The 63,674-nt window shown below is 40.9% G+C and overlaps 2 protein-coding genes across 2 annotated transcripts; both read right to left on the bottom strand.

The window, feature by feature from the left end:
* Positions 1-27,887: 27,887 nt before the first annotated feature.
* On the bottom strand, positions 27,888-33,949 carry cntn1b (contactin 1b). The gene is made up of 23 exons (XM_070853955.1): positions 33,895-33,949; positions 33,745-33,780; positions 33,506-33,632; positions 33,237-33,418; positions 33,046-33,141; positions 32,747-32,959; positions 32,511-32,610; positions 32,222-32,406; positions 31,927-32,051; positions 31,706-31,823; positions 31,401-31,551; positions 30,777-30,904; positions 30,521-30,693; positions 30,299-30,422; positions 29,897-30,064; positions 29,612-29,761; positions 29,453-29,523; positions 29,068-29,320; positions 28,835-28,956; positions 28,553-28,742; positions 28,315-28,436; positions 28,059-28,215; positions 27,888-27,971 (listed from the first exon to the last, which is right to left on the bottom strand). The coding sequence occupies exons 1-23, from the start codon at positions 33,947-33,949 to the stop codon at positions 27,901-27,903; spliced, it is 3,117 nt and encodes a 1,038-aa protein (XP_070710056.1). The 3' UTR covers positions 27,888-27,900.
* A 7,308-nt stretch (positions 33,950-41,257) lies between these two features.
* On the bottom strand, positions 41,258-57,654 carry LOC139221541 (neuronal cell adhesion molecule-like). Its single transcript, XM_070853443.1, has 31 exons — positions 57,561-57,654; positions 56,972-56,989; positions 56,487-56,592; positions 55,818-56,011; positions 55,537-55,659; positions 55,102-55,276; positions 53,560-53,667; positions 53,230-53,414; positions 52,746-52,877; positions 52,366-52,509; positions 52,138-52,249; positions 51,662-51,828; positions 51,339-51,486; positions 51,105-51,229; positions 50,753-50,782; positions 49,948-50,049; positions 49,379-49,576; positions 49,208-49,278; positions 48,850-49,075; positions 48,344-48,459; positions 46,724-46,931; positions 46,311-46,433; positions 46,046-46,222; positions 45,785-45,817; positions 45,064-45,129; positions 44,305-44,427; positions 43,995-44,150; positions 43,399-43,530; positions 43,225-43,303; positions 42,610-42,621; positions 41,258-41,492 (listed from the first exon to the last, which is right to left on the bottom strand). The coding sequence occupies exons 1-31, from the start codon at positions 57,652-57,654 to the stop codon at positions 41,258-41,260; spliced, it is 3,918 nt and encodes a 1,305-aa protein (XP_070709544.1).
* Positions 57,655-63,674: the final 6,020 nt, after the last annotated feature.

Here is a 63,674-nt window from a genome sequence, read left to right as displayed (position 1 = left end):
GCTGAGGAGGGTTCAAACAGCTGTACTGGTCATTTCATATTTTATGGTAATGTCCGTCAGTGTGATATGCCAGTCAGTCAAAGGTTAACCAAAAATAGCTTGCTGCAGGGGGAAAGTGTTGCACTTCAAAGGAAGCCTGAAACGCCATATTAGCATAATGTCCTATATGGTCATGATTGAAAGAAAATTGGTCACTTCACACATTCCTCTCTGAAAATAGAAACTTTTTAGGCAAGCTCTGAACCATTTCATCATTGACTCTACAGTAAATCAGAGTATAAACTTTCATAAAGAAAATTCTCAGAGTTCTAGGTATAGCAGGTAATTACAGCTGCGTGAATCCCTTACCGAGATGTTCAAAGGCCACAGTATCCTTGACGACAGACAGAGGTGCGTCATGGGTAGGGAGCTGATCTAATCAGGAACAGTGATCACGCATTCGGTCTGTGCTCAAAGGGCTCCCGCACAGAATACCAACAAATTGCGGTTCAATAAGTTACCATTCCAAAGTTTTCTCTCTATTCCTCTCACAAAGTTGCTGTAAAGCACATCAGTGTAGACACAACCCAAACATGACAGAAAGCCACGTCTGTAATGTTTGTGTTGGCAGACTGAAAGCAATTCCATGAATCAAAAATCTTGATTTTATGATGATCTGAGTTTGTTTTTTTATGCAATATTATTTATAAATCTTGAGGTGATAGTTGAGAAACAGCAGTAGGTCCTGTTTCAGAGCAGTTGGAAACATGCTGCAGGCATCACAACTCTTTTTTTTAACCAAAGTAGGAAAACATGCTAATAGACTCTAATGTCAGTTTAGATTCAATCAGTTCTGAACCACCTGTGGTGATAAAGTTTGCTTTTAACATGACTTTTAGATGTCAGGCCTGCTGAAAGATCAATACAAAACAGCAGCATTTCTGCTAGTGTATATAGACAGCGGGGCGTCTCAAAGCCAATGGCGTGAGAAGAGCCTGAGGGCGACCCACACATGGCTCTCAATAGCCATAACACATACATTATTTAACACTGTGAACCATTCATCTAGGTAAAAACACGATTAGAGTGCTACTTACAGCACAGAGCTAAAGGCCGAGGGGAAATGATGGTGCGTGATGGTAATTGAAAAGCAGCGTCCTTTCCCGCTTTTTGTTCTAGTGATTACATTGTAACTATTCATTATGGTCTAATTGCTTTGCAGGAGGCCAGCGTTCAGATCCAATCCTCATAATGACTATCTCTACTCCACTCATTGTCTCCTGATCCTGATTGTTGAAGCAAAATGACTGACTCGGTAAAAAAACTGAGCCAGGGTGATTCCAGTCATTTAATTATCAAATTATGAGCAGAGTTATAAGAGAAACAAAAGGCGGTCAGCCCACAAAAGTAAGGAAAAGACATAACAACTAAACTGGGAACTATTCTCTAAAACAAAGAGGGACCTTTTGTTCATAATTTGCAGGCTGCCAGTTGGGCAAAAATCATCCATTAGTGAATTGTTGCAGAAACAGGGTGCTTTAACGTCCAAGTCTAGTTATTTCCCCTTTGAACAGCAAGGCAGTCGAGATAGACACATGCACACAAATTCCTGATAATGAAACCATTCAGAGCTTGGCGTCAAATGAACCAAGCCAGACAATAAAACAAGTCAAATCACTGTTGAATCAGTAGCTAACACTTTCTTTTTCATTGCTTCATTGAACAAGACTCATTAGAAAAGCAAATGGCTACATTTCGGGATCCCTCTTGAATCATTGTGACCAGATACCCAGAGGCTGTATTTCCCCCTTCCTCGCTATTCAGTATATACAGCAACTTAACCACCACAGTGCAGCATTACCGGGGGGGAATATGAGACCCTGACAGCGTCTTTACTCAATAAGCTAGCAGCCAAACTGGCGTCTGACCAGCTGACCTCACACCACGTTGGCCATGCAGGGTCAAGTAGCCCATAAGGGTGGCGTTGTCCTCAGGCACTGAGACACAGGTTCAGATTTCCCTCAGTCGCTCTTCTTTGACTACTGAGCAGTTAGAATGCACTTAAAATCAGCCTATGGAGCATGAAAGAGCTTTGTTCCACTGAAAGACAGTTACTTTTTGAAAGAGGTGGCAGTTACTGGGACCTGACTGCTAGCGCAAAACCAGTTTAACCAATCTAAGCTGGTTTGCACGTTTTGGCGTGACTCTAAAGAGCAATGTCGGTCTACCATCCACCACTTTCGTCTGACCTGAAATAGCTCAACTATCTGATGGACTGCCACGAAATTTAGTACAGACAATGATGCTCCCCAGCGGATGATCCCCTGACTTTTCCTCTAGTACCACCAGCAGGTCAAAGCTTTTATTTATCCAGTGAAATATCTCAATATCTACTTGAAAGGTTGCAACAACATTTTGCACAGATTAATGTTCCGTAAAGGACTAATGACTTCGGTGATCCTCTGACTTTTCCTATTGCTCCCCAATAAGGCTTTTTAGAGGGTGACATTTCTCCACAACTATCGGATGGATTGCTTTGAAATTTCATACAGACATTCACATCCTCAGGATGACTTCCAGCAGGTCAAAATATTTTCTCAAATACTTTGGTTTATCACCAAGTACTGCAAAACCAATGATGTAACCATCCGCTTCAGCTGTACTTTTCGTTTAGTGCCAACCAGTTACATCAGAAAATATATCAGTGAGTCGTGATCCCATGTGGTTATTGATTGAAGCATCTCAACCAACTGGAGCTCATCTGCCACACAGCTGAGTTTCAGGTTCAACCCGCATGTGTGTATGTGTGCATGAAAGAGACTGAGAGGTGGAGAGACATTACGATCTGTGCTATAGCCTTAGGGTGTAAACATACACAGATACCCTCCATCTGCGCACACGCACATTAACACTGGAGTGTTGCTGGGCTCTGGGCCTGTCCCTGTTGTGTTAACCCAATAGCATAGCTCCAATAAAACTGATTAGAGAAGTCTTCCCCTGCTGCTCCCGGGCCCTACTGCTGGACTAATGGCACAAGTGGGCCTCTCAATCTTTTCACAACATCTGTGCCAGTATTTAACCATGAGGATGGATGGACGACCAAGGCCAAGAGAGCACCACCGACGACCTGAGGGAGAGAGGAAGATGGGTAAAACAGATAGAGAGACTGATAGACACAAAAGATAGATGGAAAAACAGATCTTTTTTCAGATTCCCCATCTGAATGCTGTGTGCATCACCCTCTCCTCCACTCGATGCTGCAGAGCGCAGTAAGGCCAAACCAGCTGTTCCTCCATTGTCCAGGTGCTTAACAGGATTACGGGGGGGCACAAGGCCAGCCTCTTCAGCACACACACACACACACATGCACACACTTTCATACACAGCCTTAGCCTAAAACTTCAAAAGCAGGCCAAGAAGCACAAGGACACATCATCCCTCGGCTTTACAGATAAAGGCTGGGGCCATGCTTGGCCAAGCATGCAGATACTATGTTATTGGGATGCTCAGTGTCACAAAAATAGTGTAAATAAACAGAAAAAAATAATATACAAATATAGATCATACTGCATCATTCAGGGTCGTTCAACCCTGTGTTCAGTATTACATGTGTGCATTAGTTTTACAAGAAGTGAAAGGAAAGCGTGCGGTTACTATGTAGCAGCAGCACAATAAGTGCATAATACTACATTTCTGTTTGGAAGAAGTGGTATTAAACCGGCAGCAGATACTACTGTGGATAATGAAGTGCTTCAAAGGAAATGATAGAGCAAACATGCTAATGTTCAGCAGGTATAATGGTACCCATGTTTAGGGCATTTACATGCTAGCATTTCAACAGCATTTCTAATTAGCACTAAACACAATGTACATCTGAGGCTGATCAGACTGTCCTTCATTTTGACTTTGGTCATAAATCTAGAATATTAGACAAATTAAAATTTTTTCATTTCATTCTGGGGGGGAACATGAACGCCTGAACCAAACTCATTACAGTCAATTCAATAATAATCAACCTCATGAAGCGGTAGAGGAGAAATTAACGGATCAACGAGGTCCGTATGATTCATCCACTGGGGACTATGAATATCTGTACAAATGTTTTTGCCAATCCATCCCGTAGATGTTGGGATATTTCACCAGATAAGTGAAAATTGTGAAAATAAATAGTGATTCATTGTTTGTGCGCCATGGATATCTGACATCCGTCATCTTGTGAGTATGGCTAAATATAAGATGTTAGGATAGGTAGTAGGTCTAGCATTTTGTAGCAGCAATAAGGACACATCACTCATTTACAATAGTAATCTGAGCGAGATTCATCTACATTGTGTCCTCTAATGGTTCCCTCTGACATGAATACTTGAACCTCTTTTCTCTCTCTCTTCTTTTTGTTATTCTGGAAGTCTTGCCCGTCTGTAGACCTTTTGAGCTGTATCACTTGCTCAGGTTGGGCTTCAAAAGATCCTTTACAGACCCTTTTTATATTGAACAAATACACTAGTTTCTGGCTGAGGAAATAAACATCAAACCTCTTTGTCCCCTAAGGTTTAATAGTAAGAGAAATTAATTGTTGATTTCCAAGTAAAAGCTATCCAAGTTTAGCTCAAACATTTCTTTTATTTTGTAATAATATATGACATTAAATATGTAAAAGTGCTGTCATTTTGTCAACCAAGGCAATGGCTTGTCTGTGACTTCCAAAAAGCCATAATTATAATGTTTGTAATTATAATATTTGATAGCCTACGATGAATTTTTGATTTTTTTTTATCACTGGGAGGCACCAGATATTTTGAAAAAAAGTCTCTTGCAGCCTCCCACACCACTTTTTCTCTGCATGCACATCCTCCCTTGGTGGAGCATAGCCCTTTCGATTTTTATCGGTGCACCGGCTGGGTTTAAAGGGGCTTCCCTGTTGTGAATTAATGTGGCCTTAATCTGGCCCCCCACACACTGTAATAAAGCAGTGTAAGAGACAGAGCGTGTTCGGTCAGAGGACACAAGATTAGTCATACACCACTGAGCTCGAAGTGGCGCCCACGATGTCGCGTGCCGTTTCACTTCCTGGTTCCAGCTGCTGGTGCCCCCTTTCCTGGCTAATCCTGACTGAGGACAAGGTACTGCCTGTCAGGAAGATAAGGAGGTGTCCATTGTTTCGCTGATCCTCCGTATGTCTGTGTATTATGGTGCTTCTTATGTCAATGTGCCAACCTGTGGTGTGGTCAGAGTAAAAAATCACAGGGAACAATGGCTCCATCTGGCTCAAAAAAGAGGCAGAAAATGCTGACATGTCACAAACATACACAGAAGAATTACCTTCAGACTTTTTTTTGCAATTGTCCTTTTCGTGGTGGCTAGAGAAATGCTCACCATGAACAGGCAAACAAAATCTCCTCTGTTGATGTCAATTCCTCTACATGACAGTAGGAGCTCACATTGGGTTCGCTTTTGAATGCCTTGCGTGTGCTACACTGCATCTATGACAACAGGGGCCTGAGCCCATGTAGTGATTAAGCAAAAAGTATTGATTGGGGGCCCTCTGTGGCCAAGGGTGTGGCTGGCTAACTGGCAGCGGTTGGCCTTACAGTCAATATGTTCAATAAAGTGCAGATTGTACAACATACAGTAATTTCGCAAATCCCAGGGAACACAGATCTATATTGGGCAAATCTATACAGCAAGTCACCAGGGGATTTCTATTGCACAGACATACAGTAAATATCTATCTTAACAAGTCATGTAATCATTTGTTAAGTGTTATAACAAGTGGAACTTATACCCAATGATACACATTGTTATAGGTGACATTACAGCACTTTTATTATATGCCTTTTAACCTGCAAGAGCATTATAATGATACAACTTAACATAACTGACACCTTAACTTTTACCATTCCTTCTATAATTGTGGAGCAAAGATTTACACTTCAGACTTCTTAATCAAAATGCTACATATACTATATGTTTTCAGGGTTAAAATATTATTGGGAAATGATTATGCGTAATGTTTTGTCTTTTATGTTACCACGCCATTATAATGTGGTCAAAATGTATTATTATTAGAAGCCCAATGGCTGGTAAGTAGGAAGCTGCTAATCCTGTGTGTATTGTTTGACTTGTAAATTCATCTCAAAGCCTTGTGAGATCAATTCATCATAGCCAAGAGGACCCAAAAGGCAAAACAGGCTTTTCTACAAATATTAAAGAAATATTTTATTTTTTATGGTGAATGATGAAATGAATAAAGAAACAAGAAAATTATCTTTCTTTAAATAAATGCACTGACACATAAATGATGTATCTAATGAAAATACTCCTCAAAGTAAAATTAATCATGTCTTCACTTCACAACTGTAATAAAATCCCTGGATAAACAAATCAAAGCATTCTGTCATCACACTGCTCCCATATCTATTCCTCGATGCATTTTATTTTATTTGGTTGCATCTTCTGAGGAGCCACAGGGCTTCTGTGTCCATAAATGTTCACTGTTGTTGTGCTTTCTTTTTAATGCTCACAACAGTGCCAGATATTTTGAGACCAAATGTTTTTTTTTGTGATCCACACACAAATGTGATTGATTGCTCGATCGACTGGGCATGCCCTTAGCACCCTGCTGGTCCTGATCTTCGCCCAAAGTGACTAATAAAAACATTTACTGTCCCCATGGTGGCCGTACAAGAGAGGAAAAAAATGGTTTTATGAGGAGAAGATGACCCATCACAGTTCAATTGAATGCTTTCGTTTCATTCTGCAATATATGGCATTTATATGTAGCAAAACATGTAGGTCTTACCCTAACCCTAGCCCAGCAGGAAGAGTTTTTCTTGCATGAATGAGCTGATGTGTTTTATTTGAGGATGAACCTCCCTGATAAGAACAATGAGGATGTAAAAATCTAATTTAAGCAAACTGACTCTAAATATAACACCAAATTAGCAAGGTATGTCAACCATCTTTTTAGCATTGACACATTAGTCATCATTATAGAATGATGTAACATTTCATAGCAGCCTGAATTCAGACAGTTTGTTATACACATCAAGCTCAGACACCAGCTCTGTTATGTCCCCAGAGGTTAAAGGGATGCAAGGATCAGATGGCCTTAGTCTTTACAATGCTAATGAGGACTTTAGAGGCCCCCCATTCTCACAAGCACTGGTTATGGTAATGTTCACACATACAATTTTGTAGTGCAGTGAGGATCTTATATTGACTACATTTGTTCCCTGACCCCTAACTGTTACCAACTTAGTTCAAATCTGATCTTATTTAAAACTCAAACGTGAACCCAAGCTCTAATTTAAACTAGCCTTTTAAAGGAGCGAGGATCATTCACTTCTGAAATGTAAAGCTTTAGTCACACCAGAAAGCATTAAATTGAAATTAATCTGTGCATTTAAATAAAGTATTTGGTCCAGAAGCTTGCTAACGGGAGAATAAGTTCACACAATTTATTCAAAAGGCATATTTGCCATCTGGATTGAATTGTCTGCAAACCATAGCTCGTTTGTGGAGGATTTTATTCTAACAAAGGAGGTTAAATAAAACTGGATGGTGCAACATATCTAATAAGCTACGATAGCTTCAGCAATTTTGGACTCTGGCGTCCTCAAACAGCCCGTCTTCACACCGAAAGCAGCAACAGCTATAATTTTTTCAAAGCGTGAAAATCACCACTGTGTACGCAGACAAACTCAGGTCAGGTGTCATAATTTAAAGAGTGAGAGAGTCTGTGCAGAGAAGAGTTTGGTGGATGTTTTGGTCAAACACAGAACTTCAACCCGTGTTAAACCCGAAGCCAACATTGAGTTATTTTAACTCGCATAATTTATGTTCCGTATGTATCATAACGTTTAACGTAACTTACATCATAGTGAACGTATTTCAACCTTAACTATTATCTGTTCTTAAACGTAATAAAGTTGTTTTGGTGCCTAAACCTGACCAAACTGTGACTGTTGAAAATGGTCATATATTTCATTGGATGTCGACCCATTCTGTCTTTTCGGTTGGGAACGTGTTGCCTCAAAGGTCAGCAGCAATGTCAAGATGTCTTGCTCCCCGTTCACGCAAATTTGTTGGCCAAAGCTCACCAAAACCGATTTACTTTGTTTCTGCGAGCAAATCCAAAAATCACTGCCATTCAATTGGAATTGTTTTAATTATAGTTAGTATTATATTTAGTATGACAATGCCTTAGCACTCTAGTTCTTACAAGGGTACTGCAACAAGAACAGTGACAGGCTGATGTTTACAGCTCTCTTTTCACCTTGTAAAATTTCTTGTTTTTCTAATCCTGTTGCAGCCTTGTTGTTTATGATCCAATATCAACCCATTTTTTTTACAGCCGCCTTGGAAGGGAGGGGGGCACAGAAGGTCAGAGTGCAGGTTTTTATTGGTACATACCAACGGTGAAAGTCATAATACTGTCAACAGCATTTTCCAGCATTTTAACTTCCTGTTTAAGATATATTAGCCTGACAGACATGATTGGACTTGTCACATATTCATGAATTAACGCAGTTCACCTGCATATGCAGTATGTGCAGCATGCTTGAATTAAATCTACCTTATTTTAAAAATAGTAGGGTGCCAGGCACTAAGACCTTATTTTTTTATCCCCCTCTCTTGACTTGACATCATGGTTGTCATAGCAACCATGCAATATTACAGAGCTGATGACAGAGGAGTGCTAAGCGGAGATCTGTCACTGAAATAGCCTCATAAGGTGGAGCCATGCTATAATGATGTGTGTACCTGTGTGTGTGGGTGTGTGTTTGTGTGTACCTGTGTGTGTGTTTGTGTCTGTGTAAACTAGAAAGTGTGTGTGTGTGTGTGTGTGTGTGTGTGCACAGATGAATCAACACACACGGATGAATGTACCATCACTTTTTCTTCCACTGCTGTGTCCTGTGTCCACAGAAAAGCCAAATCATTTTGGTCTGATTTGATCTGGGAGTTCTCCTCTCACTACAAATATGACAAAGAGGAGCTGTCAAGTGTGTTTGGACAGTGTGTCAAGTGCTGATGGCAGACAAAATCGAATAAGGTTTATCTGGTTGTACTTGACTGAAAGTCACGGTCGAGTAAAAGTAACCTGCAGAAAGACTTCTAGCAACAATAAAACAAACAATGGGCACCATAACTTCATCTTAGCAGGAGGGTGTGTTTGCTGGTAGAGGGCCACATACATAATCACAGTGAATAAGGCATATTCTGTTCTGATGAGTTTCAAGGGATCCCATAAAACTCTGCATGTTGTTGATGTCTTTGCGCCCATGTGATCCAACTAAAATCCGTCTGGTAAGGAGCTGTCACTTATTCTGCAAAATTTGAACTAATGTTAGAATCTGACAAAAAACATGTTAAACACCACAAGCAGTCTAAGAGAAATTGTGAGGAAGTATTTTGAATTTACCACCACAGATGGAGATCACTTGACTAAAGGTCTGCTCGCTATGTTAGCAACACAACTGCCTTACAGTAACGTTAGCTTGTCACTCAAAGAAAAAAAGGTTTGAAGAAATTCACAAAGCCTCTAATTCATATCAGCAGATATCAGGTCATGTGTTTGATAAATGTTGCCAGATTTGTCCTTTAAATCTGCTTGTCTCTTGTCACGATGAAGCACTTTCCCCTTTCTTGACCTTTAGTAGTCAATTCATAACAATGGAGTATAAGGGCATGTTCGGGTCACTCTGTGTCCCAGTGAGGGTCCTCTTCGGTCAAAGAGATCAAAATGGTTGCAAGGCTTAATCTCATGAGAGGGAAGCTTGTTTAGTGGAGCCACGATGTCACAAGGTCAGTAAAGTGTTAAGAGTTCAGAAGGCACCACCCAACCTTTCATTCTTTCTTTTCAGCTTTCTTTCTTCATCAATTAAATTCCGCAAAAACAATCGTACCAGGTGAACTGTTTCAGAAGACAGAAAGGAGTTATTTTACTTGAAAAAGTCACAAAAAGTTCACACAGAATGGGGGACTTGGGTAAAGCTGGTAAATAGCTCCTGGTCACAGGTCTGATTCCACAGCTCTCTGCAGACTCAAACCTCTCATCAGCTATCACTCTTGGATTTATTGCTCTGTTTCTGTTTTCATTTCATTCAGCCCTACTGTGTTGGAGCAACAGTGGTGCAATGCAGTATGTTTTTCCCTCATTATGTTTTCTGTACATTTCAGTGGAGTACAGGAACTCCAGCAGTGTGCAGCCAACACATTGACATTGAAATGCATTTTCGCAGTGCAACTGTCACACTGTGTGTGTGTGTGTAAAGGAATATTTGAAGAAACTCTGACTCATTTCATCCCTCTTACTCCAGAAATTACAAAATATTACTGCAAGGAGAAATTGATAGACTGTGATTCTCATGCTTTTTACATATGATTTAATACAGGTAAGAGCAAATACAGCAATAACTGTGTGAGCAATATGATGCAGGCAATTGAGGAGTTTGAAGCACCCACATTAGATGTAAGAAACTTATTCCAACCATATTTCTGAGTATCTATGTTATTTGTGTGATTACTTGACCTGAGAGGCCATGTTTGAGTCTTTTTTTTTTAGAATTTCAGCTTGGTCTGGGCTTGCAGAATCCATGAGTGTCTTCAAGTGCTATAGTAGCAACCAAGACCACTCCAGGCTTTTAGAGCATGTGGGATAAAAACACTAAGAGCTCCATTTAAAAGGTCCCAGCATGCAATCATGCCAAACATAGTCAAAGCTTGCTAATAGTTCTTAATGGCAGAATGTTAGGTGCATTTTACAGGCCACTTCACTGGTCAGGTCTCTTTGCCTCCGCAGCTATTATTTTTTCATCACTATCTCTAATTTTCCCAACATTCTCAGTATTTGTCAGCACATCCATCCATCCATCATTATCTGGAACATCATCATAATACAAACAAAGACAAAACTGCAAGTATGTGGGGTGAACCATGAGATTTCTGTTATATTCTAATCATAGTGAAAGTTGCATCAGAAATCTCCTAGCTGCCCAATCCTAATAAATAGGAACGTAGGAATAAGAAGATAATGTGAGAAAAACTTGACCCACCCACAAATAATTATCAATTCTGCAGGGTTTTGGTTTCACGGCTTGCAACTTTATTATTTCGCTTCACTCTTTCAGCGATTTGATTGGCTGCATTGAAATAATGTCTCAATCTATATAGATGATAGAATGCTATTCTGTCAAATAAATGTGAAAGTAGCCTGTGCCATCCTGAAACCTAAAGATATAAGAAAGTCAGGAATGAAGTCTTCATGCCACAAAGTTATTAGACACACAGCTTCAAGTAGACACCTTCCATGGTGTGCACTTTATGCTTTTATAAACAAAGATGGTTAGCTGACCAGACACTAGCCAATTAAATATTGCATTCTGTGGCAGCTGTTCAAGATCCGTGTTGCCCATGAGCTTACGACCTCATTTGATTGTATTTTTCCAAATTGTATTTCTTAGCGCACATATAGAATTACCACAGTCAGCCTACTTCTGTATTGAAACACCTAATGCCATGTCCTCTTCGTAATAACCTACAGTATAGTTATCAGACCTTGTGTTCTGTATAGTGCTACTATATATATATATATATATATATATATATATATATATATATATATATATATATATATATATATATATATATATATATATATTGACATACAGCATTAGTATAATTGCAAATGGCTTGAACATTTTATATAGGTTATACAATGTACTTTACAACTGTACTGACCATTAATGGTTCACTTAATAGACAGCATAAATGGTACCGTGTCTCCGGTTGGTGTGTATAGAGACTATCAAAGGAAGTATATTGGTATGAATGGCAGAAAATATGGACGAGAACAGCATATGAAAAGAGGAGGCGCAAAAAATGTGTCCATGAAATGGAAAAAAGCGGGAGAGACAATAAGAAAGAAAGATGATCAGACAGGCATAGTGGGAGAGACAGTGATGAGAAAAAACATTGATCAGAAGAGAGGGTTGGCTTGTCCCGCTCTGGCTGAGACAAATGGCAACAGCTCTGTCACTATGTAGTACAGTATATACTATATGGTGTGTCTATCTATGCCCGTCATGCTCCCCCGCTTTCAATGCATGACAATTATCCTGCTCCAGAGTGTGTGGACAATAAAAAACAAGGCTCCATGAGATGACACCCTGCCAGTGTTATAGCACAAAACTTGAGCTGTCACCAATCGCTTTGTGGCAGCGACACTTCCTGATTTCCTGATAATTTGGTGTCAGAGGAGCTGTAATGTATGGGCTTCCTGCTGGCTTGTGCATATTTTCCCTTAATGTCTAACATGAATCAAAACTATAAAAGTTATACTGTTGACCACACTAGTGCACGTTGTTAAAAATTCCTGAAATCTTGGTTTCCAATCTCAAGACGTCCTCTATAAAGTAACCATTCATGACTAAATGCTCCAAAATGAGAGTAAATCTGCTTTATCAGGACTGCGTGGGTGCAGTTCAGTCACATTTGATAGCCACCACTAGAAATATAAGGAAGCAACCCGAGAACTGTTATCACACTCTGATTCAAAGTTGCTAATCTCTGATTGGTGCACAGAAATACATGACATCACTTATTTCCAATTTAGCGCCACCCACTTCAAACCTGTGCGAAAAAGAAAAACACAGAAATCTCTCATGTGAAATAACCAAAACAGCTCCAACTTTCGCAGAAGACTTTATGATCATGAAGGACCCCATTGCTCATAATAGGAGAGTGATTGAGAAAATAGGTTTTCAGGGTCTTTAAGCTCTGTGTCTAAAACATCTCAGTGTACGAGCAATTTGTCCTGCACATGCAGCAACTGCCAGATATAAAATGTAACCTCTCAAAAAACCTTCAATAATAAATAATGGGGTGGGTCCAATTATCCCCTTCACAGTGCCTAATATGGATTTATGTCTATGGTCAGAGGCCTTTGTATCCTTTTACAGGTCATAAACTGGGAGTCACAAGGGGTCACATGAACACAGAGGTCACATCAAAACACATCCCGTCTACCCTTTGCATTTGTCGTTATCCATCTGTTCTTATTAGTGTCCACAGCTGTAACCAACTAGACAAAAAGTAAAAGCAAATAACACTTGGGAATATTATAGAAAAAATACTTAATTCCTGTTATCACTACCTTAAAAGAGAACTGAATTTTATTTAGTAATTAATTTGAATGAATAAACGCAATTGGGAGATTGTTTAAGGACAACCTGTTCTGTAGCTCTGTTGAAAACTCTTCAAAAACTGTGGAAGAATCAGTCTTGCAATTACAAAGAAAAATGCATTCAAACTTCAAAGGCCACGCAGCAGGATATGAGAAATGAGGTATTGAATTTTCCCCCCCACAAAAAAAAAAAAAAAGCGTAATGAATGGATTTGTTGTATTATTTAATATGTTTTTCTGCTTCACTTTATAGGATTTAACGTTTTTCCCTTTCAAACTCAGAGCACACATTTATTCCTCTAATTGGCCAAATAAAAGTTGTAGAAGGGAATTTAAGTGGTGACATAAATTTCAATTACTGATTCCAATTATCTGTAATTGGTTTCACCTCCATCTTGCAAACAATGACAAAATAAAGCAACCATTAACTTCCACGCACCTGCACACACCCACAAAGACATGCACACACATATGCACGTACACACTCTTCTACACGCGGAGACACACCACGGGAATTATATAACCTTACAAATTAAAGTAATAATTACAGATATTAAACAATACAAAGTAATTTTTATGCAATCATGAGATGCTTACATCAATTAAACAACACAGTAGGATTCAGAAAGATGGGCACAATTTTCAGCATCTGAGGGGAATGTAAACGACATAAGCACCACTGAAGAAATACAATAGTCATTCCAGCAGAGAACTTAATGAGAGAATTGATACCATTTTCATTTGTGAGAGTGATATATAATCATGTCACATAAGTCTCAGCAAAATAGCAAAGAATGTTTCCTAAAATATCACAATATTACTTTAAATGAAAGTATCTTTGTGCAAATTATTAGATTAGAAACCCTATTCTGAAGAATAATACTGTTCCTCACAGAGATATAAGCATATCTCATTGTACTAGATGTACATTACCTTCCTTATAATGACCCAAAGTATTAAATTATGTAGCCAAGTATACTGCACACATATACTTCAAAAGGCACTGAAATGAATAATAAGTGAACCAAAACACTGATTTTTAACAACATGTGGCTCTAATGTATTCTCTTGAATAATTTTCCCATATTTTTTTTCCCCAGGTTAATCTTAAAAGCACCAAAATGTTGGGATTTTGTTTGAATTTTAGTCCATTTATTAATCCAGTAATTGTATGAAAATGTATTACTGCCTTCCACACATTTTGACAGCACTTAGTAACCTTCATTCTTTTCCTCAATCACATTAGGATAGATTGTAGAGGCAACAACAGGCACAAAGCGGATGTTCCTCTTGCCTTGAAAAGTATTAGTGAACTATGTTGCGTACAACCTCATATTAACATATTCAAATCAATGCATTCTTTACATAGGACACATAGCAGACCAACACACTGCTATACACACACACACACACATATCCACACAGATCGATAGCAAAGCCAGAAGCTGTGTTAAGGGTCCATAAGTTTCAGGCAAACCTTGTTTGAGGATTAGGCTAAAAAGCCGTGGGGGCTGATAGAGATTTGTGTTATTTGTTTCGTTACATCCTTGTAGAGAGGACCTGTTGACCCATCCGTTCAGATGCTGATTATCTTTTCACTGGCAGAGAAAAATATGTTTCTCATTATGAGCATTGGAGATTGATTGCGGTCTTCGTGCTTCAGCGCAGTGTGTCTGATTGGCCAGCAGTGGAGATAATTGCAAGTTTGAGGCACCGGTTCTCATACGCGGGCCTGTCAGTCTGGCTGCCCACACCAGAGCCCCGCACTTTCATCAGTCTCAGAGGTCTTCGGGTCACAGTTTTATTCTTCACTGCACATGCAAATATGCTCTTCAGAACAATACTGTATTTTAAGTTGAGGCAAGGGTTTCAAAAAATAACCGTCATTATGGTATGAAAGGTTGGACAGTGTATCTCATAAAAATTGACTGTCTGCTGACATGGTGTTGCTATTCTTTCTCCTCTTCGAATTTCTGTTATAATCTCCTCTCCTTTATCTTCACTGTTATGCTCTGTTACCATGCCTGTGCTGAATCCTACTAGCTTAGCCTCTAGTAACCGACAGCTAATGCAGCCTTAAGATGAAATAAAACTCTAAATGGGTGTCTGTCGGTGCCTCATTCCAGATGATTTGGATGTTGATCCTCATCCGCCGGGAGATTCAGCCTCTCCTCTTGTCTGTTTCTGCCTCTCTGAATGGTGTGCTTGAGCTTTGCCTCTTGTGTATTTGTGTTGACTGTCCTGTTTGTCTGTTTCCTGAATCCATTATCTTCATGTATCCTGTAATTTTACAATGTTGGTCTATTCTGTGTACAAATCTATTGTATGGCTGTTTGTCCTCGAAGATGGATAATTTCTTTGTCGCTCTTCTGGAAGTTTTTTACCATTTTTCCACATTAAAGGCTTATAATCGAGGGTCTTGATTGGTGGGTTATATTAATAAAACTAACTTGACAAAAAAAGTTTTTGTTTAACTCTAATGTGTTTAACTCTGTCTTGTAAGTAAGCTTTTTTTTTAAAAAAAAATGTCGCAGCCTCCTGACATTGTTTTATTTCCAGGCTGGTTAGTCCAGATGCTACTTCTAATTAAAAACCATTTCAAAAGCTCCAGACGCACCGCAACAGCTTTCTACCTATCAGCAGCCAACTGATCCATTGGCTATGTGTTATGTCCGATCTTCAGTGACAAGCTCTGCGTGCAGAATTTGGCAGATTCCTCCATTATCTGCAAACAAAAATCTCCAAATTATGTGCGACAATGTGTTGGGCATACACAGTCTGTGAAGTGTGTCAGTTTGTGTTTGCCAAGCAGAAATTTGGGGATAAATGATGACTTTGTGTATTCTACCATGCTTTCACTAAAGCTTTTAGCCTTTCAGATCTATTGATGAACTATAGATCAGCAGCCGGGCCTCTCTCTCCTCTACCTCTAACAACCGCTAACACCGATAATTACTCATTATTGTTAGTTGTACCTCAGATGTGATTGGAGTGATTCTTGAGGTTAAAGGTCACTAAATAATTTTCATGCTCTGTTGGTATTTCTGAGTCCTTTTCAGGAGAAGCTGTGACTGAAGCACGTTCTGTGGTCTAACTTTAAATTAGCAATATGAATTGCAATATGATCGCATGACAACACGACAAAAACCAAATTTCGGATTCGGAAGATTATTTTCTCATTAACTTCTATGTATCTTAAAAAGTATACAAATACAGGTTTAGTGGTTTAAAGTGCTCAATGATTATGGATCCTGTTCAGATTAATGACAATGCTAAATCTGAGACATGAAGACTAGCAACCACTTTATTGAGCCAATGTGAAGCTAATTGTGGAAGCTGATGGGAATCCAAATACAGATGAGAAAACACCATTGCAATGCAGTTCTTATTATGCCTCAGAACTAATGCCAAAGGAAAAAGGTGTATATTCAATGCATCAAGTGAATTATAAACAGATCATAGGTCAAAAATAAAAGACTAAAAGATCTCATGTTTTGATGACTGACCTGTATCTCGAATGAAAATAATAGTCCCCCCTTGGCTCTACATTCATCAGTTCTTGAAGAGTTGTTTTCATCAAGGCTACAGTAATGTATCGCTGTCTGACCTTATTACCCCAAAGCCCCTGCCCTTTGACCTCTAACCTCATCCTGACGTTCCCGCACACACTGGGGTCACGCCCTCTGTCCTCGATTGTCACTTCTCTAAACCTTTACACAGAAAGGAAATCATGAACTGGTCGCAGGAGGTTGACAAGCCCCACTTGTTAACCTTCATTTGTTTAGCTTGTCTTGTCATGGTGAAGTTATTGTGTGAGAGATTTGGTGTTTCCTTTTTTTTTTAATCTCATTTGAGACCGTTTATTTAATTTTTTTTTCTGTTCTTTCAGTCATTGTCAACCCATCAATTCAAACACACAGTATGGTGCCCTTGTCTGCTGATCCACAGATCACACTCTGTACATTTTAAGGAGTGTGAGAAATGGGTTCAGAAATCAGATCTGACAAAAGGTAGCCTGGAATCAACGGGTGACGCCTTACTGTGCAAGGGGTTAATGGTTTGTTCAGATGTGGGATTGTACATTTCTGATTTTTGGGATTTACTTTGCTCATGTTGGACAGCATACTGGGGAGAATGACAGGAGAGGTGACACAAAAACACAATGTCATGTGGACCCAATCGTGTGCACATAGCAATGTACGGTATGTGCCTTTGTGAGATGATCCATGAATGAACGAAGAGATTTATTCCAAAACAAGACATTTACCATTTTAGCAGAACAACATTCTCCCTATAAAAGTAAGTGATAGCATTAAATTGAGACAACATATGGTTAAATGATGAGGTCAGGTGAACTTAGGCTCCTGTTTGACAAAATTAGAGTGCTTAGCTTAAACTTAAAGGATAACCTATTTTTATCATGTTTCATTATTTGAACTCATATTTTGGATTCAAAATGACTGGTAGATACAAAAAGGTTTGGAATTCGTCCATCAGCCGCAAAAACAGGCTGCAATGGCTGTAACGGAATCCTGAGGGGCAACTGTGTATGTCAAGTATGTCCAATAAAAGCGCTCATTTTTGCCACTTACGGGCTCGGATTGTTATTCGAAATGTCAGACAACATTGCAGTAAGGATTCCCACAGAGAGAGAGACCTGTTCAGTTTTGTTTAACCAGACACAGCCGTTCTATCACTCTCCTCAAAGCCACCAGACTCCATTGACAAAAACAGTAATTTTACCTTGCAGAACACTGGAGCTGCTGGTCTATTACTGCCTTGATCAGTTAGCTTGTGTTGCACAAATATTGTGTTGGTCACACAACTTATTGGGTGCAGTTCTCCAAAGAGTCACATTGCAGCTCATTTTGTGGCTCCCAGCTGAGGTAATCTACTGGACCAATTCCAAAACTTTTACCTAGAGGTCATTTTTAACCAAAACTATGAAAAACCTGGGCCCAGGTTTTAAAATACCAGGGTTATCCTTGAAATCTGTATTAAATGATCCTGAGGGCCACTGCAGAGTTGAGTTATAATTCGTTTTTCACTATGAGCAACCTCATAATACACAAGGTCATTTGATCCATTGGTCTTATGAAAATATTAATTATAGCAGCTTTAAAGAATACTTTCATCCAAGATGTTGCAGGACTCAAACCCTTCATTCTCATTTTTTCCAGGGTTCATAGAAAATAATGTGACTTTGTGAAATGTCCTTGAGTAAGACATTAAACCCCCTCTTGCTCACGCACTTCTTCAGTCTGAATCAGGGTGACAGCTAAATTCCAGATTTAAAAAGCAATGACACTCCTCTCTTTGACACCATCGATCTTTTCTCCAAACAGAATGACCCAAAAGTAGAACTATACAGCATTCCTCAAAGAAAAGGCTCATTTAAAGGCTTACTCCTTCAAACAGAGGATATTAGCAGCTAATCTGCTCTTGCTGAGGAGCTCTGGTGACATCAGCAGGGAGTAAGCTTAGAGACTCAGCTAATTTGGATAATGTCCAGGAACAATGGAAAGAGGGGCTTCGCTGTGTCATCCGTCAGTGACTAATGAAAAGCAGTGGAATAATTTCTTCTGGGAATTGATGGGATATGGTTCCTATTGTCTGAGAGGTGCTTTACAATGTGGTGGTGATGTCATACTGGGTGCCCACATGTCAAACCTGTCAAACCTTTTCCCACCTGCATCATTCTTCTCCCCCCCCAACCCCCCAGAGTAATGGAGCGCTGGCGAAGTCACAGGTCTTACTGAACTCTAGGCGAAATATTAACAGCTCACCTTTTTGGAAAAATTGTAACATTGCAACGGAAAAAATAATAAATAAAAATGATTTTGAACAGTTAAAGTTGCTGCAGTTAATATTTGTATATTAACAGCGGATTTATAATGTGAATCTTTTAGCTCATCGTTTTGGTCTTACAGCCCATAACTTCATTTGCTTGTTCACTCCAACAGATCTCATTAACCTCATTTCAGCACACAGCTGCAAAAATGCCCAGATAAACCCACTGTACACTATTTGTCCAGCACCAGACTACAGATTAATAAAGTGAGAGCCTAAACTGACTAAAGAACTGGGTTTAAAGGTTGCTATCACACTTTCATAGTGCATGTATCTCATGTTTTTTTAAAATAATGTGATAAATAGCATTTTATTTAAGTATGACTTTATTGAACAACCAAAATTTAATGATAAGACTTGCTCCAGATATGGTGTAAATAAAAAAAATGGGTGTGTCTGAGTGTAGACATATCATTTTGTCATTGCAGACACCCCTGCTGGGTTCTCCTCTGTAGGTCTTGGCATAACTTTGTTAAGCTCATGCAGCCCATCCCTCACAAAGACAAGCATAAACACAACACAGATGTTCCTCCAACCATTTTGTGGAGGTTGTCATTAAATAAGTGACATCATTACATGACGAGGAGCGAAACTGGTAGTTTTCTCTCGGAGGTTAGTATGGGAACTTACTAAAAACCAAGCAAACATCTGCTATGCTGTTCATTTTAGCACCCAACTGTGGCACAGTCTGCAGCCCACTGTAACTCCCCTGAGACTTCTACAACTGACAGATGGCTGCACATGAAATCACTCTTTTTGTGTGTGTGTCTGTTTATGTGCCCATCTGTGTCTATGCGCACATGCACATTTTTCTGTATCCGTGCAAACAAATTTATGTACTTGTTTGTATACCTATGTTTTGCATTTGTGTGTGTGTTTGATGAGTGGCCCCTGCATCACTGAAAGGTCTCTGCTTTGATATCTGCCGGATTCTCTGCAGGTGTTAACAGAGTTAAGATGCCACCTCAGGAGAGCAGTCAGAGCTGAAGCTTGGGGATAAACACTGTTGAACTGTGGAGGAAAACAGATGTTTTGTTTGGTGATTGTGAGCATTATCATGGATCGTGAAGCAACAAACAGTCTGTATTTACCAATTGGTTTTGTGTCAAGAACAAGCGGAGTGCATACCAAACACATTTTTTTTTTAGAAGAATGAAATAATGAAAATGTCATATTTTTAAAGGTGCACAAACTAACTACACCACCATCCTCTAGACTGCAGAGGAATACTTTCAGCTTTTCAGGAATGGAATAAATCAAATGCAGGTTCAAAGATTTCACCGAAGGGAAAGGACATTAAAAAACTGCGAAGTTCGTCTTTCAGCGGCGACCCAGGGCCATTAGCATTTTTCACTTACTTAGCATAATTTGATGCCTCTCTTGCTTTGAGCAAGACTGGTCATTAAAAATGCATCTGTCTCAATTAAGGTGATAATACATTACCTCTTTACAACTCAAGGCACTTTCACCATTTTTATTTGCCTGTATGTGTTTATACCTCCTGCAGAAATGTTTCTAGTCTTGGGTACATTAAAAAGTGTACAGAGTGTAGCTTCGTAAACATTTTTGTTTGTACGTGTGATCATATTAGGGTAACTTAAAGAGGCACTCTGCTGACTATAATCTCAAAGTCAATTTACCAGTCACAGGGAATACTACTATGCAATGTCCAAATGTTCCAAAAAGTTTACAAAAGTACCTGGAAAGCTACATTCCCATCAGCCTCAGGTCTTTGTGCTTTGCTAATGTGCAGATGTTAGGATGCCAACATGCTAAACCAATAAACATTATAGACTACCTGCTGCACATCCAAGTGTTAGCATCATCAATATGAGCATGTTAGCATCGTCAATATGAGCATGTTAGCATGCTGATGTTAGCACTTAGCTCAAGTACAGAGCTGCTAGCTTGACTTTTAAGTTTTCCAATAGCATTTTAGATCACATAGGAAATTAAGTGCATGGATTTAATTATAATCAGTGATGAAATTTGGAGATAAATGACCCATGACTTGTTTATCTATCACACATCTCTGCTGGCACATTACATTCATCAGTCCAAGCCGGACATTACAACTGTTTGCAATCAGTGTCACACACACCCAGACAGAGAAGGGGAACCACTGTTGAAGCGTGTTTGTTATTTGGCCCACACAGGGAAGTCATCACAGGGGATGACATATTTACTGCTGTGTTGTTTTTTTCTGTGGACATAAAATTTTATGACTGACAGAGGATACAATTTCTTATTGTGATGGACAATGTCTGCTGTGTGCAGATGTGTGTAACACAAGGAGGCGCACAACAGACTGGATCTGTCACCTGACTAAACAACGCAACACCACTAATGACTCTTTATGTAACCGCTGTGTTGACAATGGAGCCTGTCTCTGCAGCTGAACCTGAGCTTGTTCGTTCCTCTGACACCTGACGCAATCTGCTTGCCCCGCTGACAACAGTCAACAGCAAATTCCCCAAAAGAATTGCTTTTAAAACTGAGACAAAGGACTATGCAACACACACTCACATACAGATGCATAAACAGAATAAGGAGACATAGACAGACAGCACAGAAGGCCCATCTTGCTGTGCGTCTGTTCCCACTTCAGACTCAGATGAAAACAATGTTTAAGTGTGAAAAAAGACTTTTGAAGTTGACATTTTCATTGTGGCTCCCAGACAGACAGTAGTTTGAAAGGGATATTTTTGTTGGGTGTAGCTCAGCAATACTACTTTCATGCTATAGAGCCGTTCCTAAACTTTATCTTCTTTGATGTCATGTCTTCCCCATTGGAAAAATCTTCACTGTGAGTAGGGAATGTGTGATAAATCCTGCCATTGTTATGAGAGTGTGAGGAGAGATAGAGGTGATTTTGCCTCATGGGCACTGAGTGATGCCACATCACTTTTGTGCTGTCTGTAAAAGTCGATCTCTGTCTTCCTCTTCTTTTTTTTTTTCCTGCCAGCTCGTTTCCTGCCTCTCCCTGCTTCCATCCCTCCAGCTTTTCCTTCCTGACAGGACAGGTATCACATTCCTCTTTCATAAGCCTGACATCCATCCTTCACTGCATGGCCTCCTGTGTGACAGCTGAGAGCGCGCCACACTAATGGCTATAGCCCCTCTCTACCGTCTACACCAGGAACAAGTGCAGATATTGAGCAGATATTTAACAATCTATGCAATCAATGAATGCATCCTAGCCATTTAATCTTAAATTCATCTTTGGAAATATAAATATTACTCAGCCTGAAAGAGATTCAAGAACAAGGCCACTGGACTATCAAATCATTGATTCTTCTTTCCTTGAAAATCTCCTTTCATGGATTTTTTTCATTTCAGTCTTTATTTACTTTATTTATTTTCACTTGTTCATATAACTCAGTAGTTGTTTGATAGCATTCTTTGCATTGGACATGAAGTACTTCCACAAATAAAATTTTCACCTGTGAATGAGCTAAATAATTAAATGAATATATATGTTATACCAGTGCTTTCTCTTGCTAAGAAAATGTTACTATTCTCTCCCTCCCTACCTGATTGACTAGATCATTGTAGGTACTGGAGGCCGATTCTCAGTAATTAGAAGCACGGACAACCTTGTACTGCTTCATCCTCTTCATTCATTAAGAATGTATTAAATCAGGTCAGGGATAGCAGAGTGATGATATGTCATACAAGCTCCATAGGTTTCCACTGATTGTAATAAGACTAAGTGTCTACAGCTATGCTACAAATTTGACCTCATGGGGGCGCAGCATGAAAAGTCAGGATCACTAGTCATTAGAATAGAATACATCATGAATGCCCGTATAAAATTTCATGCCAGTCATTTTAGTAGTTGTTTAGATATTCTACTGAAGACTTTGACCTGCTGTTGAATTGAAAGTCATCAGGATTCATCCTCTGGGGACTATTGATGTCTGTACCAAATTTCATGGCAGTTCTTCCAATAGTTGTGGAGAAATATCACCAAAAACTGAACTGTTGATTATGCCAGTGGAGAAGTCAGGGTATCATTTCCAAAAGTCATCACCAGGGGACCATGAATGTCTGTGTAAAATTTCATGGCAATCTATCCAATAGTTGTTGAGGTATCTGCATGGCCAACAGACCAACACTGTCATCCCAAGAGCCATGTTTGGTGGTAATGTCCTTACTTTTACAGGTAAAGAGAAACAATTATTATATTTTAATCAGCTGTCCTTGTTTTACTTTGTACATTAATTAAGTATTTGATCCAGATCTTGGGCTAAATATATTACAGCAGTCAAAAATGTCCTTGTGCTTTCTGTTTACCAGTGTTGCTACACATGTCAAACAATGACAGGTGTTAACGGTGTGTTTAATGTGGGCTGCCCAATTCCCAATTTCAGCAATCACATTGAATGAATATCTCCTAAACAAAAGCTGAAAAGGTATTTACAGCAATAAAGGCTCCCAGCTCTGTGGAGGTACTGCTGTTAATCTTTAATTGGACTCAAAGAGGATTGGAAACTCATTTTCTGGCATCAGCGATACCAGGCATCAGGTCTGCCAGCACAAGACAGAGAGTAAGAGAGAGGATTTGATTTGATTGCCAAAGCAGACTAGGGGGTCCTGGTGCAGAGTGAGCACAATTCTGGCAGGAGGCTGATGAGCCACACAAAACCGAGTCATACAATAGTACAACCTGTCTGTTGTTATTTCTGAATTTAGACAGCACCGTCAGGTACTGGGTATCATGGGAATATTGCCAAAATGGAGTTTCCCAATTTAGCCAATGGACAGGAAAAACCTTTTCTGTAAGAGTACACACTGCACAGTAAGCAATCAATCTCCCCTCAGTGCTACACAATACAGCTAAAATTGTTTCCCTCAGCCTCAAGGTGCACATTCTTTTTGTTCACCAATAGTGAGAGGGCACCTACATCAACCATCAGCCTGACAAAGTACCACCACCAGAAAGAGGGTTATGAGGGAAGGAGCTATTCTTCACGGGGGTAAACAGGGTCATAAACTACCCCATAGAAGAGGCAATTACTTCCTGATCTGACACCGCATCCCATTTCAGCCAATCGAACAGCGGGAGGGGCCTCCAACTGTGGTCTTACAGGCTGCTAACCAAGTTAGCCGAGCTGCTAACACAGGCCGGCTCTGCCACGCCAAATTGGTCTGGGAGATTTAGTGTGGTTCTTTCTGAACCCCAGGAGCCATCTGATGTTGCTCAATAGGCTACTCTGCTCTGTGGGACCAGCAGGAGTGGCCTCTCTACTCTGAGCTAACTAGCAAGCAAGCCAGGGAACCTGCCAAATGTATGTGATTTATGGGCCAGTGCGAAGGCTAATGCAGGCTGCTTTGCATATGCCCTGGTTTGGCTCTTTGCTGGCTACACAGACTGTATTTTGAGCTTTCCCATACCTTTGATACTGACAGTACTGATAGCATTCCCATTTGTGCTGCAACGCTGCTGCAAAATTATAGAAAATGTGTTCTCTATTTAAATTTATAGTGTGCAAAAACTCACTGCAACTGGTGTATGGTTAAGCATGGGGATAATTCAGAGAATGGAAATGGGGCTAAAAGGGTTGAGAGGATATGATAAAAATGCAGTGAGTGCATGTGAGAGGTAGGAAATCACACAGACTGAACCTGCTTTGAGGGCTCCAGCTCTGTTATTAAATCTATTTATGTGCTCCCACCATCACAGGTCCAACCTTACAACCAGAGAGGGTTTTCTGATCAAATGGAAAGCAGCAAAGGGAATATCTAATATGTACATAATCAGCTGCCTTGTGGAAGTTTATCTACTGTATCTGACACCTGAGATTAGTAAACCAGGTGTCTGTCAGAAACAGAGAATGTTTATTGGGCAATTGTTGTAGTGGTGGTGAACAGTTTAGTCAATAAAAATGCATCAGTTCATAACCACTTCACAACTTTTGTTGTTGTAGTTGTACTTGTAGTGTAGTAAAAAGAAAATTTTTCCATCTGCCATGTAGTGGATTAGAAGTGTAAAGAAGCATAAATGGAAATATGCTGAAAAGTACCACTACATTTTTACGTTTTATCAATTTTTTTTGAACATGTGGTAGGGCACCATACACTGTGTCAGAAAACATATGACATAAACTGACATCACAAATGACAAACAAAGTTGACACAATCGTCCTCAGACATATTTTGTACTTGAGGTAAGATCTATTCTGGCTCTGTGGGTGTTCCAAGTCCACGCAGTGTGCAGTAAACCCCTATGAGCAACAATCATAAAATCAGTCACTCAGATGAATTCCTGAAAGCAGAGTGTCACCATTCACTGTGCTGATGCATTTTATTTTGATAGAGTTTTGTTTGCATATGCATCCTTGATCAGGCGAGTTGACCAGACCACCTTTCTTATTTACAGTAATGGCTCAAGCGAACGTAGTGCTTCCTGCACATATCTTAGCACAATATCAGTCAGACACACCGCCAATAAATCCACACACTGATAAAGCAACATATTAGCAGCACTCCACGTTTCTCATGCACACCGTTGTATATGCTACTGGCTGTGTTTTCACCTTAGCCAACTGCTACTACAGTTAATCTGTGTAAGTTGCTCGCCTCACTCTGCTACTGTAATTGTGGAGATTCTGCTTGGCAAATACCTAATCAGAAGTTCTCTCACCATAAATCTGACACAGTCACGCTGGGAGAAAGAACCCTTTAATTCACAGACTTGATTTCTGGAAGAGTCTGGATTTCATGCTATACAAAAAATATTTATTCAAAGCATTGCTGTCCAAGCTGCAGAGACAGACTAATGGCACATAGTATGCTGCTCATTCTCCACAGAGGAGCCAGACCGAGCATGTAAATAAAAGCAGAAGGAACAATGTGTCACAACAGCAGGCTCTTCAACATCCTTCTCTGGAGGAACACTCACTCCCCTGCCATGGGAGGCTCACCTTTGTGTATCTGCTGCGATTGTTTGTAAATGATGGCAGCATTGATTTCAGCTTCTCATGGGATTTCCTGTGTCCATGTAATTTGTTTGAGGGGAAGGAGGTAAAATGGAAGAAATTGTGGTAATGGAGGTGGAAATAGGAAAGATAAAAGCCACCAACACAGAGACTACTGTACAGTATGCAAGCAGGTTTGCTTTAAAACACAAACAAAAACATCCTCTTTTTTTAAGATGAGATAAGATATTCCTTTATTAGTCCCACGATGAGGATTTACAATATATAGTGTTTTCTGAAACACTATCACAGGAAATTAAGGATATGCTGTCCACACTGTACAGGAAATGAGCAATAGCAAGAGTAACCTTGAAAGAAAAAACAGATAAATATGAATAATATTGCTATTAAACAAGAACACCCACACATACGGAAAAGACAAATTTTGATTTTGATTTTAATCTGCTTATTTTTGCAATACTGCAAACTTTTATTGTGGGTAAAGTATAAATAATATAACAGGTATGTCACAGTTCAGATTAGATTAAAAACGCTGTTGTACACTATATTGTGTATGAGATTGGACTGAATGATACCGGAGGTATATGGCATGTAGATATACTGCCATCTGCTGATTGTAATCACACATCACATTTCAGCTTGCAGCCATAACATCGAAAGAATAGAAACATTGAATTCCTTGTTGACCAACTTTAAAATAAAAAATTGTGTCAACACCAAAGTCTGGACAAAATCTAAAATTGAAATCTAAAGTAGTACTTTAGAAAAATAGCAGTAGTATCTAAAGGTGCATAAAATATTTTCCCACATACAGAAAAGTTTCAAAAGATTCAAGTTTAAAACTTGAACAAACATTAATGGCTAAAAATCAAAAATGGACTTAAACTCAACCAATGAGACAATATAGATTGTTGTACTCTGTTTAATGGTTTTGCAGCCTGACAAAGTAAAATAGCATACATATATGTGATATACAATAGTCCAACCCTGATCACGTGGTTCATTCAAATATAATATTTTCACTTGCAAAAATAATCATTGGTGTCAAAGGAAGCTGTCAAAGTTCGTACTAGAATTGTCTACACATATGAGATATGCATAGGATGAACATTAACATGAAGCAAGCATCACCTGCACCCGTCACAGCACCATTGAAATTTTAGAAAATAAATTTTAAAAATGTAACAAAGACCCTTTAGTGTCCTTATGATTGTGAATAAGCATGTTTAAAATATGTGATATGTCATACCAAAAGAAAAAATTTATAACTCATTGTCACTCATCCTACTCTGCTCATTCTAAACCAAAAGTGAAAAATAATTTCAAAAGTGATTATTAAACAGTTTGTTACATAATATTCATTGCTTGACCATCTGAGAAATATATAGTGCTTGTTGTAAATAACATTCCCCTATTCTATGGGTTATATTCTACCTTGGTATTGTTTGTCCATACAGGAAACAAAGGACAGAAGATGAACGGGACATATTGTAGTGGTGATGGAACTGTTTCCATTCAGCAAACAGAAAATGGCTTTAATGAATGCATTTATTTCTAACTGCACAGTGTGTGGAAAGAGTAATTATAGAATTAAGTGTCTCATCATGTCATCCAAAAGTTATCTTCTGTCTTCATTCGTTTTGGCGGTTCCACGTTTTACTGCATGTATCCTGCAGCATTGCTCTGGTGTTGATTTAGAAGATGAAGTCCATAAGAAGTTGCGAGGGCCAACACCTTATTCTTTTTTTGTGACAACAAACTTCCTGTGTGGTGTTACAACAGAACAGATGCAGGGCAGATGCTCAATGTAGGATCTTAACCAATGACTATCAGCATGAGGAGCATTTGGAGGAGATGACTGGATTTGTTATTACAGTAGGGCCACGTATTTACTTCCCAGAGTCTATTATGTACATGTCATTTGTGGCAGCCTTACATATCCAGTCACACAATGCACAGCGCCAGCAGCACCAAAGACGCCAGGCTTAGGGAGGGTGTGGTCATAGATGCTTTACCTGAGGAAGCAGAAACAACATCAGAGAAATTGACCAAGAGGACAAAAAAATCTTTTTTTATCACTCCTTAAATTGATTCAGTCTTACCCTGAATTCTAATCTTCCTGACTGGGCCATCTCCTCCTTCATAACGGCCTCGAACCATCAGCTCATAGTCTCCAAACTGAGGCATGGGGAAGTCCATGAAGTGCCAGCCAGTGATGTAGACCTTCCCGTAGATGTAGCCTGTCTTTCTGAACATGACCTGAAAAACAAAAAGCATGGATATTTTCAGCATTTCTGTTTTAATGAAAGAAAAGGCATTATGAGGGCAATAGACGGTAGCAAAGCTTTCGACACCCACCTTGTAGTACAGTGGGAAGGAAATATTGCCAAACCAGTCATACTGGATATGATCCCACCACACATACATCCACTGTCCAGTCCAGGTAACATAGCGCCACATCCTGGGAGGATCTGGTGGTGCTGTAAACCAAACAAAAGTATTTGGTAAGGCCGTATCTATATCTGCATATCATTAAAGCAAGATAACTCCAATTGTAGGTTCTTATTGACCATATATTGTGAGCAATTGGTCTTACGTGGTCTCTTTGTGAACATCTCACAGTGTTCACCGGGAGGTCCGAGGCCGGCTCCATTGAAGGCACGGACCTCAATGAGGTAGTGAGAGTCTGGCAGCATGTTCTCCAACCTGGTCTGATTGACCAAGGCTGAAACAAATATACGGTTTGCTCCCGGCTCCGGATCATCGTACTTTCTCCAGTATTTGACCTGGTTAGCAAGAAACATGATTTTTGTAATTGAATGTTTGATCAGGCATTATACTGTAGTATATAAATCAGTTGGTGTATGAAACTCAGTACCTGGTATCCCTCAATGTACTGCTGCAGGCCTGTGCCAGTGTCGACCACTGGCAACCACCAGACCAGAGCCTCCGTGGAAGACACCGGCCTGGCATAGACGTCTGTCGGAGACTCAGTAGGTACTGGAGAAGTCAGAGGAATAGATGGCAAAAGAAAAAAAGTTCATAAGCTGCTTTGAGTGTTTAGCATCTCACCCTTTATTGTGGAATCGAACTAAAAAACAAAATTCTCACCATCTCTTGGGTAGTAGATGACTTTGGTGAGGCTGTATGGTCCGTCTCCTTTCACATTAAAAGATTTAATCTTCACCTGAAATTCTCTGACCTGGAAGTCTTCATCAGTGGGAATGAAGTAGGAGTCCCTGTGAACATAACGCCTCGTCTCGGGGTCTGAAATGGTCTCGTACCACCAGTCATAAGCATCATGAGGCTTGAATGCCACAATGTAGCCAAACTTTTTGCCGTAGAAATACCACGGCTGCACAGGCTAAGTGGTCAGGAGTGGAAAGAGAAAAAGAAAGAAGAAAAAAAAAGACATTTTGTCAATACAAGTATGTGTGCAAGAAATTTCTGGCACACTATCAAGTCTGAATCATGATAGATTGCAGGCTTTTCTTACTGTCCATGAGATGACGATTTCGCCATTTCTACCCCCATAACCCGCCACATCAGTGGGAGCAACCACTGGAGCTGAGAAGGAAAAAAAAGTCATTGTGATATTTTAACCCACACCTGTACTAACTAAAAGATATTTCAAATATCAGCAGTTTCTCCTTACGAGCATCCCAAGTTTTGATCTTGAGGGAGGGGATGCTGGCCTCTCCGGAGCCGTATTCATTGGTGGCAATGATCCTGAATTGATACTCCATCCAGGGGTACAGGTCTGTTACTTCTGCCTTCTCCATACCACCATCAAGAAATGTTGGAGCTGAAAGAGTCACAAATGTTAAATGTCTTTAATTAGGCAATCCTATCCATAAAGAGCAGGTTGATAAGACCACAGAGGGTCAGAATGATGGATTCAGAGAGAGCTCGCCCCCTGCTGGCAGTGAGCTGTACTCACAGGTGCTGGCGTCCCTCCAGTCGTCTTCATTCAGAGACCAGAAGTGTCTGGTCTGAACGGTGTAGTAGAGAATGGGGCTGTTATGGTCTGCTCCTTTAGTCCACAACAGCTTTACCCATGTGTCCCCAATTTCTTCTACCCGGATCACACCGGGAGGCCCGGGAACACCTGGATCAGAGAGGAAAGGGCCGTGGAAAGAGGGTACATATGCAAACTAATGGATGGGGAGTTGTGCATTTAACTTACAAATAGAGTACTGATAGCAGTAGAAACAGCTTTTTACAAAACACGTAGTAATCATCTTTAATGTTGATGATCTGCTCTGTTTGTTCTTCTGTTGTGCATTTGCTCAAATCAAAAGTAATCTTGTGATCTTTTGCGGCAAAGCATGCTGGGACTGACCTACAACCTTGAGATCAGCATATGCAGTGTCACTGTCCACCACTGTCTGAGCCGTGCAGGTGTAGCGACCTTCGTGCCAAATCTGCACATTCTTTATTCTCAGGTCACCGCTGCCATCTTCGTTCTGGACAACAGGAAGCAAAAATGAGGAGATGAAACAAGAGTGCAGGCGGAAGCAAGAGGTATATATATTCAACATTCAAGTGTGAGATGTTACCCTACCATTACGCGTTCGTAGTGTTGCCACTCAGAGTCAAAATCGATGACCCTGAAGTCTATGGCCCAGATGAATGTGATGTCCAGCATGGGGTCGTATGAAGCAGAGCACGCCAGAATCACCTCATCAGCAACCTTTACCTCAGTGTCTTCAGGTGCTACTGTGATGCTGGTGGCCTCTAGCAAAAATCGAAATCACAAAGAAAGTTAAAATCATAATACCAATCAAGTAATCTGTATATACATTTGCATATTCACTGACCTGTGATGGTGAGGTGGCCAGAGCTGTTGGCCTTTCCTCTGTCATTCTCAGCAAAGCAGGTGTAGAAGCCCTCATCATTTTTGGTGGCATTGAGGATCTCCAGACTCCCATCAAGCAAGATGGAAATCCTAAAAATGAACCCAATTAATGAATCTAAGCTGCTTGATAGTATAGATGGGTAATGCATACTGTACGGGACGGCCCATAGACTGTATATAAAAAGTGGACGTAGCCACCGTGATATCACCCATTGGTTTGCGGACTTGGATTTAGAACCAGAAGTCACGTTAATTAAGCAAAGACTCCACCTCTGATTGGTTAGATTTATGCATGACCCGCCTCAGTCTGGTTTGTCACACTCCTTTATTGTCTATTTTACTCTATGTGAGACCATAATTTGCTAAATGAACATTATACTGTATTGAAGAAGACTTAAAACTATTGACGGAGACTCAAACTCTTTAAGAAAGTGTTTACTGAGGTAATAAATCAAGTAAGAAGTAGGGTCATTTTCTGAGACTTCTGTACAATCTGACTTCACCTCTCAGACTCAGTGGCAATGACTGTCCTTTATACAGTCTATAGGAGGCCCTTGTGGTTGATTTTATTATAAGTGGGACTGACCGAGAATTGTTGAAGAGCAGCTCTTTGCCCTTTGTCCAGGTGAACCGTGGTCTAGGGGCAGCTCGGGGTTTACACTCGATCACAACGCGGCCATCTTTAGCTCCAAGGAGCTGCCTCCTCACAGGGTTAAACTCGAATGTAGGAGCACAGGCTATAGGGGGATTATAAAGTGTTGTCACCAATTTCCTGATATCTTCTGGCAAGAAGGAATTCATAGAATTGTACACCAAGATGCAGTTTGTTTTAACTGCAAGCATTTCATCACCCTTGAGTCTCTTAAACTGTTTGAAACGCAACTGACTCACCAATAACTCGCAGCTCTGCGTTGGCATATTTGATGCCCCAGTAGTTCTCAGCGATACACTGATACATTCCTGAGTCATCAAAAGTGAGGCTGGAAAACTTCAACTCCCCTTTTCCATACTGGAAAACACACACACACAACCCAAATGTAAACTTGAATATAATTTCAAGGACAATACCATGCACTCGCCAATTTTCTTTAATGATAGTTCAGAAATTGTACCATATATCCATCTTTGTACCAGCGGATGAAAGGGAAGGGCTTCCCTGACGCCACACATCGCATTGTGTGCTCTGAGCCGATGTCGATCTGAGTGTTGTTGATGGTTTCTGCCCACTCTGGAGCAGCTGGGAAAAAAGCAAAGGCACAGGCATAAATGTGATTAAATTCAATTTTCACTCAAATGCACGCACCACAGAGATGATTGTACCTTCTTTACAGTACAGACAGCCAGAAGGGACATAAAGAGAATCATCAATCTAGAGTTGGTAAAGATCACCCGAATGAGTTCACTTACACTCGACATACAACCAGGCCTTGTGCCAGTCCTTTCCTTTGGTGTTGATGGCTTCACACTCGTATCCTCCCACATCTTCATACTGTACATTGTACAGATGGAGCACAGCTCCTGATTCGCTGATCTCATGATTTGCTGGGAGGTCTGTGGCGTCCACCTTTCTCCACACAATATGAGGGATGGGACTGAAAAGACACAAAAAAGACCAAATTGGTTGAATTTACTTATTTAACTGTACCTCATTAATTTAGCACATTGAGTGACCATTGAAACAAAGATAAAAACCTACTTTCCCAGGGCAAAGCACTCCAATGTAATATTAGAGGCCAGCATGGCAGTAGTATCTGGGAACTTCACCCTGATGTCTGCTGGGTACTTTCTCTCTTCACCTGAGGCAAAATATGTCACAGATCAGAAACACAATGAGTGTGTGTGCATCTTTTTCTGGAATACTTCAAAATTCTGTTGTGCAACATATGTTAAGAAGAGGATGATACTTCTGCCACACAGCCATCCTCTACTAACCGTCATCGGGAGGTAAAGGGATGAGAGGGATGAACTTGGAGAAGACACTCTTTCCTATGATGGGGCTAGAAACAAAGCAGGAGTAGTTTCCTGCATCCTGAGCTTCTACTTTGGAGATATACAGGTTCCCCGTCTTCTGGGAGACAAACCGACGGCGATCTGTGTGCAGGAAAACTGGGAACTCGTTGTAGATCCAGCGGAAGGTCACCTCCTCTGAACAGGAAAAGCAATGGACAAGTTGTTATTGTTATCCACACAAGACTGACTTTTCTAATGGAGACATGAAGACCTGCACATACGTGGCCAGGCTTTTGGAGGGGCACACAGCAGAACAGCCCCCTGTCCCTCTTTGACATACACTGGGTCTCTTTCCTCCTGGGGAAACTCCTCAATGACTGCATCGAAGAGGAGGAAAAAAAAAAAAAAGGTAAACAGAGAAATGCACACACCACTACAGGACCACAACTCACTGCAGAGTTCACATGCTCACATCCAAACTTGACCCTGGCCTCCTTGCTGATGACGGTGCCGTAGATGTTCTTGGCCACGCAGATGTACGTCCCAGCATGTTTTTTCTGTCTGGGGTTGGTGATAACCAGGTTCCCCCCGACAAGGCTGTAGTGCTCATCCGGCTGCTCCATCAGCTTGATTTCCCAGTTATCACGACGCCACCTGGCAGTGATACAATACAGTTCTTTTTAGGATGGATCTCCATCTTATATCTTATTGCTACAAATCTTTTTTTTTAGTGTGCGTCACCTGTATGAAGCTGGTGGGTTCGCTCGCGCCCTGCAGTTCATGGAGATCCTCCCATCAGGTGAGTCCTCAGTGTAGACCACATCCACAGGCTCCTCCTCAAAGATCGGGCCATATCCAGTTGCATCCTCTGATGAATGTAACATAACAATTAGCTGATGTACTCATTTAAAATCAGCCTGAAATGTTGTGATATATTTGCAGCATTTTTTTTTTCTTCAATTCAGAGGAACTGAACTCACCTCCATAAATTCTTGGCTCTCCAAAGAGAACCGCAGCTGCAAAGCAACAACATGGTCATGTCAGCTGATGGTGTGCAGGTAGTACTGACATTTGTTTACATCCATTTTAAGGGGGTAAATGGTGTATTTTCAGGCATCACTGGTTATTACCTGTGAGGGAGATGGAGCAGGAGAGAGCCAGGAGCACTAAAGCAGTGGGAGCCATGACAGTAAACAAATCGTCTTACTGCAGCTACGTGAGTTCGGCGGATGGCCAGAGGGACGCAAATAAGAAATCAATGGACAGGACATGAACTGGCGGGAACTGAGTAAGAGACAAAAAGAAAAGATTTGAGGCTGTGAGAGACAGAATCACTGTTTTTATAGCATCATAGACAATTATTTTGTTTAGCATCATCTTCCCTCATTGTAGCAACAGTGGATGATTGAAGCACTTAAGTGCCCCCTGAGATATAGGACCAGACTGAGGGCTGTGCATGACTCCCCACACCAGAAACACAGCGAGACTGAGTGCAGAACCTGCTGAAATCTTCTCTGCGCATATAAATGATTCAGGATGTCAGTGACTCAGCAGAACACTGCAAGTAGTCATACAGAGCGCGCACACATCCAGGACACACACCTACAGAGGCACACAGGATTAGCTTTAGCAGTGTGTGCACGCCGACACACACTGTCAGTAAACAAAACACAATGTAGCACTGCAGTACCTAGACAGCTCCTGCTGTGACGTCAAACATGCTTACACATCACTCCTGCAGGAGGAAAGAGCAGTGCCGCTGTGAGAGACTGCAGTGTTTCAACTCCCACTGTCAAAGAGGACGTATGGGGTGGGATATTAAAAGACAGAAAAGGCTGGAGAAACTAGAGTCAGGGGAGGAACGTGGGAGATATAAAGCAGAATGAACCCAGCACTGATTCAGATGAACAGGATGGGATAAAGTGGTGGAGGGTTGATCCTTCTGTGTACACTTATAAAGCTCCCAGACGAGAGCTCAACACTTTCCAGTCCTGTTACGCTGCTGAATACATCCAGCAAACAGGCTTATGCCATTGCAACAGTGTAAATTAGGGATGCATGAATCCAGCAGGCTAAATCTGTTTCTGCACTGAAACCTGTTTGACATTATTAAGAGACGTGGTGTCAACCATGACGGGACTGATCCACATTATATACAATATTTTCATGACAAAGTCACAACATGTGACTTTGACATATGTTGTCTTTGACAGTGTGTCCATGATAGTCATGGCAGGTCACAGACAGTTTACCACCATAGCGATCAGATTATTGTCACTGATGATGATACACTAGCTCTACATGTTTACTTAAAAATGCATCACCGACCTTTGAACTCAATCTTTGCACTAAACAATCAGCCTAAAGCCCTGGCGGCATCTGATAATAATCTTCCTATAACGTCACAGGCCAAGGGGATGTCACCAGGGACTGTAAATCAAGAGGAAACCATTTCAGTCTCCAACAGTCTGAAATCCTGGAAAATTAATGTCATATTGTGATATCACATTGATAAAACAAATGGTAAAGACATTTATGAAAAGCTTTATTAAAAAATAATAATAACTTCACTCTTTACAATACATCTTAAGGAAACAAACATGTTTAATGGTGTGTTGTTGTGGTAAATATCATGGTCATCTATAGCAGCCACCATCTGACAACAAATACTTGGATTATTTCACAGCTAGCAGCCACACAGTCCTCTGCTGAGTCACTCTGCATGTGAGGGGAAGGCAGAAGAGTAAGATGGATAAATATAGGAAGGAACAACTGCCAGACAGCCATCTCCCATGTGCCCCAGCAGCCATGTTTGCCTCAACCTCAAAAGCAATTTTGAGAGAGAGAGAGAGAGAGAGAGAGAGAGAGCAGACGCATGCACCCAGTATCCACCCCATCAACATGCAGACACTGCAGCACTGACTCCTCATGTGCACTCTTGATGACTCAACACCTACAACACCACACAGTGCACTAGTGAGATATCCTAACTTTCATACACAGCTTTGACTTCATAGATTATAGTTGCAGCAATCTGTTTCATTGCTAATTCTAATCAATTCATCCGAGGGCGTTTTCATGTGTTTCCACTGCCGATAATCCCATCACAGATCCTCTTTGGACAGGCCATCGAAATTTAGGTCAGCACATGTATTAAGCCCTGTGTCTTAGTGACTGCCTGAATAACCATGTTTGCTTTTTCATGGCTGTGGAAAATCACATAAACTCTGAATGTCTGAATTCAACAGGAAAATGAGTGCTGTGGTTTAATCTTGAGTTTATTGGGTTAGAGGTGAACTGATTAAAGTGGGTTTCATTTGATTTGTTTGAGAGCTGATTCTATGTCAAAATAAAGAAATATAATAAGGCCTCATGTTTAGGATGTAGAAGGGGGGGGGTTAATCACTTTCTCTCAAAGATCTTGCAGCCATGACAGTTTGCTAGATGTGTTTGACATCTAAAAAAGGGGGATGGTTAAGATGTCTTTGGATTCTTACATTTAGTATTGTCTGTTACACTCTAGGCAACAGAGGGGAGAGGAAAATGATTGATAGTCAGAGGATATATGTGGATATATGTCCTAATACAGTGTTGCCATAATTCATTTAGTCACAAACCATAACTATAATGATAAAGTCCACTCAATAACGACAGGCCAGCACAGAATACAATCTTTAAACAGTGTCTGACTTATAAGGGAGTTGCCCTCTGGTCCATGAAGGACAGCAAGTCCTTTAGCAATTAGATGCCATTGTGCATCCAGCAGCTTCCTGCGCCCTTGACGCATACAGTGTGACACATTTTCACCTTCATCCCCTCCCTGCATCCATCCACACTTCCTTATCTTGCTGTAAAAGTGCGAGGAGAGAAGCTGAGACCTTTTATCTTTTATCACACTGTGCCCACTTTGTCGCAGTCATTCCAAATACCAGCAGTCTCTAAATGCAACTGCGCAGCCCCTGACTTCACTTCGCCCCAATGACGACTGAGCGGCACCGGTAATTCACTGCTCTGCATTGCGGTACTCCTGTGCCGGTCCATTCACTCCACTCCACACTCCGCTTCACCCTCACAAAGTCCAGACACAAGAGCCAGTCAGGTTCATGCACGCACTCTCGTGTGGGATCGGTCTTACCTTTGAGGCAGAATGGGAAATTTCAGTTTACAGTCCGCATGGCACACCTGGACCCGAACCGCATCGTCCCACAGCCCGCCCGCCCGCCGGAGCGTCCCGTTCAGCTGAACTTTTCTATTGGAGGAGAGCGGCCGAGTGACACCCCAGGGTGGCAGCGGGGATGAGGCTGCGATTGGTCCATGAGAGAAGGAGGATGAGGGAGGATGCCGGCATCATGCTTATTGCGCATCTCCAGACGAGGAAATTAGAGGCCCTACAGGAAATCATTTAAAGTTGTCCTATTTAATAAACTATGCACAGCAAATCAAAGGACTACTTTAACACCAATTATGTGATTCACAATCAAGTATAAGAATCACCATGAATCACTGTACCCTCATACTCTCAGTAGGTCTTAATAGGAATATTGAGATGTACAATAATAGTTAATAGTTAATAGTTAATAGGGAAATGGGACTAGAAAATACAGAAAAGGTGCCTACACTGTGTGTCATGGAGCTGTAGTCCATATCCTACTCCCTGCCATGTGCTGTGCATCATAAATGACCTTTAGATCAATCTATTATTAATGACACACTACAGTTGCATGAGTAGATGAAATATCCTTTGCTGCTCTACAAGACGACTGTTTAGGAGAAAAATGACTTGCAATGTACCAATATATACTTTAGCATTATTTATCTGTCATTTCTCTTTGTGTTTTTACTAATTAACATATTTTACTCTAATATCCACTGCACATACTGCATGAGCATGTGACAAATGCATATTTTCTAAAAGCGTTTTTGATTGGAGGTCCATTTGGAAAGAATCACAATGGGGTTAAAAAGAACAGCAAATCTCGTCCAGTTGATGGGGATAAAAGACAGACGCATCACGCATGCGCTCACACGACAGATGTACGTTAATCTTCCACAGATTAACTTTTGGTGGTTTATCTCTGTGGGTCATCTGACAGATAAAATATTTTAAGCTCGTTCCTATTTTCATACACTAGGTGGAGCCACACACCCAAACACACCCCAGTGTTCTCAGACTGACCACAAAGAAGAACAAAAGTTAACTGAAATCTTGAAACCAACATTTATTTCATTTTTTTTAAACTTCATTTAAAATACAAAATATTTTGCAATATTATATTGTAGAGTAAACCATTTTGACAGCCTCTCATGCTTCTCATGTAGCTTCAAAATTAACCAGAATGTCATATTATATCATATCATATACTGTATATCCTACTGTATGTTCACCAGTCACTAGAACATTGTTTCCAGGGTATTCACACTCAAATATACTAGTCTGCTTATCCATCCAAGCCGGCCATCCTTCTGTATGCTCCAAATGTTTACTTTTGTGTTGTTTTTTTTTTAGGTGCACACTCTTAAAAGGATGTGTCAGTTTCATTTGAGGTCTAGTTTAGGACAACAGTTCTCCAGCGTGCTGCGTTCAAGCACCAGATGTTGTCTCAAACTAGATGCTGGATGCGTTTGAAATGACACGTCCTGTTTAAGTGCGTGACTTTTTATAAAAAATACAGAAAAGGTGCATGAACTGTCAGAGACAGAAACAATACAGGTGTCACAAGAGCTTAGTCACAAGTCAAATAATCTCCTTTGATACCTGATAGGCTAAACATTTGAGCTAGCAAATTCACCTGACAAGTTCAAAAAAAAAATTGAAAAAAAAAAAAAAATCACAGCAAAATGAAAGAATGAAAACTGTAAATAGTCTCATCTTACCCAGCGCCCTCCTACCCATAATGCAGCAGGGTTTAGTGAGGTCAAGTTCTGACCTCTGACCTCAACGCATCTATGCTCAATTCAAGCCATTATTTACAAAATACAACATAAAATATCTACACGTGGAAAGCTGACAACCTAAAAACTTGATGCAAGTTATGATAAACCTAAGATGCGATAATGTTTTCTGAAAAAAAAAAAAGTCTTGTATCTCCTGTTGAGAGTAGACTGCTGGACACACATCAGAATTATAGACTGTTATCCATGGAAATTGAAAGCGATAGTATACATCACGCACGCTGTAACATGGTAGCATGCATGTGCTGCGCGCACACACACACTCACACACACACACCCAAACATTCACACACAAGCTTCATTCATTTATAGGAATATAAAACTCAGAGTGCTGCGCTCAGAACGTGACAACATACACAGATATAAGGTTAAATGCATAAACCAAAGTCACCAGTGTGTTTACCATTTGCAGTGAAACAAGCAATATTTTCATTCACATAAACAGATACACTTGTTTCCACATTCAGTATCATTACGCAGTTGTCCGACCCCTTCATGTCGAAGTGCTACCAGTAACAGTAAGTCCCATTCTGATAATAGTCTGTGCCAGATGCTGAGTCTGGTTCCCGTTGGCAGTTACCTGGTGAGTAGGTTGGCAGTAGTTTAGTGCTGCTGAGCAGCGGCTCTTTCTCAAGATGGATGCTTTAGGAAATGAACACATGAAGACATCTAATGAGGCGTCCATGCTGTGACCTCAGGTTTCCTGCTTGTTTTAATATCCCTCACGTTTCCTCAGTGTTTAATTCTTTGCTGGATGGTGTGATGCAGTGGTCTGTTTGCCACAAGGACTGATGATAGCCGAGTATTTGATTGTCAACAAGGACATAAACTACAGCTGGGAATTATTCCTCACTACTAATGCCAGTGTACAACTGAAAAAGATCATTTTTTAAATCATTTTAAAATTGTTTTCAGCCCTGTTGAAAACTATTTAAAGACTCAAATGGATGCATCACAATACTCAGTGACCACATAGCTCACAATAAGAGGGTCTTACTTTAATGTGCCCTTATGAACAAATTATTCAACATCGGAGGAACTCTAATGTCTAATGCAGTATTGAATACTCACATAGCTTTTGAAGTTGTCATTAGAGTAAGGTGGGACAGTATTCTGTATTCATGGACTGTACTGAGCCCAGGTCTGTCCTGTGTATGAGGCGGGATGTTACTATGGATCGAAGTCACTGTTCTCTACGAAGGCACTAAAAACCGTGCTGAGAGGTTCTTGATCAGACATCTAAATATCCAGAAACTACAGTGGTACTCTCAGTAAACCTCTACAGGTAGCATCTTCTCTGCCAGTACACGTGACAGATAAGTGGAAAAGCTATTGGAGACAGTGCTGGGGTAGCGGTTAGTTCTGACAATACTGTGATCGCCTAAAACAAATGCCTGCACAGTGGCCGCGATTCGGGGTGGAAGCACTTAACAATGACACTGTATCAGTCACACTTCCACTTGTGTTCAGTTAGTGCTCAGTAACAGGAAGCAGAGGCTCTGTGTTTAGAGGAACAGGTCGGGAGAGAACAGCAAAAAAAACATGCAAAGCAAAAGGACAAGCTGGAAAAACAGGCTGATTGGAATAAGTGTGGGAGTTCAGGCTGGCTGGCTGGTGTGATAAGGAGTGACTGAACGCTGAGTTCAAAGTGTTTTTAGCCAGGTCTCCAATGACTACACATGGATATCCCTGACCTTGAAATATAGCTTTCTTCTTATTCTATTACATATATACAAACAGGTTCATCTTCTAGCTTCTACTTTGAGTCACACGTTTCACAGCAGTGTCTATGAAGACGCGGCTGCCATTTTTACTCTATATATATATCATACGCCACTGAACACTTTCTGACTGAAAAAGGAGAAAAAAAAAAAAAAGAGGCATACCCAGTCACTAGTAGGCGTGCACTGTATAGTCTCACCTCTGCAACTACTGACACGAGGATGGGAAGATGCTTCATAGAATCATGATTTACTCCATGCAGATGTTTATGAGTGTAATTCAATACATATTTGCCTGCCAGTCGGTCATGTACTGTACCTTATAAAATATATATTTGGATACATGTTTAGTATGTTTGCAAAGGAGATCAAATTGCACTAACACACACGCACGCACTCATACACACACATTTGGCCACTGCTCAGTCTGAGTGGGGAAACTCTTTCAGGTACATTCCTTCTGCTTCACTATATTGCTTCCTCTCTCCTTCCCTCTTCTCGGAGTCCTCACATCCCTCGTTTCACACCTTCTTCCAAATGGTCGTGGGGGGATGTGGTGTCGGCCTTTGCCATGTTGAGCGTGTGTTGATCAGGAGGTCACAGTGTGACAGGGGCTGGCGGGTGTGGAGATGAGGGCGTGGCAGCAGTCTTGGTGACACACAGCCATGGCGATGGCCACCGAAGTGACAGCCACCATGGGAGAAGTAGGTGTCCACAACGACTGTCACCTTAGCAACTGTCACCACAGAGATGGTCACATTTGGCAAGGTGACAAAGGAGTGGCTGTAGCAACCGTCGCAGCCAGGCCGCGGCCCCTTCGTTAGACAAACGAGTTCATGGCGTTAACAGGCGACGGGGCCTCCGAACTCTCATTGCCTTCGTGTGTGTCTTTTTCTTTCTTGCCACTGTACTGGCCGATGAAGGAGCCGTCCTCATTGAACTGTCCGTCCCCGCCCTCCCCGTAGTCCACCAGGCTGTCGTCACTCTCGTCACGGCGCACCGTCCCATTGGACGGCGTCCGGCTGCCCTTCAGCGGCTTGTGGTCCTCTGTGTCACTAGAAACGGTATGAAAAAGGTCGGACGGAAGGCTTTGAATAAATTGTTCATGCAGCATGTTGAACTTTTTCTGCAGTGATCAGAAACCCTGGTGCCACACAGAGGGCAGGCTGTTATCCAAGCATTAGCAACTGACAAGAGTAATCTGGCTTTTCCACTGCACAATGTCCTGAATCCACATTCTTCACATATGATCACATCTAATCTAAATGTATCAGAAATTTTTGCTATCATAATTTATATGTACATTGATTTCGTTATGCACACCTATTGCATGTCTGTCCAACCATAGGAGGGGAATCCCTCCGTTGTTCCTCTTTTTAACATTTCCTCCATTTTCTCCCTGTTAAAGGTTTTTTGGGGGAGCTTTTCCCTCATGAATTGAGGGTCTAAGCACAAAGGCAAATTGTGATTTGTGATGTAAATAAAATGACAAATGCCACATATACTATAAGTAATGACAATTTGTTGCTGCTGTTTTTTGGTGACTGGTGTACAGCAACACTGAGTTGACTGAGTGAATACATGAAACATTATACTTGGACAGTGGAACAGCTCAGCTACTTCTATAGTATTATCTATGGTGTTAGTACTGTTTAAAGCCTGAGTGCTGTTCAGATTTAGGGTTAGTGACCACTGCTGAAGAGGATTTTGCAAATGCGTGCTGTTCAGTTGCTTGCAATACTTCACCTTTACATACAATTTCTGAAAAGGAATCAGACATTATGCTTTCAGTTCACATGCAATAGTCCAAAATGCACTCTTATGTTTCAGTCCTTTCCTCCAAAGATAAAGCCTCTTACCATTCACCTTCCCATTTATAGTCATGTGGTCTAAAAACCTCTTATTCCAGTCAATACTATGCAAGCTCTATAATCTGAATCTCTCTTTTCAAGCTTAATGCATTTATATTTCAGGAAGCTAGAGCAGAAGAAGCAGTCATTGTCAATGTTTAATTTTAGTGTTAATGCTGTAACTGTAGTTACGGTGATGACTATGTCAATGAGTATGATATCGTAAAACCAGATCAGTTGATGTGCTGCCCGTGTTTTTAGTCTCAGAAACATATTTGAGGTTATGAGAATTGCATGCTGGTTTTATCATGTCTCATCTTACCTCTCCATAGACCTGAACCCGCCAAAAAAAACAAAGATAAAAATGGAAGGACACATGAAAAGCAATTCATGAGCCACAATGAGTGTCTTTTCTTATATGCACTTTTTTAGACACAGACACAGCATGCATATGGAAACACAATGACATTAAGTTAGAAATACATCATTCATTCATTGCCACTACTTTATTTCAACTTCTAGGACTCTCAAATCCTGGGGAACCGAAAGTCATAAAATCCTCCACATTGCTAGAAAATTCTGATGACTAAAACTAAAACTACTGTAGGTCACCATAATGGAATTTGTTTTACTCAAGTCGGGAAACAGTTGAGTGAGATTACGTGTTAAAAGTCACATAGTTTGCATTGTACAAAGCCTTATTTGATTAGATGGCCAGTGTGCAGGTGAGTGGGTCATTGTAAGAATCAACACGTAAGAGGAGTGCTTATTTTGCCTTGCCTCTATGGAGTGTTTGGTAGTGGAGTCTGGTGGGGACAGTGTCTCTGCAGCCTGGTAAAATGTTCTACATACAAACAGTCGAGTCAGGACACAATTCATGAAAAAAGAAGAGAAATCCCCAACTTTCCTGAACTGGAGAACATTTTTGATCTCTCACCTATACTCTCCAAACGTCCCATCATCCTCCTTCATGGGCTGGATCTCTGGGTCTTGGTGAGCATCTTCTTTCTCTTTCACTGTGGATAACACAAACATCATCGCTTTTAAATTTCCATCCATCCATGTTAATAAGATTGAAATTACAGTGCACACTGATAAATGTGTGCAATACCTGGATATTTGCCACCCTTGTTCCTCTTGATGAAACACACTATGAGAAGGACCAAGATGAGGAGGGCGATGGCACACATCAGTCCAATAAACCATCCCTGTGTGGCAATGTCTACCTGTCGGCTGGGTACAGCTGCACTCGCACACACGCACACACACACACACACACACACACACACAGAGAGAGAGAGATAGGTGGAGACATTAGATTCAATCCAGGCAGCTACAAATGGTGGAATCTGTTTTCTTCAAGCTGAGCAACACTGAGATTAACAGAGGCTGTAAACACAGAAATGAAATTAAAAATGGGTTATTATGCAATGATCATTTAGGCGCTGCGAAAACAAAAAGAAAAAAACATGAACCACAACAGGAAAATAATCTTAATGATGATTTTAAGTGACATGCGTCAGACCAACTTGATGGAAACATGGTTGTACACTAACTAGAAAACTAACTACCATGTATTCATGTCTGAATGTAGCACTGTATGTCTGATAATGAGCCAGAGCTGTAACACAAAGGGAATGGGAAAACAAGACAGACTAAAGAACGAAAAAGCACAAAGACCATCTATCCAGAGGCATGCCGCCTCACCTGGCACCGCAACCAACACTTCGTCTGTGCTGTGGACCGTCGGGTCTGTCGGGTCTCTAGCTACCACGCGCACCTTATAGGACGTCCCCGGCTTTAAACCTTTTATCAAATGCCAGTGTGAACCGTTTACCAACTCCTTTTTCCAGTCCTCTTTACCTAGAGTTGGTGTAGTGGATGGAGAGGAGTTAAATCCCTTTGGGGAAAAATCATTTAAATTATGGCATTTATGGACCAGCTGGATTCAATTAAAGGAGATCCAATTAATGCATGCACTCGTGTTTTCAGATGCAAATACAAAGTGAAGCCTTACTGTTTTCTACAATATATTCCACATATACATTCTTATGGTGTCCAAAGTAATCCCAACTGATCACGGCACCGTCCTCCGATACAGACGTGTTAACTGTGCCAAACGCAGGGCCTACAGGTGACACTGAGCATACGAGAGAGGAAAAAAATAATAATCAAGGGCTTTAATTCCAAAATGCACCAGTTTCACAAAGTGACCTGAATTTCTCTTCCGAATACCTTCATATGAAATTAAACCTTTCAAAGTACAGGACTGAGGTGAAATAACATAACTTACAATATAGCAGTGTTTAGGATAAAGCTGCTTAAACGATAGCTCTAATGTTGTTTGAATACCCAACAGAAATAAACAGGATTGTAAACTAACTTTTTCATCATATGAAAGCAAAAATACACCAGACTGACCAGAGTCTAAATTTACAAGCATTTGGCTGAAGAAAAATGCCCCTCAATACAATACATGACATGTTATGAGGCAAAATAGTAGTAGTGTCAGATCCCGCCAAAACATAGAAACTCAGTTATATAGTTGCTAAAAATGTCCATCTCATCTCTTATTAGTTTTAAAAGAAGACAAACAAGTGCCAGTTTAGTGAACAGAATTCAACATGTGAAAATAGTGATAGAACCAGTATTAAAGATATTAATAAAAATAGTATTTTAAAGACTTTCTTTTGCTGAGATGGACTATTTTTTGCAGGGCAGAGAAGATGTGTAGATATTTGGGGAGAAAGGGGGGGGACACAGGGAGTGCTTGTACCCTTGTGAAACGGGGGATGCGGAGACTGAGTGATGGGGGAGGTTGAGTGAGGGGGCTCTGTGGGGCCTGAAAGAACATGGAGAAGAGTGAGACAGCACACATACACACCACAATAGACAGCATACAGTAAAAATGGCAGAGCCGCTGATTTACAGAGAAAGTTGTTACTGACGTGCTGAGTTAAGACATGCTGCAACACCTCTCAATCCTGAGATTCAGAGTCAGGCCAAGCACCTGGTTCTCTATGACATCCAAATAAATGAACTCGGACTCACAGCACTGCAGCATGCATATTATTCAAATTAAATTCTGGTCCTAGTCCATCAGTTTATAATGTCAAAAGGTATATAAAAATGTGTTAGTGCTGAAACAAAAGCATCATGCGTGAGGCTTCTGATGAAAACATGTTATTTGAGGAAGGCAAAAAAAAAAGGGAGGTAAAGACTGCAAGCGCAGCTACTCTTAAAAATCCAACGTTTTAAACTACGTTGCAGTAAGGCAACCTATTCTTTCAGAAGAGGACACATGCGTGGTTGTTTGCAGATGCCATGGAAGTCTGTCACCTAAATCCTTTTTACTCAGAGTTTTACGGCATGCTAACTTAGTAACATGCAGGGATAATCAAGCCAAAGGCTAACATCTATGCTAAGCTCCTTTTCTGCTTCTAATATCTGATGGTATGAACAACATGCAGGTGCTTCCAGTGGCAAACTTGGGTTACCTTTGCCCGTCTCTACAGTGGGCTGAGTACGAGCTTCAGAGAGAAGAAAACAGACAGAGATAGAGGGGGTGTAAGGTGTGGAATGCAGTAAGACCTCATGGTTGTACTTTTGAGCTTACAGGAATCCCTTATATGTGTAGGGTCGCTCCGATTCGGACCCTTACACTCCTTTTTTGTTTGCTTTAATGCCACAATATAGGAATTTGACCTTTTCCTCCTTCTGTGCTTGTAAGTGGCTACAGATGAAGCTAAATAACTCACCTGTGTCCATGACTGTGAAAGCCTCCTCTGTGATCATGGGGCCAGAGCCCTTGATCGTCTTTGCACTCAAGTAAAACTTGTAGAGCATACTGGAGTTCAGGTTGCCCAGGGTAGTGGAGGTCTCGTTGGCAGGAAAGGTCAATACCTTGACGGGCCCCAGTTCATTGGTGTTGTTGACTTTAGAGACAGAGAGAAAGGTGAGGCAGAAAGATAGATAATGGAGAAAGAGCTAAAAAAGGGTGTGACAGGTTGCTGGTATGGTTACCTGGTTGATATTTCAGTGTGTATCCAGCAAGGCGCCCATTATTGCTCACTGGTGGACCCCATTCCACAGTGAGAGAGTCCAAACTAGGGTTTATGACATTCAGAAAAGAAGGAGGCCCTGGGACTGAAAACAAAAACCAGAGTCAAGCTCGGGACAATCAAATCACAGGGCCCTGCATTTATATCTGATAAGATAACAGCTCTGGAGCAGAACATGGATCTGTATGATTGCTTTTGCTTTTCCATGAAGCATTCACTGTAGATTGTTGATAGGGAGGGAAAAGGAGGTAAGTCCGGCAAACGAAAAAAATGCAAAGTAACCAACTTTCAAAACAAGAAAATCATCAATTTTCTATATGCGTGATGCTCTGGGCCAGTAGAACCATCATGTCGGCCGACGTCAGCCATACACACCTCCCTCGGGTGTCTCGAATTTCTTGCTGGGACTTGGAGGCCCTTCTCCTTTGTTGTTAAGGACCCTGATGGAGATGTTGTAGAGGCTGTAAGGCTGGAGGCCTGGCAAACGTCCTTCACTACGATTCCCACTGAACGTCAAAACCTGCTCCTGCTGATCCATCTCCCCTTCAGTCTCATGTAAGCCGCGCTCACGACGGTAGTATACCTAGAGGAAGCACACCAGGGGTTAATCCTTATTAGCTTGATGTGCACTACAAACTGAACCCATTTCGTAATGCCAGACTCCAGGTAATGTGATAACACTAATTCAAGTATGGCTAAAGAGCCTCATATTAATGACTTTAAAACACAGACTACCTACACAGATCACAATGTTCACAATAAAAGATTTTGTTTTCCAGGTTCTGTCAATAAAAATGTATGACATTAAATGCCAACTATTAAATAGGCCCCTGGCCAGGTAATACATTTTATGACAAGGAAATTTGATTTTTCTTGATGTCATAATAGTGTCTACAGGATGGAAATGCTGTTTAACATTCTTTAATTTGTTTGACTACCCAGCTTGTACTTTCAATAAAAGGATTTCTGGAGGTCCATTTCATTTCTTAAATTGTATAACTTCTTTTAAATTGTGATAACAAATGATGACAGAGTTTCTTTCATTATGAGGCTGCAGCCACAGGTAAAACTTATCAGCTTGCCTTTGGTGCATTTGGAAACACATGTTGAGCTAATATGGTGCAGACACTTATGATTTATAAACAGGGCTAAGCTGTACATTTTAAATAGGCAATAACTCAAGTATGCAAAGTGATAAACTTGATATGTGCTGCCAATTCATTCTAACTTCTGGGTAATGCGAGCCAACTGAACAAAAATGTTGGACAAACATTAATATCTGGATGTCAGATATTTCTGAGAACCAGTTTTGTCTAGAGGGATCAAGTCTCCTCTAGGAACCTAGGTCATACCAATCTAAAGCCACATTTATGAAACAAACCCCCCATAACCACCACAGTTCTACCACACATGCTTCAGCACAGACTTTACAGGTGAAAGGAAAGCACTGCCTTTAAGTATGTACACACTCCAAAATGGCTGACTATCAATTATCCAATGAGGAGCAGACATACAGATGGCCAACCTCTGAGGAAGTTGTACCATAAGATATAAACGCCAAAATAAACCACAGGGTGTTTTGTGTTTTCACTTTTATTGAAATTAATTTGAAATTAATTTGTTTTGTTGTTTGTTTTATTTTTCTATATAATTTGTCTGTGTGTTGTCGGTTGTATGCACAATGTGATTTATATCGCCTTCTGCTTTAACCCTTATTTTGAAATTTCTATGTTGGAGGCACAAGATCCTGAATGGCTGGCCAACATGTGTCTGCATCTCATTGGACTGATAAATTGTCCGCCTTTTTGTGGAATGCATATATAGGCTGTGCTTTCCCCTCATTCCGTAAAAACACTGATTGGGTGTGAGTCCTGAAAGTGTGGGGGTTGAATACAGAACAAAGTCTGCAATATATTAGTTAGTGTTGCTGAGTTATTGTTCACATTTATTGTGTAGGTGCAAAGGGTTTTCAAAGACATGCATTTAAAAAAATACCTTGTATCCCTGTAGTTTTCCTCTGACTGAAGTGAAGGGCACAGGCTCCCAGTGTACTTCTGCGAGCGTGCTGTTGTGAACCATGATCTGTATGCTATCAGGAGCAGACAAAGGCACTACAGAGGAATGAGAGAGAGAAACACAAATCACTACAGTATCCATTACTGTAATACTGTATTTGTATTTGAAAAAATCTATAGACAAAGACTACTAGCATGAAGTTAAACAATATAAATTTACCTCTGCCTGACCTGCTGCACAAATTTATGAAATATGTTTAGAAGGCTAAGGTGGATCAGATTCACATTGAATCTAATGATTTCCTGTAGTGTTGCTAGTACTACCGATCCCACTGTGAATCAACAAATGGGTCTTAAGCTCTTGCAGCTTATTTCCTTTTTTTTTTTTATCTAGCTTTCTATCCCTAAAAATGTATTTTTACAAGTTCTGACCAATGATGACTCTTTTAACTAAACAAAACCCTGAAAAGTATCAAATTCACTCACAATCTTCCCCAGAGAATCCAATCACTGCTTCAGGCTCTGGGCCGTTGCCATAATCATTCATAGCTTGAACCTTGATCTCGTAGGGCACATAGGTTGGAGTTCCAGACACAATAAACTGAGAGACGTTGGCCACATTCTTTGACGACCAATTCTCATCCACATCCCTCTGTCTCCACTGCACTTTGTATTCCAGACCGGGTCCATTAGACTGAAATCCTGTCAAGGGCTGTACAGAGAATAGTTTTTGTCAGTTGCTGAAAAACAACACAACTATTCTAATTTGTGAAATGTTGGACAGGCTTTTCCTTCTATTTCTATCTATCTATTCTATCTAAACTAAACTACATGAATAACTTACTATCCAGGAGATCAGTAAGTTGCCAGGCTCAGTTCCTGCTCCTTGAACATCTGAAGGATTTTCATCAGGAGCTAGTAAAACCAAAACAATGATGGTACAAATGGTGAATATTTTATAATATTCTACATATTGCAGTACTTTTTTTTTCTGTAGGGTAACCATGTTCTTTACCTGCAGGGTTAGTCCTGTATTGGCTTGAGGGCTGGCTAGGCTCACTGAAGCCAACCTGATTCATAGCTAGGACTCTGAAGGAGTAGTAGACATACGGAGAGAGGTTTAACTGCGCTGTGGTACTCGTACCAGCAACCTCTGTCAGGTTGATCCAAACTCCTGGCTGATGGAGCAGATCCTCATATTGGATGAGAAACTCTGGAGGAGATAAAAAAAAAAGAATTTGGGAATTTGTTGCAGAGACGCTACCTGAAAGAAGCACACTACTTACTGATGGTAACTTCTATAGGTTAAGGCAAGTGTGCATATTTATCTATGGTGGCTCATTGCTCATCACGCCATCTACAAAGTTCCTAAGTTGTTCAGTCCTACAAAATTAAAGCAGCAGCAAACCTAAACTGTATCTGAACTTTACAGCCATGGATTCGGACTTGGCAAATTTTAAATGTAGAATTTTTTTTTTTCATTGGCTATAGTGTTTTATTCCAAAATTTGTGTTGAAAACGTGCAGTGGAGTTTGATTAAATCTGCTGCCAAACAACTAAGCAGCAACTATTCAAGGGTCATACTCTGTGTGGGACTGTTGTTTTCGTCTCCAGGGATCCAGGTGAGCTGAACGCTCCTCTCTGTCTGGTCCGTCAGTTCCAGGTCAGTCGGAGGGTCAGGTTCCTCTGCAGACATAATGAGAGAAGCCCAGGACCATAGAAAAATGAAAACCACCTCTCTGCTGCTGATTACAGCCAGTCCTTGCTACTGTTTGGACAGACATTTTTCATTAAAAATAGGTCTACATTAAATGCGGTGCAGGGTAATTTACTCTGATTTCTTTCATATTTTTTCCAGATGATAAATGCACATTGAATCAAAGTAAATTAACAGAGATTGTGTACGTTTTATGTTTGGACAAACATTACTGCTGAATGTTCAGTTAACATTTTTAACCAGTAAGACACATCATTTTGTCAAGAAAACTTTGTTTCCTATTTTTGTATTTAAAGTGCAATGTTATTTGGTGCAATTAAACATTGTAAGACAAGGCAGGTGTTTTCACTTCTGGCTGATTTGACCTGTGCAGTTGGTCATTGTGCCCACACAGACCTGAGGAGTTCTAATCAGCCAGGTTAACTGAAAACACCTGTGTGAGTGCACCATGGGTGTGCAGAGGCCATGTGCTTTTCAAATGTAAGGGACTTCACAATGAAATTAAATTGTTTTATATTGTAAAATGCATGCCCCATATCAAACAAAATAAATGAGTATCAAATGATACAAAAAGAAATTAAGGAAGCCATAAGAATATCAACATAAAACAAACAGGTTTTACAAACAGAAGTGATGAAGGCTACAAAATCCTGATCTAGGGAAATTATTTACCGTAGACAATAGCTGGAGTAGGAGTAGCCTCTGAGACGGCAAGAGTCAAGAGTAAAGTACAAGAAGAGATTAGATGTTAGTGACAGATATTAGAAATTGCAGAAAAGTAGGAAAAACACAGTGGTAATGTGACACTAAATTAAGAGGGAAGATTTGATTTCCTCATTTGTAAATTTTGGTTTGTGTTGAGTCTAAACCATCAAGAGTAATTGTAGACTGATTTACCATGTTTCCCTACAACTTCTTTAAAAACACACATATCCAGAATTCTGTACTCACAATCCTCAGCCTCTGGCATCCTGCTTAGTGCAAAAGACTCCTTGAATGGAAGTTTAGCTGTGTTTTAATTTACCTACGACAGTCAGCATGGCACTAGCTGAGTCCTGGTCCAGGGTGGTGTTCATGATGCAGGTGTAGGTGCCCTCATCTCCATCTGTCACATCTTTGATGGTCAGACTGTCCATGTCCACCACAAACCTGATAACAGTGTATCACAGACGGATGATATTTTTCCCCCTAAACTTATATCACTGTTTCATAGTGTACATGACAAGTGTTAAAATGAGATGAATAAATCTCTTTGTACCTCTCATCGTCAGGCAACTCTCCATCGTCTTTGAGCCAGGTCATGGTGGGAATGAGGGATGGATCGTGTTTGACTTTACATTCAAAAACAGCGCTCATTCCGCTCTGCACCACCTTGTACTCTGGCTGCTTCAGGATGCGGGTGGGCTCTGAAATGGCCAAAATACAGAGTTTATATTAATAAATAATACAGCTTGGTGGGAACATGACCCAATGGCTATAGAACTCTAGAATATAATGTCTTCATAAGCTGTAATAGTCTTTTAAACGAGAGAGGTAAACCACCAATCTCACTGTCTCATTTATGACTGGTCCATATCTGACCTTTAACCTCCAGGTAGACATGGTTCTCCTTGATCCCCAGGTTGTTGGTGGCAATACAGGTGTATTTTCCACTGTTTAGTGGCTGGGCCACATGGATCTCCAACGTACCATTTTCATGGATCACATAAGGGTCACCATTCTTAACGCTGGTCTGACTGTCTTTGAACCTGAAAGAAACAGTAAACAGCACAGGCTGAAGTGTGTAATGGTGTGCGCAGTGGAATTGGTGGGGAAATTACTAATTTAAAAAGAATTTGATTCTCACTTGTGTTACTTATGCAAAAATGTGCATTGAATTTTCACTTTTCTGTATAAAAATAAATGTAATGTTTTCCACATCCTCAATGACATTCAGTCTTAATCTAACCTTTTGTTCGGTTAAAATTAAATCTGATTTTTTGTTTTTTTAAGATACTTCTGGACTTTATGTTTCCAAATGAAAAGAGAAGTTACAAAGAACCCGATCTCAGTCTTACCATGTGATGGTTGGTATTGGTGAGCCAAAGGAGGCACAGTGAAGTAAAGCAGGACTGTTGGCGATGACCTGATACACTCGGTTGGGTGGAGTGAGCACCCTTGGTGCTTCAGCTTTGGGAAGAAGCACAATATTTTCTAAATCAGCACCCCTCACACACACCTGCATGTCCCAAATGTTTTTGACTTTTCTATATATTTCTAGCCAAAACAGATTTTGTTTAACTCACCAAGAACGTTGACAAAAGCGTTTGCCAGCAGGTAACCAAATTCATTGGATGCGTTACACTGGTAGACAGCACTGGACCCTGATTGCACATTGCTAAGAATCACAGTGTCGTCATCCACCTTCCGACTGTGGTCCTCAGGTGCATCTATTACAAGACCAGAAACAGGTTATATGGTCCAAATCGTAGAAAAAGACTTGGCACAAATTGTCCAAATCCACCATTAAAGGTTTGTGAATGTAGAAATTGGCACATAACAAGAATACCATTCAGTGGACAAAGAATCTGAATTTCCTGCATGTTTATTTATACTCTTTGTTGTTGTCACATTCTGGAAACCAGAGTGTATAAATATAGTATGTTCTATTTTTGATTTTACTCACTCTCTATGGGAACTCCATTGACAAACCAGCTAATCTTTGGTTTGGGTTCTCCACTGACTCGACAAGTCAGAATACCAGTCTCATTCGGGGCGAGGATCAGGTTCCTAGGAGCGCTGACCCAGAAAGGAGCAGCTGTGGATGACAAACGGAAATAAAGAAGATTTAAAGCATTGCAAAAAAACTTTGCTGAGCCTTTCACTTGTACACATAATGTGCATACTTTATAGATAAGATAAGATAAAAAGATCTAATGACTAAATTAATGATAGTACCACCGATCCCACTGTGAATCAACACTTAGGGTTTGAAGCTCTAGCAGCTGTAACTGAATTATTTAGCTTTGCCAGCTTAGTTGAAAACAAACCAGCAGACCGAACCAGGCATGAAACTCATTGTACTAATCCCAGTTGTCATACTGATAAAAGAAAATTACTCCACAGTGACACTGGAGTGAAACAATCAATAAATGGGTTAAACCACATACCTTTGACAGTGACCTTGATGATGTGGTGTGCAGTGCCCAGGCTGTTTGAGGCTGTGCAGCGGTAGTCCCCACCATCACCTTCATTCACATCAGAAATCTTGAGCGTTCTCTTGAAGTTCTGAAAGGACATCCTGCTGCTCGGCAGCTCTCCTCCATCCTTCTGCCAGGACATGTCTGGGGTGGGCCTGTCACAGAAACAATTAGATCAAGATGTTTATTTTCGTGCTATTTCTATTTATTTTTTTGTGCCGTCAAATACCTTTTATTAAGTTTTATGAATAACCTGACAATTTCACATACACAAACAAGTTACAGCAGACGCCTACTTACAAGCTATCAGCAATGCATTCCAGCTCCAGAGTCTCCCCTCTCAGAACCATTTTGGTGCTGGTGACGCCCAGTGGCATCATAAAACCGGGGCGACGCTCCCCCTCTGGGCTGTCTGAACACATGAGGACACATGACCATATCAGAACCAGACTGCAACACTGGACTTGAAAGCTCCTCTTGCCGCAGTGTGACCCCCAGAAGAGTTGGGTGAAACCATAAGCTAAGAGGGCCTTATACATATTCTTCTTATTCTCATGAAGGAAGCAGGTGGTAGAAACATACATTGTCAAGTGACGAGTCATGAAGCGACTTGTTAAAGTGGATAGGAGGGATAGTAAATGAGTGATGACCCAACACAATGTAATGGACGTTGTTCTCTTAATGCCTCATCACATATGGGCAGTATCTCAGACTTGGAGAGCAAGAGTAATCTCCTTCAGAGAAGTAGCCTTTGATCTGTTGCTATGGCAACACAGTGGTTCTTGGCAGAAGGCAAACCCTGAGACGCACACCAGAAGTTCTTAATGGAAGAATCTAGATTTCTTTTTAAAGTCATTGATGAAAAGGTCATAGAATAGATAAAAAATAATCATCTGCTTCTTATGTAGCCATCTTGGATAATCTTTGGGGATATGCTTGATTGAGCGATTCATTCCAGAGGAGATGCAGTTAGCTGACATTTAATGGTTTGCATGCTCTTCAGGTTGCTCTTGGGCATGATATTCATATGTTATTTGCATACAGAGGCGATCATGGCCATTGTTGATACCATGTAATAAGTGCTGTATCAGGTAAAGTCAAGTCTTTTATTTACATCGACCAAAATCAGGTTTGTCTCTCATCCTTAGACACTAAATTTGCATAGGGAGACACTCTACAAATATCAATGTAGTGACAGAGGAGGGGACTGAGGCCAGGTTAAGGGTCAGTGTACATGTTGGGTGTGGTTAGGCCAGGGAGTCAAAACAGGACTGGGTTCACACTGAGGGAACTGAATGAGGATAAACCAACAGCACTCACCACTATAGAAATCAGTGACATTGTATAAAGCAGCCACAGTCTCATTCATTGTTTCCACTGTAATGCAACAGAAAATCATAAGCATGCAAAACTAAGAAAGAAAACAGGAAATGCTTTACTTTACAATGGCTCTTTCCCAGTGTGTTAACCATTTTTTAGCGTGTTAAAATGCTTTAATATTATATCGCTGCAGAACATTAACCACTGACAATTTTTACAATGGCCATTGTAAAATCAAATATTGCTAGAAGCCCTTTATGAAGCTTAGGAAAGGTAGAATACAGACAGTAAGCACAAAAATAAATCTAAGGCTAAGTCAGTTTTGCTTGAGTAACACATTTATCTGAAACAGGAATAACGCTTGATCCTTCTGATGTGGGAAAAACATCTACAAATGCGAAATAAAAGACAATACAAGAATTATTTTTGATAATAATCACATATAAGGTGCAGAGGACAGACGCCATGCAAGTAACTTAAGAGAAGAAGATTGTTGAATGGAGTTGTATTCAGTGTCTTGACTTACTGTCCAGCACAGTGACTGAGATGGGCTGTTTCTGCTGGATGGTTTGTGTGTGAGGGAAGCGAGCATAGCAGATGTAGTCAGGCCTGCTGTCTTCTGGGAGAACATTTGAAAAGTACAAGTCTCCATTCAGAGCCTGGGACACTCGTTTATCCAGTGGTAGCCTCTGGAAGTCTGAAGGACAGGAAGAGAGAGTTGGACAAGAAAATGAAAAGAAAAAACTCTTTCCTTTTTCATAGGGTTAGTAAATGGTTTCTGGGGGTCCATTGGGACTATTTTTCCATCAATTCTCTCCACAAACATCTCCTGCTTTAACATCCTAACCATCTTTGTTTTGTTTGTCCTTCGTTTGCCTGACATTATTCTTCTGAATGTGAAATTTTAATGTCCTTGTACCACGTGTGCAGACACGTCTACATGCAAGTGTGACTCACTGTTATCCATCCAGAAGATTACGGGAGGGGGCAGCCCTGCAGGGGGTCGGCACTGCAGCACGAGGGAGACCCCCTTCTGCACCACAATGGCCTCATTTCTCTCCTTCGACCACAAGGGGGACCCTGCAAGTCACATAAACATCAAACGAAGGCACTGCAGGCTTCACAATAGTGTGGATAACATAAAATCATATCTGTAAAAGTGACACTCAGTGAAAAAGCCATTATAATTTGTTAAGTTCTTATCTAATAATGCAAATGAATATGATCAGAAGTCTTACTGGACTGTCTGATGACAATGCTGTTGGATACAGCGGTGCCGTGCTCGTTGTGTGCTGTACACTGGTACGTTCCCTCATAGGCCTCAGCCTTTTCCCCGCTTATATCGATGACCAGAGTTCCTGAGCCGGGCTTCATCAGGACTTTGGAGTCTTTCTCTACATCAAAGTGGGTCCCGTTTCTTGTCCACGAGAAGCTAGGATCAACAAGAGCCAATGATCACTGCCTTTTCTGAGCTAGAGGCGTGTTTGTTCATATCATCAAGATGCATTGTGGCCTGTTCATGCAGACTGATTTGAATCACTGATTTCATAGCAGGGAGTTTGGCCGATTCTAACTCATTTGATGCAGAGGCTGGTGGCAAATCTAAACTGTGTCTAATTCACTCTGCCAGGTGTGTATCTCAAGTGGTCTCCATGACAACAGTTGCTATAGTGATTCGCATTTCCACACTGCTCCAGGTTAAGTTGCCCCCAGAAACCGATGTATAACATCTCTTAGAGGACCATGAAACTGAATGGAAATCAGTTTGTTCTAGACTTCTGAAACTCTCACGTACATCTTCATTTCAGCATTTGCATCTCAATTACACCGCGAAATTTGCTGGCATGGTATGTTGCGCATCTTCTGATAAACAAACATTAATGGGACAGGAGTAGTGTCTCTCTCACCTGGGATGAGGCTTCCCCTTGGCCTCACAGTGGATGACAATGTTCTCCCGTGGATCAAAGATGTAATCCTTTGGGGACTGTAGCGTTATAGTTGGGGGTTGGGGCACTGGTGACGCATGAATAGAAGCAGAGTTCAGACACATACAGTGAAATGTAAACAGCACACACTGGGGCTTACAGAGTCGAGCAGAGCAAGCAACATGCACGAAGCATTCAGTCAAACTAGACAGTCGAGTGTAACACCATGTGGTGCTGGAGCGCTAGAACAAAGCCACAATAGCTATCTGATCTAATCACTTACCATTCCACAGACTGACATGAACCAAGTGCATCTCCAAAACAAGCAAGTCACTTCACGCCATAACAGTGTTGGGATAACTGCATGCATATCTAACATTGCTAGAATCCACACAAAAGCAAGCTCCAATGTTTTTAAAGGCAAAAACTCCACACTAGAAGTCACACCAGTGTTTGTAGCAACTTACATCCTTCCAGTACTTTAGCTTTTTGGTCCAGCGTGACACGCCGTACCACAGTGATAGAATATTGAGGAAAGGTGTTAGTTTTTGCAAGGAGTAAACCACAGGTAAAGGTGAAATAGGTGCACTTTCAAGTACTTCTAAGCACCACATTGAGCCTGTCTCGAGTTTATTTTGTGAATAAATCAATAGGCTTCAGTTTAATAAGGCAGGTTCAATCAGTGCAAGAAAAGTACTTGAAGACATCGTACTTTCACACAGGATGTGTGATATATAGGTAGTTCGAGAATTTGAATTGCATTTCATAAATGAAAACTGCAAAGTTGATCCCATGCTGAAACATGCAAAGCAGAAACTGAGAGAACCAGAAAACTGCTGCTCAATTTGCAGCAGCTCAAAAGCCCCTTTGTGGCCCATAGAAGCCATAATGTTAATTTGGTCCCACAATATTAAAAGTGTTGAATGGAATTTCCATTACAGTTTTCCATAGAGCATAAAGTGTTGATGCCAGTGGAAAAGTTGGTTTAAAAAAGCGCTCTAAATGTACTATTTCTGTAATCATAGTGAATGTGATACTGATAAGGGCAATACTTACGATCAAGAGGCACTTCCAGCGCTGAGGTCATGTGACTCAAGAGTATCAGCAGCACAACTCCGAAGCCCGGCACCCACTTCCTGTTCCTGTCCATGGTTGGGGGCGTCACGATGAAAACCCTCTGTCCAGATTCAGCAACACGATCGGGATGGTCAACGTGACAAAGTGTGGATCCACACTACAGAGAGGTCCAAAAGAAGAAGAAAAGAGAACAGATTACCACATGGGGCACTGAAATGTTATGCTTTCATCTTATTTAATGGTTTATTTAGACTACAAGATCACCAAAATGGGTCTCAACAAATTTCAGTAAATGCTCAAACACACGTCTCAAAATGTGTAATGTATATACAATTAGTCCATAAAAATAAAATATACAGTAGGTATGCAGACTATTTAGTCTGACTCACAATGGAAAGTTTACTTTGTTGCATTTTTCAATGAAAGCTCAGTGACATTCTCAAAGCTCAACATCCAAACCAGAGTGGTATACTGCCAGGGTAAAGTCTTTGGCAGGAGGAAAAGTCAAAACAAACTTGATTTCAGTCCTTGTAACTTAAACAAAATTAGTATCCTGCACTCAGTCAGCCCTGTGCACTCTTATTTACCTTCTCTGGTGTAGTTAATATAAGCCTTAGTGCAGACTGCAGCTCACTTCCTTTTGTAATACTAAGTGTAAGTGTAGGAGCTGTCAAGATCCATTGGTTGCATCTTGTATTATAGAAAGATGACACAGACTCGTGTTTAGGCAGCGTTCAGAGTTATTTTGTGCTAGCTGTGTTCACTTCACATAGCTCTCAAGACTAGATGGCCACCAATTACTAGAATATCCCATGTGAACCACCGAGATGCCCTCTCTACCACGTGTTTGCCTGTAAACATATGGCATGTGAGTGCACTCAGCTGGAACAATCACAGCTCGGCTGCACACACAACTGTGCAGATCGGCACACGTGGGCACAAACGCAACACATTGGCGGAAGCATCCTTGTCCATGAGCGATATGGATCATGTTACACATCAGTGCAGACCCAGAAGTGCTAGCTTCTGTCGCGTAGCCCCGTAACAAAGAGACACAGATTGATACATACAGCTGTCACAAAACACAGAGAGCCATGTTGGCATTAATGGGCTCTTGTAAACTGCACCATTGGGAGCAGGAAATTATGTGTGTGTGTGTGTGGCTGTGTTTGTTTTCCCCAGTTATGTACTCTGTCTTGCAGCGCGTGAGCTTCTGTCACATGTGCATTAGCTGGAATTAATTTATTAGCAAATTGGTATTATATCACTGCACCAATGGCATCAATACTCCACTGCATATATTGTTTCTGATGAATGTCTCTGTCTTCAACACGACATATATTTACTTGTCTACACATTGTAGCTTTTCTAATCCTGGGAGATAAAGACTTAGACTAAATGATTTGTTGAAATAAATCTTTCCATAGCATGAGCTGGATGGATCAAACTACCCAAAAGGCGACAGTTAGTCTTGTCAGTGGGCTGAGATGGATATAGAGAGGGAGCAGTGGGCTGCTGTCAGGTAAATGGCTCAGTCCATCCTGACATATACATTATTCAGGACTAGTACATGTGTCTTTGCACATATATAGTAGCCACACACATGTGGATACACGCGCACAGCACACACATGCACAAATACACAGGGGGTTGAAGTCTTCAGAGACATCTGAAGGTGAAACTATCAAGCTCACTGTTAGATTCAGGCCTGTTACATCTTCGCCCTGCTGGAGAGGAAGCATGTCTGATGACATAGGGAGAGTATGGTAATGAACACACACACAGAAAGTAGTGTGTCAGATTTTATCCAGCTGAGCTCGGCAGAGTACGTGCGCTAATACAACCCCAGGACACGGCTAATTACGCCGACACGTCCTATTGGATATCACTCTCACTAGTTAATCGAGAGGGAAGACAACAGAGAGAAAGAGCAACACGATGAAACACACCGAGTGCATTAAATGCAGGCCCTGCATAGTGAATCTTCTAATCTCCTTTTAAAAAAGGCATTGCCAAATCATGCAAATGTAATAACCCTCCTCAGATTATATTACAATAATGCTCTTGCAGCAGAAATGGCCTCCCCCACAGTGACAGCGGCCATATTAAGCCATGCTGGACCTGAGGTCATTTTCTCCCAGAGAGAGGGGGTGAAGCCCATTCACCTGGTGGGGCTGCTTCTAACAGGGACTTCTGTCTAAAAGGTAATGAGTGACAAAAAGAGGAGGCGGGATGGTTGACAGAAATTGATGAGCAGAATGTGCAAATGGTTAAAAAAAAGAAAATGAAGCCATTCTAGTGAGTACAGAGGATGGAGAGGAACAGGGGAAGAGCAATTCTATAGCCTGAGGGAAGAGAGGGATAGAGAATGACTTCCTTGGTCTCCTCCCTTTGAGCAGAGTCCAACTAATTCCAACCAATTTTTGGGGCCTATATGAATATGTGACAATACCAAAAATCGAATGCCAACATTCTCTTTATCATTTTATGATAAACATGTCTGAGTAAACATATTTTACAGCTGAACCATAAGTTGTAAGTACGTCACTGAGATTTTGAATATCAAAGAAAAATACTATAGACAGCAGTAATGTTAAGTAAGGCAGTGAAGGCATTTCCACAAACCAGCTTAGATTTGTCTCATCTAACTATTAGAAAGCGAATAAGCACATTTCCCTAAACTATTCCTCACAAACTACCAGTAGTTCTCTATTTTACATATAAAGTAAAATTCCCCACACATAATGGACACATAATATAAATCTTCATTTTGTGATCTGTTCCTCTGTGCGTCTGTTTATGTCTGGCCTGGGTCACATCTCCAGAGAGGCAGAGAGGGATTGACTGCCCCGGGGTGAAAGACAACACAGATGACTCCACAAACTCAGGCACAAACCGAAAACAGACACACACACATAAATAAAATTAGCTGCCATGTGCAAATGTCAACATCTCCATATTTCAACAGCTAGAATGTCACCGAATGTTAACATAGACATTCACGTTGGAAATTCCTCACAGCCTTCAATTTGCATGATCATGCGCCATCACTCTGAACCTTTGACCTTTTCAAAGTGAAGATGACAAACACTATTTTCATACCTGTTTGTAATTGGTGCCTGTTGAGTGAATTTTTCATAGTTAAAGGCTCTACCGTGAGGCTGTACTACGCTGTGTGGAAGATATTTCTGTAGAGGGGATATTATCCAAAGAAAGGCACACACACACACATATGCAGCCTAAGCTAAGTGGGTAAAAATAATGCTCATTTTCTCACAGGCCACAAACAAAGACCCAAAGATGATGATGATGATGATGGTGATGACGACACAGAGGACTCATAGGAAGATAAGTGGGGTGACTGGCTAGTGGGGAGGTCATCTCCCATCCTCCTCTATTCCTGTCTTGTCTGACTCAGGGGTCAAAGCCCAGAGGTCAAAAAGTCCAGCTCTGGCATTCCTTCTTACCATTGTCTCTTTCCTTCACTTCCTGTCTTCCTCTCTCTATTTCTCTCTGTCATTTTGTGTTTTGCCTTCCCTCCTTAAACAAAGCCCAGGAGCACAGTGTGGTCTGGCTGTCAAACTGAAATTGCTTGCTGGCTGACACTCATCTTCTGCACAGGAAGCTGTCCGGTGTATGCTTCATAAGGACATTTTAAGGGATGATAACGACAGACGTCCACCAACCCATCTTCCATCTCTGCCCTCAAAAGGTTAAGCAAACCCTTCTTTTCTCCCTAACGATGCCTGTATCCTGTGTTATCACAGCATAAGCTAAGAATGTGACAATTTGGGAAATGCTTATGGTAAGTTTATTCGCTCCCTTGCTGACAGTTAAGTGAGAAAACTGACATTTGGTTACCTTTGGACAGAGACAGGCTGGCTGTTTGCTGTTTCTGGTCTTTCATCTAATAGCCAAATAAATCCCTGAGAAAAAGTTTTTTCAAACTAAGTGTCTTTGACCAAGACATTGAACTATTATTTACTCTCAGCGAAATTACTCTGAATATCACTAGTCACTTGATATCTTCAGTATAGAGTGTAAGAATATTGTAAGAGATGAGAAAGTACTTTAAATATATTGCATACATAATAATGAGAGCCAGCAATTCTCAACAACAGAGAATGACGTGAAGCCTGCTGACACAAACCCAGCAGCCTTCCTGCCTCTCAGTTTGCAAACCCTGAAGCAATGTGCTAAGTTGGTCACTCCACAGCCTTCAGTCACACTGAGAGACACTGAGGCATGACAGCCCGACTAGACAGATGAGGGAGGCAGGAAGAGAATTAGAGGGAGGGATGAAAACACAGTCATCTGCAGTCACATCAGATCACAGTGACAAAGACATTTCTAAGACAATAGACTGAGTCGATTCGCTTTCAGCCAGACTGGACCGGAGTGGATGTTCTCTCATCTGTAGCTTGGTACACAGACAGATCACTATTTCAAAGTTATCTCCCTGATGCCGTAATTGTAGTTAATGGGCTACATTTATATAATGCTTTTCCAGAGCCTTACACTGCATGTCACATTCACCCACTCACACACTGATGGCATATGGACTGGAGTAGCCAGGGATCAAAGCGCTGATTAGTGGACAACCGCTCTATTTCCTAAGTCACGGCCACCCCAGAACTTGCAGTAGAACTTAAATAACTCAACATGAGTTCTATTTTCTTTGCATGCTTAGATTTCACACCTCTCAGCAGACATCCCGCACACGCATCATAACATACCAACCGGACTACACTGAACTGCTGTGGCCCTCTTACAATCTGAGTGTCTCCAGTAACCAGGTCACTGGAATGGGAGCTCTGAGCCATGAGAGTTCCCACAAACACTCAGAGAGGAACTGCAGCCTACATGTGAAGCCACCGTAACTGCCACTTCACTGCTGACATTTGAGAAAGCAGTGCATCTGAACGTCTTTATAAACACCCTTGAGACTGCGATAAAAACTAAATTGAAAAAAATACCAATAGTTGAAACAACAGGCCAAACCTCCTGAAACTGAACAGATAGTGGGGAATAAAAAAATGGCAGTATGTGAGTGATTCCTTAAATGTTCAATAAGTGATTTCTGGCCACCTGTGGGCACCAGAAAGAAGCTGTGAACACAACATATATACTTATAAGTTAATATGGTAAACTTGGCAAACGATTGCATTTTTACACATTCAGCAAATACAGATCAAAATTATCCTCAAGTTAGAGTCCAATAGTATTCATTCTTTTTAGCTCTGGTTTGGTCTCCACCAACTCCAGTGAGAAACATGTGACTCTTTAGCTGCAAGATGCTCTACTGTGTTGACCATATCATTGCTACCTTTGACCTTGACTTGTTTGGTGCTGGGCAGGTTGCATAAAGCAGGTTTATTAGAGCTTTTCAGCCAAAAAAAACTGACTCCAGTCTCCAGTCAGCTTTGAGTCTTTCTCTGTATCTGTTAAACAGACGGCTCTGTCTCTTGCTCCCCTTGTCTCTCTTTCTTTCTCTCACCTTGACAAACCCCCATCACGCTGCAGGTCTGCTTCAAACAAAGCCCATTGTAAAGTGAGAGAATGGCCCCACTTCTTTCGGGCAAGGCCTTCACTGGTCTTTTTGATCAGAAAGGAAAACAAGGGGTAGCATTGCCTCACAAATCCGTTTTGATAGATGGACCACTATTCATGCAAGTTTCATATCTTTTTAGTGAGTTAAGTATTATTTACTAAAGCACATTTGTGCTGCAGACAATAGGTGGATAATGTTACACTTTTCATACCTTGGAAGGTAAGGAGAGACAATATATGAGGGCTGGGAATAAAGCATTCACTTTTAAGCAACAGTGAAGCAATGCGGGGTATTAGAAACAAATACATGACACCTGGAAAAGCAATGGTGAGGTGTGGAGTTTGTAAAAAAAAAAAAAAAAAGACAATAAGCTCTACTGAGGATGAGGTAATGAAATATCTCCAGGGAATTACAGACACTAATACCTGAAAGATGACCACTGTATTCTTGTATGTTTGGTCAGTAAGCAGGTTAACTGTTGCTTAGGAGCACTTCCGCTATAAGTATAAGTACCAACTCTCCAGTCAGAAGTTACAACAGCT

The sequence above is a fragment of the Pempheris klunzingeri genome, chromosome 22, assembly GCF_042242105.1.
Source record: "Pempheris klunzingeri isolate RE-2024b chromosome 22, fPemKlu1.hap1, whole genome shotgun sequence".
NCBI classification, from domain to species: Eukaryota; Metazoa; Chordata; class Actinopteri; order Acropomatiformes; family Pempheridae; genus Pempheris; species Pempheris klunzingeri.
Note: the sequence above shows the minus strand (reverse complement) of the source record. Positions and strands in the feature narration are given on the sequence as shown.

What these genes read in the sequence shown, in the direction of transcription:
- cntn1b (XM_070853955.1), bottom strand. Translation starts at nt 33,949, where the DNA reads ATGGCTCCCACTGCTTTAGTGCTCCTGGCTCTCTCCTGCTCCATCTCC. An exon ending in CCCTCCAAAAGCCTGGCCAC is followed by an intron (nt 32,960 to 33,045) that starts GTATGTGCAGGT and finishes TTTCCTGTTCAG; the next exon opens with AGGAGGTGACCTTCCGCTGG. An exon ending in CAGGAAGATTAGAATTCAGG is followed by an intron (nt 27,972 to 28,058) that starts GTAAGACTGAAT and finishes CTGCTTCCTCAG; the next exon opens with GTAAAGCATCTATGACCACA.
- LOC139221541 (XM_070853443.1), bottom strand. Translation starts at nt 57,654, where the DNA reads ATGGACAGGAACAGGAAGTGGGTGCCGGGCTTCGGAGTTGTGCTGCTG. An exon ending in CATCAAGGTCACTGTCAAAG is followed by an intron (nt 52,878 to 53,229) that starts GTATGTGGTTTA and finishes TGTCATCCACAG; the next exon opens with CTGCTCCTTTCTGGGTCAGC. An exon ending in CACACTGAAATATCAACCAG is followed by an intron (nt 46,223 to 46,310) that starts GTAACCATACCA and finishes CTGTCTCTAAAG; the next exon opens with TCAACAACACCAATGAACTG.